Genomic DNA, 70251 nt, shown 5'->3' with positions numbered 1-70251 from the left:
AGGAATGTGACTCCAAGTAGCAGAGCAACACTGAGATTAAGTCATCTGCAAGGATACCAGAGATATGATTTATAATTTACAAAGAAATCAGATCTCTGGAGATGTGATTACTGATTATTATGGATCTGTGGTTCCATAGAATAAAGTTGTACAGACTAAATTACAGTAAGGTAAGAAAACACTCATAAAAGCTCTCTTAACATTCTAGATAATTCTCAGTTTACACATATGAAACATTAAAGGTTATCTGAGGCAAACTGCAACACATCTCTCTGTTATGTAAGGCACGTTACTTAAATGTCAACAGCATGTTCAGAAAAGACAGCGTGATGCAATAGTAGTTCATAAGACAGTCAGTCAGATGTGTTGAGTAAAATGTTTGAGTCTGTCTGCTTTGGAAACAGGGATTCTTCTCCTTCTGTGTGACAGCTGGTCGGGTGTTGGAGACTGGTGCAGAAATGTGTTATCACTTCCAGGCTCTGTGCAGACTTGATGCTCCACTAATGAGGTACAGTACTACGTTATACAGTAAATGTGTCCCCATGTGAGAGCGGACATCAGTGTTCTTCCCGCACGAGCCACCTAATTTTCTGCTGGATTCTGTGTCACAAACTGTCACTGCATGTCGACATAAGCAGAGTTACACATCAGGACTCTCTGAGCAGTTCTTATGTCGCTATTAATTAATTAATTAATTCAGCAAGATCAACACGAGACTCCCTGTGAGTATCTACAGCACTTTTTCCTCAAAATTAAAATCTCGGATTACTTCATTTTATTGTGTGAAGTGTTTATCATGTTCTATAATTCAGGCTGCTATTAACACATTACATGAACTGTGTGACCCCAACCTCCATATAGGCAAATCTTGACACAGTTCTTTACTTTTAGTATAATTTCTCAGCCCAACATATCAGAAGAGTTTTGATCATATTTATATCCCGAAAACATACTTTAGACTTGCATTAGTTTTTTTATTTTCACTCTGAGAACTACTTGTTTCAATTGTATCCATTTAATCAGAGTCTATTTTACATTACGTTAGTTTTCAGTGTCCCAGTTGTTATTTACTGAGGCTCCCTTAAGCAGATATTGTCAAAGGGAGACAAGGAAGACATAAACAATGTGCTTTGGTACTTAAAAAGAGACAAATACGTTGTTTTCCAGGAGGATTTACATGGTAAATTCATTCAACCTTGTTTTTAAAAAAGATATTTTCACTGTTTATCAGAGGGGAGTGGATTTGTGATTTAAAAGCCCCTGTAATATGATTGAAAGTGTAAAACTATGGTGACCCTGTATTATTATTATTATTATTATTATTATTATTATTATTATTATTATTATTATTATTATTATTATTATTATTATTATTATCATTATTATCATTATGTGTAATCTACATCATTGCTAATACTTATATATATTTATGAAAATAGTGACATCAGCTCTGTCTCACAACTGGCCTCTGTTGCCTCTGCAGTGTGTGTAAATGTTGTATTATACTACATCTAGTGGTAAAATATGTTAATCACAGTTTTTATACAAGTGATGCAACACACTGAGTTATGATTACTACTTTTAATGAAACACAGGCCGCGTGTCTATAAGGTACAAAATCACTGTGCAATGTACTGGGCTGTGAATGAAAATACAAATATCAATTCACTATGATTACTGTTATATTTTATAATTAACTTTAATAAATTTTTATCTATATATATCTGTTGCTCCCTCTAGTGGCGCTCTGATCCAGCACACTTACTGTACATAAATACAAAATCTGCTCTTTTCCAAAGCACATAGCACATCAGTATCAAATCAGACAACAACAAATCAACCTTTTACACAGAAAACAATGAGACATAACATAACACATGTTGTGTAACAACAGAAGTTAAACATAATAGATAAAAATACATCTTCTTTATCAGCCAAACAGCAGCTTTACTCTGAGATGCAGATTCCATCGTCTCATCTTCTTTGGATCAGAATGAATCAAACAGCTTCATTCTCTCTTGAGCAGAGAGGCCCTCTTTCAAACTCTGGAGACCAAACACACACACACAAAATGAAAAATAAGTGACAAAAGAGAAGAGTGAGAAAAAGAGTGAAAGTTCTTAATCTGTAGTTTGTATGACTGAAATTTTTCACTGTAAAGTAAGGGTTTCAAATGGTTCTTATGAAGGGAAAAGTGATGTTTGCAACACACACGATTTGATGTTGGAGTCCTTAAAGCCACGATCTAAAGTGAGTATTCATGCAGAGCCCAAAAACTTCCTACAACTAAAACACAGATTTTATCTACTTTACCTATGAAGTTCAGACTATTGTCAGAGCAGACATCTTTACTTTCTGATGCAGTAACGTTCATTGTGTGTTACATGACTACATTTGTCATGCAAGTCTGTAGAAATTCCTTAGAAATCTAAACTTGAGTGTGTCCAGAAACCTTTGTTTTTGATGCAGCAACACATTTTACCTTTGATCTCACTCCTCTGATTTGACGTGTGAGGGATGATTTGTCTGTTTTCTTCAGAAAAGCAGCATTACTTGACTTTGTCACAGTGTCATCTGAGAAAATGAAAGGATGGGAATTAAGGGCAATGTGAACAACATGTGCTGATAAAAGACATCAAGTTCTCATCTGAATAGGCATCGCTATTCACTAACAAAATGCTGCACAGTTGAATATATGTGTGAGTAGAAATGGAAGAATAGAGTTTATACATTTCATACTGTACATTATCACACTGAAAGAGTCTCACCGAGGTTCTGTGCTGAGACGTTTCTACTGGGAGGCCAAGTAACATCATCATCCTGGCTGGTTGTATAGAGGGCCTTGAGCTTGTTTTGGGCATATATTTTGTCCTGTTACACAACATTCACATAAGTTGGAAAGTCTGTACATTTTTAAACAACTACAGAGAAAAAAGTTTATTACAGCATGTTTTTTATTCATTAAGCCTGAGACAATGCAACAAAATATAAAGCATTTTTGTCTTTTTTTATTGAGCATCGAAGTGATTTTCCCACAATGACTCATTTTTATTATTTGTATTTGACAAGCTGAAAAAGTGTAATTTTATGCAGCTGCCTTTGTCAAGTTAAATTAATTATTTCAGTATGCCGCAGCCTTTAGTTAAACGTTAAATTGGAGGAGAGATTTGCTGACACATATTTGTTTTGTTTCTTTTACAATTCTCCATTAACTTTAGTAAATATAAAATAAATCCTTTCTTTTCACTAACGAGGACTTTTGTCAAACACTTGACTTCAACTTCTTCTTACTTCCTCTAACGGCAAGAGATTTAAAGAGATTTCAGTACCATTCGAGCAATCTTTAACTCTTCCCTGAGAGAACAAGCTTCCTGTCTGAGAAAGTGCATCTCTGCTTCCCTCGCCCGCAGAATCACCTGTAACAACATCAAATACAGTATAGTACAATACAGATTACAGATTACAGCTCTTCATTGATGTATGTTGTGTGTTAAAGTAAAGGAGAGAAGATTATAAGTGCTAACATTACTATAGTAAATACAAACAGAAATGTATAATTTTCCACCTTCTTCTTAGCATACTGTATATTTACATGTATACACTATACAGTATAACTCCAAATAGGATTCATCAAAAGTAAATAGTCTGAAAACTTAAGACAACACTGTAACTAAAGCTGCAAATATAAATAAATCACTTTAGCATCACAAACAAATGAAAACTCAGCACTGACATGAGGGTGCTTCCATACACTGCTTCTACAGTATTATTAACATCATCACTACTTTACCTACTGAAAGTTCTTAAACTAAAGCAAAGACTTTAAGGAGACTGGATTACATAGGACACTTTTGGCTGTTTTGCAGACACATACCTCCATCTCATAGAAGTCTTTTGCTTGTGAAGCTGCATGGGACTGTTTCCTATTTAGCGAGAAATGAAGGCGAGACACGTCCTCTGTCTCTCTCTTTAAGGTCAACAGGGGCAGAGGGAGAAGACATGTTGATAATTTGATAGATGGCTTTGGAAATTGTTATTCATTCAAATTGTTATCTTATCAAAGATGTGGACTTGCTAACTGAATTCAAATGAAGATTAGATTCAGCTATATTTGGAAAGAAAAATGTTGATAGGTAGTTTCTGTCAATTTCAGTCAGTTTAATTTGTTTTATGATGAATTATGGGTTTGCTGATTATTATCACTGATACAGGCATTTGTAAACATACATCTTATCCATATTCAAGTCAATATCCATGTTCACGTCAAGTGCAATCTGTAAAATACCTGCTTCTTTTTGAGCTCCTGGTTTTCTTTCTGGTATTGCATCAAGGATTTTCTCTCATCTTGCAGCTCTTGACTCAGCTGAGAGTTTTCCAGGCATTTCTGAGTGTGCTGAAGCGACAACATCTCGAGCTCCTTGCGCAATAACTGGATCCCCTTCCTGCAAAGGGCAAAGCAGAAGCAGAGATTGATGTTTTGCTGAAATGTGAGCAGAGGTTCTGAAGAAAATGTGCTAGGAAGCAATAGATATTTTGTTAAAATAGTATGAATAGCAAATGAAAACACTATTACTATATAACTGTTGCAGCAGCACAGCACCAATGGCTAGTAATTGTTGGTCAATTCTTCTTAACTTACTATTTAATAATGCAAATCTTGAGTGAACAGAGTTATCATGTTAGAAGAGGTAGGCCTATACTAATAAGTTGTACATGGTATTTATATGTATCCAACCACTCTGTTTATTTAACAAATTAATTCTCATCCAGAATTTGCTATTATGACGAGACACCACAACAACACCTGTGTCCAAGTCAATCTCTCAGCAGCATGAACAGGAATCAGTGACTCATGAGGGCATGACCTGCACCTGCAGCCAATTCAGGGCTCATTAGACAGTGAGCCACAACAGTGCAATCCAGTAAGCACTAAACACCATTAACTTCTGTTTTGTTTGTGACTAAAACCCCAACTGTAGACTGACACATGAGTTGTGACAACCCCAGGAAAAATGTTGTAGTCTCACAATAACGTTGTTCTTTCTTCTACAAGTGTTGCTGAAGTTTTGACCTCTTCTGTCCCAGGAAAACCCCAAATCCTACTGTAACCCCCTGGAAGTGTTTTCTGCAGCCACCATATTCCATATACAATGAGTTACCAGTTCATTTACTGTATAGCGTAAACTATAACATCATAATATATTTCCATTCGATACAATAGCTCTGCAATAAATGCTGCCGTTAAAGAGCAAGGAGTTGTCTGTTAGTAGTTTCTGTGTAGGAGAAACAAGACGAAGTCATTAGTTTTTGCAGGTATTTGGTCAAAAACCAAAGTACTGGACAAATTAAAATTTTGACCTGAATATGGCACTTGATGAAAAGTTAGGATCAGTAAATTAGATTTCATCCTGAGGGGTACATGAATGTGTGTACTAAATGTGACAGCAAACCATGTTGAGACATTTCACTCAAATGTTGCAAAAGCAAAAATCACTAGTCAGAGGATCACTTAGGTAAGGATTTATCCTCTGGGGACCATGAAGGTCTGTACCAAGTTTTGTGCCAATCTATGGTGTAGATGTTAAGATATATCAAGAGATAAATTAAGAATTTGCTGGTTGTGCTACAGGTTAAGTCGAGGGATGACCAAAGTCAGTAGGATTCATCCTCTGGGGACTGTGAAGTCTGTACAAAATGTCACAGCAATCGATCTAATTGTTGTTGAGATATTTCAGTCTGGATTGTGATGGTGGACTGACCAACAGACAGACTGACATTGCCATGCTGCCAGCATGGCTAAAAACAAACAATGTGAAAGAATCAGTGGTCACTCACTCATATTCGGAGTGTAGTTGTGTTATGTCAGCACTCTCCTTGATGTGTTGAGACCGTCGGCTTTTCTCCAGTTCCTCTTTATGGGCTCTTCTCATTGCTACAATGGCTGCAAAAAGCAAGATACGACAACTTATAAACTGCATAATTGTAAAACATTGTTACCCCAAGTAACTTAATTTCCGTTAATCGTAGTAAAACCTACATTCAACTAACTTTTCTTGTAAATAAATGTTAAAGTCCTCAGTTTGCTGATCAAATCAGTACAAGCAGATTCATCTCAAGTTAGTAAAATGTATTTGTAACATTCATACAACTATTCCAGTTCAACCATCCAGTCACCGTGTTTTAGAGGGGGTTCCTTTCCTCACCCTCCCTAAGCTGGGGTCTAGTGTTTGTCAAGATTGGTCATTAAGATCAATTTACACACAAACAAGTTCAATGAAAATGTCAGCATCACAAAAACAGTATTTAAAAGAGTGAAATCCAGTTTCTACTGACTCAATAGGCCTACAGTGCTTTTATTAGTGTTTGTTTCTTTGCTGAAAGACCTTTACCTGCCATTGTGGCAGATGTCTCTTCCTGCAGCAGCTGGTCTTTCTCCTTCTGAAGTGCTGCAACTTCCCTCTGATGCTGTTGCTGCAGATCACCTATCAGCTTCCTGTGCGTTTCCTCCATAGCAGGGAAACCTTGATCACAAGATGCCTAGATTGAAATGTAGAAATAGTTTTCAATTGATATATACATATGTATAGAGATAATATACAGTGCTATATAGTGACTGTGTGTGCTAGTTAATGCTTTTTTTAAGTCACACACATACATCTGTTTTTCAGATTGATGTTGATATTTTATTAAATATACTAAAGAGAAAATAAAATATGCATACAATATGTGCATTAGCAAAGATGATCAAACTATATGAGCACCTAACACCTAAGTGCTGCACTATGTTTCAGTTTTTCCCTTCAGGAACACTAAAATGGAAGGAATCAAATGGCATTTAAGATTTCAAATTGAAGTGAAGAGGTAAACATTTTGGTTTAGATTTATCTGTAAAACAAGCTCCTAATGAGTAGAAGGTACCTTTATGGTCTGGTCTGGTGGGGAGGAGGCTCTTTCAGTCAGTTTCTCTTTAGAAAAACAAGACTTGGAGTAGTAACAATGCAAGTGTCTCATCTCCTCCTCATGGATCTGCTGCAGTTCCCTTATTTTCTCTCGAAACTCAGTTTCCAGTTTTTGCATCCGCTCCTCGTGGTAATCCTCAACTTTCTGTATGTCTTGTAGGAGTCTCTGGTTCCCGGTCTCCACAGATATTATCCTTTGCTCAGCACGCTCTAGTTCTTCTCTTAGGACACTGTTGTCCTCCTGAAGCTGATATAAGGTGTGATTAAAAGCCTCCTGCTCATCCATTAATGAGATATCCTGCTGTTGGCTCAAAGCTTGCACTTTGCCCTGTAATGCCTCACTTTGCTGCAACTCCTGCTCTAAATCTAAGTGCAGCCTGTCTGACAGATAAATCAACTTTGCCTGCTCCTGCATCCAATTCAGGTCTACAGCAGTATAATTTCCCCAGTTGTCATCCTTACTATATGCTAGTCCGTTGCTATCAGAGATCTCCTGGCAGAGTTGGCATAAGAATTTTGACCTTTTTTGCAGCCGGGATATAAGTCTCTCTAACCAGTCTGGCTCTTTCTCTGCCTTTACCTTTTTGTCAACAAATTCGTCCTTGTCAAGTGGCTTTGCAGCTCCTTCTAAACCTCTGCTTTCTCCCTTCACTTGCTCTTCGTAAGAAGCCAACTCTGGAGGACTGATGTCTGCCAGTCCCTCCCTTAGAAGCTCCACTTCTTGATTATTTACTTGAGTCTTGCTCTCATATTGCTGCTGAAATCTGAAGGCAGCATAAATGAGCTCTGCTTCAGCACAGGCTCTGCCAATGGCACTTTCTAACGATTCATGGCTGTCACATTCTTCTCTTCCTGACTGAGTCTTTTTTTCAGTTTTTAAGGCTATTATTTGGGAGATTATGCTTTTGTACCTGTGTGCAACATCCCCTTCACCTTCTCTTGGCACTGAAGATAGCTGGCCAAAGCCACTTCGACTCTGAAGGACAGACACCATTTTTCCTACTACAACTAGTTCTCTTGTTAAACACTTTGCAACAGTTTCCATGTCATTCTCTGAGGGTAGTGTGTTAGCACTAACATTGCTCTCAGCTCCAACTAATGTCTTATCACTGAGGATTTTGTCCTCCACTTTGCTGGCATTATGTGACTCACGCTGCTGTTTCCCTGCCTCTTTCTCTCCTTGCTGAAGGCAGGCAGCAACAGCAGCTAGTTGCCTCTCAAAGTCGGTCATATCAACTGTGGTGCCGGTTTGTCTGGTTTGAAGCCTCTCCCTGCAGGCTTGTATGATGTTCAGTGCAACCTGAAACCGGTCAACCAACATCCTGCAGCGGTTCTCTGTCTCCTGGGCAAAGCGCTGGCTCTGCTTGGCCTGACTGTGAAGCACCAGACTGAGGTGCTGAGCAGTGGCTCGGCTCTGAGTGAGCTGGGAGCAAAGGTGGGGGTCCTGGCAGCTGTTGTGATTCTGGTGTTCCTCCAGTCTGTGCGTGATATCCCGTAGCTTCTCCTCTGTCACATAAAGCTTGGTTTCAAGTAACTGGATTACAGACATAAACCTCTCTGGGTCATCTCCTGCTGTGACAATGTACTGGTATGATGCGTCAATGGAGCGAGACCGGGCTCTTGCGTGGTCTGCATGAGAGTGGTTGCCGTTTATCTGAACATTTATGTCAGTTGAACTGTTAGAAAACTGACCATCATCCATTGCCTTTGGCCTGCTGTTGTTTACGGCAAGAGCCTCAGTTGTCTGCTGTTGTCTCTCATTATGCTGAGCAGGATCTGAAGACTCATCCTTCAGCTGAGAAGAGCCACAGATACACACTTTCAAGACTTCGTTCAGCTTCACCTCTGTCTCCTCCAGGCTGTTACCTAAGACCTCCATCTTCAACAAAACTTCATTCAGCTCTTGCTCCTTCGTGTCAAGGAGTCTTTCGTAGCCTTCTCGCATGTCCTGTGTTTCAGACTCCCTTTGCTGCACCTTACCCAAGGCCAGCTGCAGCTCCTCAGAAACACTCTCATATGAGTGTTCAAGATTGTAGTAGTGTGTCTCTTCGGTTTTCAAGCGGCTCTGCAGCCTGCCTACTTCCCCATCTGCCTCAGACAGCTGGTTGTGCAGCTCTTGACAGCGACGGTCCAGCTGCTCTCTCTCCTCTTGGAGCCTCTGCACAGCAGATACCGTGCATGCCATCTCCTCTTGTAGCTGTTGCTGAGCCTCTTCAATTTCCCTTGTCAATGTCTGACTCTTATTCAGGCTCTCCACCTGCTGCTCAGCCCTGTCCAGTCTCTCCTGAAGGTCTTGCGAGCGTTCCTCAGTCTGTGCCAGGCTTGCAGCCAAGCTCCTCCGTTCTCTGTCCTGACTTGCTTGAAGGAGCATGAGGTGCTTCTGCAGGCGAGCCTCTTTTTGAGTCTGTGCTTCCTCATTGTCACGAAGCTGAGTTGTCATGTCTTGGAGACGTTTTTGCAGCTGATCTGCCTCCTGTTGTAGATCGTGGTAACTCTGCAACTCCTGCTGCAGCTGCATCAAGCGGGCCTGAGCCTCCCTCCTCTGCTCCTCACTGACATTCAGCTGGGACTTCAAGGAGGCCATGCAATGCTCCCATTCCACCTGCTGCTCATGAAACCGTCGGCGATCTTGCTCCAGATGGACTTGTGCAAGTGCTGTGGCGTCACCTGTGACCAGTAACTGTGCTTGTTGAGCTAAGAGATCTGCTCTTCGCTGTAGTTCAGTTTCCCTGGCTTCCTCCTGACTCCTCTTTTGTGCTTCCAGCTCAAAGCGGAGGTCACGGTTTATCTTATGCAGTTGCTGTAAAGCCAGTGCTTGTTCCGATGACAAGTTGGAGTTTTTAAGTAGCTCATTCTACAGATGACAACAAAGATTAATATGAACAATAATTAGGACAAAATTGTGCTTTGCATGGTACAACATACTTGCTGTAAAACAGAATAAATTTTATTTTTTATATGTTTAACTACATTAATTATAGAGTACATGTAGCCTGTAGAATCGTGGATGCCAAAATGTTTTTTCTCAGTCACCCAAGGAGGGTTGAATCAAGGGCTTTGTTGAAGATACCTGAAGACGTCTTGTCTCTAATCCAAGAGGCTTCTTCAGTTCTAACTGGTGGGGAGTCCCTTACCTTGCAAGACATCATGAGATCACGCAAGAATCCATCTTGTCAGGCTCCAAACGGTGGTTCAGACCTATCAGCGTCCTATGAGGATTCTCGTGTGATCTTGCGAATACAGCTGCCTCGCAAGGTAAGACGGTGATAGACAGATGGTTCATCCAATCACCTGCCAAGTATTTTTTGAAAGTCTGCCCTTTTCCAAACTGTTGCCAAGGACAACTTGGCAACTGTTGACAATCCTTGATGAACCTTAATGGTCTGGCACGTCAGGTTAGGGAATCCCAGGTATTTAACCTCTGTGGGGTCGTATAAAGGTCATTGATAGCACTTGGTTCATTAGTGCTCCTGGCTGTTGTAACAACAGTTGTTAAGAGTCGTTGGAGTCACCTGAGGCCGAGTGTAAACAACAATTGTTGGAATCCTCACATGAGGCCAAATGTGAATGGTTGTTAAGTCCTCTAACAACCCCACAGAGGTTAAATATCTGGGACTCCTCACCAGTCAGTTAGAACTGAAGAAGCCCCTTGGATGAGAGGCGAAACGTATTCAAGTATCTTCAACGAAGATTGGTTGCCCTCAATTCAACCCTCATTGGATAACCATGACCTGGATGACTGAGAATCTTCACAGACATCTTTTCTGAGTCACCTAAAGGCAGGGATGTGTGCATCACCTTGAAACTGAGTAGTGCTACTAAAAACAGTGAATATCTATATTTCTTCTGCATTATACCTGTGGACGAATCCTTTCCCTTGAATTAATCTTTTTTTCTTGTTGTAGCTCATCTTGCAGATTCCTGTTTAACTGCTGGAGACGAGACAATTCCCTCTGCGTTTGCTCCAGCTGTAGGTAGTACATGGTGAAAAACTCTAAACATGTATTCATGTTTTAAAGAGTTCAAGTGAAAATGCTTTGATCAAACTTTTAAACATATTTGTGAACTTTACAATTGTTCACAGTCTCACCTCTTTGACAAGTTGCCCAGTTTGCTGCTCAGAGGGCAGTTTTTCCTTCTCTTCCGTGCACTCGCAGCTGGTGTTTATTGTTACCCGTTTCTCCTCCTTTTGGGTGGTGGTTTTAACTTGCTGGCTGTACTGCTCAATTTCACTCTGCATGTTTGAATGTTCATCAAGACACTCATCATTTGACAGTGCCACTGTTGATGTAGAGCCGTCGCTTCCGCCTCCTTCAAGATGTGATGTCACACCTGCTGCACAGAGGACCATACACAGAAATAGATACAGAACAATGTGATATATGTAATGTAACAATATGTTGAGATATCTCTCCCTTTATGTCTGTGGAGCAATTAGTGTTTAAGATACATGACTGCAAAATGAAGAAGGGTTGCAGTTCTTGAAATTAGTAACATTTTACATTCACATACATTTTTTGTTATTCCAATTCATTAGTAGTGTATCCAAAACTCACTGACTGAATGGAATGTAATAAATAATAAGAATAATTGCAGAGTATAGCCACCCTCAACAAATTAAAATATAGAGGCCCAACACACAGAGCATCTACATCTACATTCAGTTTAGACCTTCAATTTCAAAATCAAACACTGAAAAAAAGAGGATATTTTTTATTTTGTCTCAGTTCGTTCAGTGACTCACCGGTCTGTGTGGTTCCAACAAGAAGTGGACACTGTTGACAAGAAACGCCTTCACCCTCCTGGTGTGTAGGACTGATGGGAGATGGAGTCGTGGTGGCGGAGAGTGAAGACAGATGAGAAAAGGAGACTGTGGATGATGCAGAGCTTCCATCAGCAGAGCTTTGCTCTCTCTCTGGCTGCAGTTGAGTCTCCTTCTCTTTCCAGAAAACCTCAGCTGCCTGTGAGTCTGGTTGCTGTGATTTCTGATGAGTGTTATGCTCCAAAAGGGAGCTGTGAGGAAACAGTACACAATGGAGAAATTCTTTGTGTATAAAAATATTACATGATGTAAACCCCCGGTGAAATCAGTTCTTCAGTCTCTCATGTTTGACACCAATTGTGCATCATGCTTAGAGATAAACTCAAACAAATCTATTTACTTTGTGACGTCAGGTGTAAGTGTGGGCTTCACACTCTTCAACACTGCCTGGACCCAGTTGCATCTCATGTCAGTAGTCATGGCACAAAGTGTGTGCACTCCATCTCTGGTCTGTGGAAAGAGAAATATTATTCATTAAACATCTTATAGTTAATGGTAGAGAATCTATTGGCTTTAAAGGCCCATTTACAGATGTATTTATGCTTATTAACATATTGTCACAGTTTATTTAAACTGTTGGGTTACTTTGATTTACTCCCAACAATGGGTAATATAAACTCCTGCTACCCATCCACATCTCTCTTTCCTCAAACATAACAGAGGGTGCAAAATGATTTTTTAAATTGTTAATTATTTTATAGATTGTGATTAAAAAAGGGTGTTGTGAAACCATTTAAAAATATGCAATAAGCAATATGCAGTAAGCAATCTTTAGATAGGTAGATGCTACTGTACAGTTACATTTGGTCATTTATCACAATCCTGTAATGATGACATGCTCACAAAGTGACTGTTTTCACTTTAAGAATTGCTTTGGTTCAACTTATTCCTGGCAAACGTGCAAGAGGTATTTACTTTTAACTTTTCAGACTGCTCATCAGGTGTTCCTTCAATTTTTCCATGAAAAACTCTGAGCTGTGAGAGGGCAAACAACAACATCGACTTCCATGTGGAGAATTGCATGGTGTTCCAGATTACAAGTCTCTGACAACACCAGAAAAAGAACAGTGGCACAACCCTTTATGAAACTGTATTTTAGTAAGCAAGCATCTTTACCTGCAGATCAAGTGAAATACAGCTAAGATTTCAAATATGCCAAGAAAATATTACTCACAAAACACAGATGAAACATAGAAGGCAAGGTACAATCAAAAATCAAGTGTTGCTACATCAAAGAGTCTCCTCTGACACAGAGGAAAAAAACAAAAAGTCACAACTCCAAAGAGGCTAAACAGTAAGTTATGGAACATGATCCTGGGAAGATGGAGATTTGTTCATGTGAATCCCCACTTCAGATATTTAAGACTTTAACAAAACAAAAATCTCAGGAGCCCAACTCAACATCAACCTTTTCCAGATTGTTATGGTCCCAGTGCAAAGCAATAAACCCCAATTTGTTTGTTTCATCCATCTACACAAGCTTTAGAGGAAATGTCAAACCAAACAGTCATGCAGACCAAGGCAGTCCTGGTAGAAAAGGCTGAATGAGCTGCTGCTCCACTCCTTTCCAGCATCAGCAGCTTCCACTGAAAGCAATGCTTAAATACTTAGACACCTCCATATATTTGGCCTTCCTACCCATGTGGCTGATTACTTTACTGTCCATCACTCTGAACATCCTTTCATTTCTGTTAAAGTTGCAATCATATAGTGTATTTGCTACATAGAGCTGACATCATTAAGATTATATAGCATTATATTGAAAAGTGTTCCTAATATTTTGTCCACCCAATTAACATACATGAGGGGGGCAAAATATTAGGAACATTTTTCAATATAATGCACTCCCGTGCACCACCACCCACTACAACCTCAATAATAAACATAAAGTAGAATTATCACCTTTCTGACGATGTCAGCAAAAACTGAAAATGTAAAAGCTTCGTAAAAGTAGAAAAGCTGTTATTAGATTGCATTAGATTGCACAGGTGTCCCTAATAAAGTGCTCAGTAAGTGTATATTAGGCTCAATGAACTATGTGCATTAATTTATAGATATTAACTGTAATTGCAGCAACTATTGAACTCACATGAATTTGAAAACCACAGTTCTTCTGAGCCGGGTAGTCTGTGATGTCAAAACATGTGGACAAGTTTATCTCACCATCCACCTCAGCTGCCTGAAATAAACAACCAGGGAACAAGAAAGCTTAGGTCAAATTCATTAAGTCCTCATGTCTCGTTTTAAGTCCTCATGATGTATTTTATACCTATTCACGTTTGCTTGGATCAAACTCAATACCAACAGACTCACAAGCTTCTTTTTTGACTGTTCAATTAAATTGATCATTTTGTTTCATTTAACAAAACAAGACACCAGCGCACCTCCTCAGCAACTGAATCTTTGTAGAATCTCAGGATTTGGTCGGTCAGGACAAACCAGTATTTCTGCCACTATAGGAGACACAAAGTCAGAACAGAAGAAGACAATGCATAAAATGAATAGCCTGTCAGACCTGAAATCATCATGCAACTGCTCCCTAAAACTTAAAGTGAATTGAACTATTTACCTGTCCATATGTATCCTGCAGCATCATCCATCCTTTCTTAAAGTCGAGAAGGTCAGGCTTAGGAAGAAGCAAAGTTTTTTATGCTCTACCACACAAGAAATGCTGTTCATCACAATCATGGCTAGCTGGTGTTTAATATAAATGTTGTATAATCCTACATTATATCTACTACTTTAATGAGAAGTACCAACAATTTTTAAATTAAAGTCACTCTTTTTGGTTTGGACACCTTAACCACCAAATGGTCACCAGGCTCAAACATGCAACTCCACAACATGCAGGTATTTACTTGTAAAAGAGATAAAATTCTTAGTTGTGCTAGATATAGATAAGTAAAATCTCAGATTTTGGGGAAAATGTGTCATGCTCAGACTCACAAATGCAGAGCGCTCATGATCTCTGCACTTAAGCGATTTGAACCAGCGATAGCGAAGGATTGATGAGCGAGAGACATCAGGAACAAAGTGTTTCAGTTCCTGGCACAGAAAAGAGGGCATAACTGCAGCAAATCAACATTTTTTGACTCAGTTTCCAAATCATCCTTGTTGATTAATGTGAGTTATCATAAAGTTAAAAATATATGGGATTTGTTGGTGTTTTACAGCCAAAAATACTATGATAGGATTGTGCTTGTATGTACCCTCAGAAGCACTTCAGAACAAGTGAAAGTGTTGTGATAATAGGCCATTTTATCAGATTAGAGATTACCTGCTCTCTCTTGATGGTGCACTTCTCAAAGTTGAAAGAAATGCAGAAAATAAAACTATGAATTTGATTAAAAGGCAGCCAGAAAGGACAAAGAATACAGTATCATCTGCATTTACAGAATCTGTTTCAGAGTCATTTGAAATCCTACAATGTACGATCATTTTGGAAGCAGGAACCTTAATATTTGAATGGCAATATGAACACAGAAAGTTCAGATAGCTAAAACCATTATAGTTTGAATGTTTTATACACGTGTTATTTGCTACTGGTGAATGACTTTTACTCAAGGTCACAGTCTGAACATTATTACTAAAAGTTCAATCATTGTATATAAGTCCAGTCTACAATTGCATCAGAGTATTTAGAATTACTAAATATCATGGAAAAAATTAATTTGTACTATTTTTAAATACTGTCTATTTAGAGCAACTCAGTCCGCATTTGTTCTCTAATTACCCTGCTGACCTCCAGTTCATAAAATGCTTTAATTCATATGTTTAGTTTAGTAGAAAATCCTGAATAACTTTTGAATATCTAATTATTTGTGGCATGACAAGATATGCAAAATGCCATGGTATGAAAAAGAAAGATATATTACAGACACATAAAAACAACAAAGTCCCATCCTCAAGCCTACTAGCCCACACACACACAGATACAAAAAAATATGATATATTATTGGCACCAGTTAATGAGATACTTCATTGTACAATGAGGAAGATGTATTTTTTTCTGTATTTTCTGGTCCTGAGCTCCACGTCTTCCTTAATTTCATCAAACATGATTTCTGTCTGATGAGTTGACAAAATAATTTGTTAATCTTTTTCTTCTATTTATTACAAACAAATCTCTAAAATTGTCTTGATTTCACAATCATTGGATTTACTCTTTGTTTGCCTTGTAATGCCTGCTAACCCATCTACTCTTGAGTCTGTTCATCTCGTTGGTTCTTTAATTTGCAATAGCCTACATTAATTTGTAAAGTCACAATATAATTTTTGCTCCAATCAATTTCAATTTAGAGACACTTGCTGCACTCTGTGGTCTTTGGATCCTCCTTTGTCACTTTTCACTTTATCTATAAGGTCTTTTTATTGGTTTATAGCAAAGACCAATGGAGACATAAACATTACTGAATGCCTCTGGCTCTCTGAATAGCATGGATTTGGTTTTATTCACATGAATATAAGGTCAATAATAACAGACAATGCACTGCACTGCAATGTCTGTTTTGATAACTCAGTTTAACTCACTTAAATAAAAAATGAATAACACAGAGGGCCCAAGACGGATCCCTGTGGCACACCTTCAGTAACCAGCAGGGCCATCCAGACTGGGCTATCCCTACACACACACATGTGGTGGTATTTGTATTTATATGGTATGGTATTTCATATGGTAGATCAGTAATTAAATCATTAAATCATCAGTAAGGCAACATCTCATGCTGCACTATGATTGGTTCTAAACCCAAAGTGTTGTGGATTTAGACTGGAGTGATACCAAAGAAAGGCCTTCAATTGGCTTGTTAATTAATATAATATTTTTAATGAGAAGGACAATTAAGAAACTGGATACCTAAGGTCACTGCAGGATTGACATTTATGCAGAGGGACTTCATGACTCCATTTCAAATTACTATATAGATATAGGAAAAACACATTGACTTCCTGGTATCTACAACCTGTAGAGCTTTAAGTATTAAAGCTAAAAGTACCTCTTTCTTTACTTTGTTGTAGTGATGATGACAGGCAGAGGAAGAACTCTCCAATGGCTCAGATGTAGTTCTTATTTCCATTTTTTCAGCATTATCCTCATGACACTGGTCTTTGTTATCCCTTTTAATGACAAAAACATGAATGTATTGACAAAATCTGTTATTATAGCACAAATCAATAACATCTGAATGATTCATTTAAAATATAGCACAATAATGTTGTCAATAATTTCACAGAAAAACCACAAAAAGAAAAATACAGGAGCCTACGCAATTTGTTAAAAAAGCTTTATAGACAACAACAAACCTGATTTGCTCCTCAGAGGAGGACAGCTGGCCACAATCCAGGACTGTCTTTTCTGAGGATTGTCTTCTCTTTACTTGTGAACTTGTACCTGCGTAGTCTGAATCTGTTACAGAAACAGCAAACAACAGCTGTATATAAAACAATTCAACAAACTTTCTTTTGTCACATTTATCATAATTTTCTTACAAAATCTCAAGAGCTTTTTGAATGTAATCATTTTGTAGTGGTGGGTCAAACTAAGAACAAAAACAAACAAACAAACAAACATCAAATAAAAATAAATAAGAGTGAAATTACCATCTCCGACGGATCTTCGGTCGAGTCTGCTGAGAGAGCGACTGCTTCTCATGAACGGAGCAGCAGTGAAGGAGGAGGTGTTGAGGGATGAAAAGCTGCGGCTGCTGCAGAGACGGAAAGCTGGTCTGGTTGGGTGAGATGCTTGTCTGGTACTCTGGTGGCCAGTGCTGCCTCTTTTCAAACTGCCACCAGCCTTACTGCCAGTGGCAACCAAGTCACCATCTCTGCTGCTGAGGCTGTTGCTCCCTCCACAACTAACACCGGGTTTAGACATACTGCTGCCAGCCTGTTTACCTCCACTTGAAGCAGGAGCCGTTAATGCTGCCAGGTCCTTTGGGAGAGAGAGAGAGAAGGAGAGAAACAGAGCAGAGATTGTGTTCAGTTCCAGTTCTAGTTTTGAGGAAGACAGCATTTACATGTCAAACATCACACCTCCTGCTCGCTCCCATCCCAACCTGGAGTCTTTGACATATACAATCCAATCACCACTGGAGACAACCTTTTAATCCTCACAAGATCTCTTAATTTGCTTAAGTACCATCTGACCAACACTGTGATCGTGGACATACACACACGCACACACACACAGAAGCAGAAACTTAATCACACTTGAGCACTGGAAAGCCATCAGACACAGGCGGTCTATTCCAGTCACAGTGGATGCAACCTCACCAACTGCAGAGGCAATCAATCTGTGGCTGGACCACATAACAGAAAAATCAATTAGAAGAGGCTCAAAGAGTCCTGACTTTGCGACTTGTGCAGGTTTTAACTGAACCGACTTGATATTCATTAATGGCTACATAAATCAAATCAGATGTAAAAACATGCACCAACTCTGAGGAAATTCTCCATGTTAAATGAACAACACAGAACATTGTCAATACAATAATTGAGAGTTGACACCAGCTACTCTGCTGGAGGAAGATGTTATAAGATACTTTAAACCATGAAAAACCAGATCAGCAAAGATATTTCCCACCCAGCTTCAAAAAAAGGAACAAATTAATTCCTTTTTTGGTCATTGCTGATACAGAGACAGTTAAATAGAGGTTGAACAGATGTGTTAAATTCAGTACACTTTGGCCTTTTTTTGTTACAAAGACAAAAAACCCTGCAACATGTACATTTTCTCTGTCTCTGAGTTTATTTGCTGTCATAATGTGGCATTGTTGATGATTATAATCCAGAGTTTGAGCACTGAATGATATTTTTGGGGTCTTATTGGCCCCATATGATCCAGTGATTGATGACCCACTTTTTAAAAATATAAATGTACTTCATATAAAATACTGCAGAAAATCATAAATTGGGACTGATAGGACCAAAGTCTTTTAGTCCCTGTTTGAATGTATCAGGTTTATTTTTCAAAAGTTTGGATTTTAATTATATTGGCATGATGTTCCTTCTTAACATATACTGACTACAGCCATGCATGACTTAAAATGTTGTTCAAATCCTTTGTTTATCATGATATAAGGTACCCTGTATCCAAACCATATTTTCCAGTAAAGCTGAGCAACAACCCTGGCATATGGAGATAAAATACACATTAAAAAATATACTATATAAGTACAATTATTTAAAATAGTCATGTGTTACCTCATCTTCATGCCCTTAATATCTTAGTAAGATTAATTGATGAACAACAGTGTTTTCAAATCAATGTAATAAAACAGACAGCGGTGTCTCTGAAAAGCTTCTTATACAGACAAAATGTATTATTTAAGGTCATAAGCATCACTAAATGACCTGACCAGCAGTTTTGAATTTCTAAATGAAAGTGGTACCCACCTTTCCCACTTTCTTCTGTGTTGGTTTGTTGGTTTTAGTGTTTACCAGGGTCTCATGCCACCTGATTGAAACAAAACAAACTGGATAAAGTGACAAGTCAGTGCAGACGTCCAGCATTTAAACAAAGTACTCTCAATATTCAGTGATAGTCAAAGATGATCATGTTTTATCTGCCTGTAAATAACATCTGTGTCCATAATTTCATTTGAAGGTGTCACAACATTTTTCTTGATTAAGTTAATGGGAATATATATTTACTGAATATTTGTGTCAATGAGAATCTGTACAGTTATTTTTTTCATAAACACATAATACACTGCTCTGTTTTCTCTTTTGTAATAGACACTGAAGCTATATGCACACAATTTAAAAAGTGCAGTTCAAGACAGAGGCAATTATTACTCATTACGCTGAGTGTTACAAAGACAAGGTGTTAAATTAATGTTATTGATCATGAGAATTCATGATCATAACCATAAGATGGCCCTCCCATCTGCCTGACAATAGTCATCTCCCCCAAACTAGCCTAAGGAGCTGTTTAAAGTCTCTCTCTACCATTAGCTAGTTATGATACTGTGGAAGCTCTGATTAACAGTGATCATAGCACCCAGAGTTAACAGGAAGGCAGCCACGTGAGTGTAATGTAGTGGCTGCCAACAGAGTCTACAATGCTAAGATTTTAAAACATGACATTTTAAATGACATCTCTTCCACATAAAGAGTCGACCATGCCTCTTGCTGCCAGTGAATTGATTACATGGCAGATAAATAAAAAGTAGCAGGTAAATAGATGCAATTTCTAAAAAAACAAAACAAAAAAAAACGGTCCAACAATGTCTGTGCTTCTTGAGAAAAGTGAACTCATTTAATGTGTGTACTTCAACGATGACTCTGTTTTATAGAAGTTTCATTGAGTCTGTTCTGTCCTTCTGTATTGTGGCCTGGTTTGGGAACCTGAATTAGGCCAGTAAGAATAGTCTTGGCCGGCTAGTCAGCAAAGTTATTGGGGTGAGTCAGCTGATCTCTGCACTTAAGCACTTTATGTATTCAGCATTTAGCTGCTTTTTGCACTGTCTTTATATATATGGCTGCAACCAAATTTCCCCTGGTGGGATAAATAAAAGTTTAACTTGACTCCTTCATTATGATGTTAATCCTGTACTTAATATTTCAGCTGTCAGGTAAAGATACTCTTTGTAGGTTGTTGTTTTTATAGTCAAAGTAATGTTCGTTATTAATGTGATTCAGTTTTTATTTAAACTAATACATCTCATTTCAGAAAAAACAGAAGCAATGATGCTCTACTCAATGTGTCATTTATCTGGAAGTTAATAATTGTAAATTATTTTTCTATCTTATATATGAAATAGTTTGATAAGTCTTACCTTTGCTTCATGGGCATTTTCAGCAATTCTGTGAAAATATGCTGAATGAGAATCAGAATATTAATCCAAATGTGAGAACTTCGGGCTGATATTATTATCCATACGCAAAAAGACGCGTGCTCCCTCTTACCCTGGCAAAAACCAAAGAGAACAAATCCCAAACAGGTCTAACACTCACACACATACACATACACACATACACACTCACACACATACACATACACATACACATACACACACACACACACACACACTCAAAGTAATCCCTTGCAAAGTTGACAAACTCCATTAGAGTTTCACAGGATTAGGTCAACAGCTTAACAGGATTACTACACAGTCATTTTAGTGAACTTGACATACCTGCTTATAATGTCACGAAATACCCCAAATGTCTATTAAGTTTTTATGAAGACACAGTATTTATTTTACATCAACACAGTCCACAACAGAAACACATGACGTAATTTACAATGAGTCCAGTTGAGAAGGATTCTGCTGACTGTGCATTAGCTCTGCTGAAGACACACAGCAGGACATCTGTCACTGAGGATCTGAGCTGTGACCTGACCTGAACTACATGTCTGAATAAATTCACTTGATGTACACACACACACACACACACACACACACACACACACACACACACACAAAAAGATACTTTATATAAGATTCTATATCTAGCAATAAATATGTTTTCAGCACCACATCATGCAGTGAGCGATAAAGTGCCAAAGAGTGTAAAGTAGTACATAATTGTGACATGAAAATTAATAAGAAAAAATAATATATCAAGAGAAAAAGCAAACACAAGTAAAATTGAAATAACTGAAATTATTAAATTATGAAAGACTGGGTATGATCATAAGATAGGTTAGTTCAACATTTAAAACTCCTTCAATCCAACAGCTTAACAGGATTACTACACAGAAAAGTGGTGATCAGATGTGAAGACCAACCTTTGGTCCAAGGCTCACACATGCAAGCGGCCTTACAACTTACAGTTTACAGCCTGATTTCCCATTCTGAGGTAAGTGAAAAATTGATTTTTTGGTTTTTCTATTTTCTTTATAGAGATTAAAACTACCGCCACCGTGTGTGTATGTGTGTGTGTGTGTGTGTGTGTGTGTATGTAATGGCATTTGGAGAAAAATGTGAAAAGTGTTGCAACCATGTCCTCTACATTTAAAACCATGCTATTTTAACAGTATTGGCACATTACACTCCTATACTAGTTAATCATATAATAAACTGCCAATGCCAAAATGTACTACCTGCAAACAGCAGAGATTTGCCATCAATATAATATCTCAAATAATAATAATACTGCCCATATTTCATGGGCTTTCATATATTTTTTACTATATATAGCAATTAATTCTCACCAAAAATTGTCCCCTTTCTCCAAATCTCAACCCATAAAATTCACATTTGAATGAGTCAACAAAACTAAACTAAACTAAACTAAACTAAACTACTAAATGTTAATAACTATTTATTAATTATAAGTTATCAATGAAACTTGTTCAAGATAGTTTTCTCTGAGTTAAAGGATAGGTTTATAATTTTTAAAGATCCCCTTCAAATGTGCTTTCAATGTAGGTGATGGGGGCCAAAATCCACAGTGTGCCCACACAGTCAATTTGTTCAAAAAAATTTTTTAAAATGTATCTGAAGCTTATATGAGGCTTCAGCAGTCTGAGTTAGTCATATCAAAAGGATATCTGCCACATTTACAGTCTTTAAGCATCAAGTTCCCTCTTTGTGTTTCACAGTTGAGCTGCGGTGACAGTACAGTAACAAAAATAAGGACTTTGGTACTAAAAGGACCGTGAAACAAACACATTAGTGGGGTATAGTGTATGTTATGTAGGATTTGAAATATTAGCCTTATTATTTACATACAGCTCTCTGCAATGTTTTCTTCCTCTCTGACAAGCCCGTCGTTGATTGGCTGGATGTCACGTGACCTCACAGCTGATTTGGTTGGATGTTTTGCCTTCATCATTCCATGTAGCCATTTCTGGTTAACAACGCCGCAGAGTAGCATCGCAAAAACCGTCAACTTTATCCAGCTACTATGGCACAGGCAGCCCAAGCCTTCGACGCAAACTCTCAGATCCAGGTGGAGCACGATAGAAAGCGTCGGCAGTTTGTCATAAGACTCAATGGTACGTTCAACGTGTAAACAAACGTTAGTACGGCAGCTGGCTAGTGCTAGCTCTGAGGTTGGTGTAGCTTTCCTTGCTGCTAACATCTTCGTCGAGCCCTCACTGATTACTCCAGCTGCCATTTCAGACATAGAGGTTGTCAGGGCTTTATTCCGACTGTATTTCGTGTCAGGAGCTGAACAGACAGCAGGGCTTGGTCGAAGTCTGTTTGTCACGACGAGAAAACATTTTTCTTCGTGCCATTCCTGACAGCAAATATGCAACCTTCAATAGCATCCAGCCACAAAAGACAAAAGAAGAAGGTTATTTAGCTTCTCTGCACATCAACAATTCTTCTGAGAAGTTTCCCTGAGAACAACTGGTAGTTCTTCTCCCCAAACCCCAAATGTCACGCTTAAAAGACCAATCACTGCTAATACTTTGTTTATATATCTGTCAGTGTATCAGTCAGACCCATAAATGGGTTGTGACAACCAAAACTGTATAAATCCCTGCTTTGATATTGTACCAAAATAACAATATCAAAGCAGGGATTTATACAGTTTTGGTTTAGTTTAAAACTAATCGCCTCATGTTTTGGCATTTGATCTTTCAGTTTATGAGGACATACTAATATACAGGAAGGGCTGGGCAGAATCAAATATCACAATATTTTTGACCAAATATCTCTATCGATATTGTGACAATATTGTAGGGATGACTAATGATGCTTTCACAAATTAATTAAACAAGAAATAATCATCATTCATGTGGATATAATGACTAAGTGGGTAAAGGCAAACAATGGAACAGCTAGAACAGTCTGGTAAGTTCATAAAATTACATTACTGTACTATGACGCAGCCTTTAAAACAAGGAAAAGACAACACTTATCACCATATCACCATATATTGCCCAGCCCTATATACAGGTGTGTTAATGTGCATATATTTCCAGGTCAGTTTCATTTAATGTTAAGGAAATAACTTTTAGTCATTAAAGAGTTTATATGATGTAGTCCATTGCAGTTGTGTGGAAGCTATTCTTCCCTGAATGGTCTTTATCAACCTGTCTCTCTCCACCCAGCAACACCTTTCTTTTCCACAAGCTCTTGTCTCTACCTGGCTCAGTTTAGACTCGTAGGTCAATCTCTAAATGCTTCGCTCATAGAGACTGAGGATAATCTACCAGGTTTTGTTGTTAAAATTGGGTGGGAACAATTAGAGATTAAAAAAAAAAAAACCTGCATTGCAGAACCAATCCAAAGTCTTTAGGGCAGCCCTTCATATTGGGGTAGTGACATGCATTTCACTATGGAGGAGAATGGGGGGAGAGCATCATTTCTGATAAGGCGTGTCTTTGACAAAATGTAGGTTGTATAGGTGTAGGTTTGTTAGCGGCTGTTCTCACCACCATTCAAGCAACTACCTTGCATTTAAGGTAGGTAAATCCCCAGACTTCAGCAGGTGGAGATCTCCAATTGTCTGGTATTATGAGACAAAACTAGGTGATGTGTTATTTATTTAAGGATATACGTAGGCTACTGACTGTGGCACCACATTACATGAAATCAGGCGACTGAGTAATCACTACTAAGTCACTTCTGTGTTGTCTTATTGAGCAGCCATTTTGTATTATATGTACAGTACCAGTCAAAAGTTTGGACACACTTTCCCATTCATGACTCTCAACTGGTACTGTAGATCGTAAGCAGCAGCTACCAACTGGATCAATAACTTAGCCAATGGGCTACTTATACTCAGCTTTTAGTGCCCAGATTTTATAGTTAGCACAGCTTAAAATTGTGCAGCATGCATAAGATACTGTAGAAGTCATGTTACTAGTTTCTCTGTGTCATTGTCAAATGTAAGTGAGCAATTTTTGAAAATCTGCTATATAAACTTTGCCCTTGAACATTGATAATTACATTTTAAAGTATCATTAACATCCCCAAGCAAGATGGGGTGAAGTAGCTGTAGGAAACTAAGTGGAGACAAATTTGTCAAACAAACAAGAGAGTTGACTTCTGTCTCCCCTCAGGATCTCACGATCGAGCAGTTCTTTTGTATGAATATGTTGGGAAGAAGACGGTGGACTTGCAACACACTGAAGTTCCAGATGCTTACAGGGGGAGAGGAATTGCCAAACACCTGGCCAAGGTAGAGCCCATAAAAACGGATTATTCTCATAAACAACTATATTAATTTTAAGTATGCTCACATGCATTGTTTAATGGTTTGAGTTATAGATGTAAAACCAGTATGTTGCATGTATCTCAATTTATCATAATTTAAAATAATAATCCTGTTTTGAATTGTTTGGATTGGGCTACCTTTTGTTAACATTTGGATCATTAATTGTAAATTAAACATTTCTGACACATGAACCATTAAACCTCATTCACAGTTTAAAGTGAGTGGGATTATATGCTCATGAATAAATCATCTAACAAGCCAACCTGGTTCATTATGAAAGTTTTACCAGTTCTATCTGGCTACTGTGGTCCAGCACACGTCCTGTAGTTAGAATTTTAAGTGTGCAATACAAGATGTACTATGAGATAGGGCTGCAACTAATGATTATTTTCATTATTGATGAATCTGTCCATTACTTTCACAGTTAATGATTTGCTCTATAAAATATCCAAAATGGTGAAAAATGTCGATTAATGTTTCCCAAAACTCAAGATGATGTCTTCAAATGTCTATTGTGCTGACTAACACTCCGCAACCCAAAGATATTTAGTTAACTGTCACTGAAGAGTAAGTAAACTAGAAAATATTCACATTTGAGAAGTTGGAATCAGAGAATTTGGACCTTTTCTTTTATTAAAAAATGACAAAATATACGATTAATAAATAATCAAAATAGTTGGCGATTCATTTTCTGTCGATCAACTAATTGATTAATTGTTACAGCGCTACAATGAGTACTAAAAAATTTAAATCTATGACCACAATTTCCATATAATTCTTGTCAGATTGTGATTTTATGCTTCTGTGATGGCAGGCAGCCATGGATTTTGTGGTGGAAGAGGATCTGAAGGCCCACTTGACCTGTTGGTACATTCAGAAATACGTCAAAGAAAATCCTCAGCCTCAGTACTTCGAACATATTTATCAATGACCCGACATGGCACCAAAAGACAAGAGAAGGAGGAAGAGACTCCCAGGAGAGAAATATGGCATCATGCTTTGGAGTTAAAGGCTGATAAACAACAAAGGACCTTCCAGGCATTGTTACACATGACACTGAGTGAATCTAGAGGCAACTGATCTCACAGGAAGACTTTTGTGCAAGCTGAATGTTGGGTCGACTGGTCAGTTCTGTCCATAACACGGGGACACGTGCTCACCAGAAACAGGAAGGGAATCAGCTGGTCACGACTTGTAAAAACATGAGTAAACAAACTAACCAAAGCAGGAGCCTGTTACCTCAGACAGAAACCTTCAGGGTGTAAACACATCACCGGCTGGAAGACAGGGTTCGTCATGTATTGAGAGAACATGGGAGTCACATGTTATGCCGCAAATTTCTGTCCTCCTTCGGACTCACTGGTTGTGAGCGGTGCTACAAGATGACCGACCCAGGTGTCTTTCTCCGTGGTGATTTTAATGGAACCAATTATTGCTTCACTGACACTCAAATGCTGATGACTTTTATATTTCAACCCCTTTTTGATATTTTTTTTTGTCTTTTTTAAAAAAATTTCCAATTTACTTTCAACTTCAATCTTAGAAATTGCTGAAATTAGGGCTGAAATGCTTGTTTAGTAGGCTGTGAATGCTAAAAGTATCTTTGAAACGTCATGCGACTCAAAAGATGCGTTTCTTTTCTAAGTAACTGCAAAGAGGTATATGCATAACTTTGGTGGGTAATGGGTACTTAAAAACTATATAATCTGTATTTTGAAGACATTTATTTCCCCAAACTCTTAATTTGGTTCCAGTGTTACTCTATAAACTTGTTTGGAGCCATAAATTGATTAGTCAATGGTAGAGGGTTTTATAAACAGATCCTGATTCAGAACCAAAGAACACAAATTGAGGATTTTTACTCTCTGCAAGGGTAATTCTTACCAAGCTTCAAGACTTAACTCATTATTTTCTCTATCATATGTGTTGAATATGAAAGACACACATGTGAAAAAGTGGGTCTGAAGCCTGTCACTGTGCGGTGCAATACTTCAGTGTGGATATGGATAAATATCTCTGCTCAAACCAGCATTTCAAAAACAGCACTGCTATCTATATTCAGGGCATTTACATCCTTTGTTCTGTCATTCAGGAAAATGACACTGGGTGGTCGAGGCTTACACACCAGTTTTCCTTGTTGTTGGGTCTGGGTTTTTTTGTGTTTTTTTTCATCTGGCCACCAGGCTTCTTAAGCCCGCTGATGTCAAAATGATAAATATCATTATATGAGAAAAAAATAACTGAAAACATGTTTTACTGTGGTTTCTCTGTTTTGGCTCTTCAGGAGCCTTTGCTGTTGACAATCTCAAGTGTTGAAGAGAAAAATACCTCAGGTAACTCAAACACTGGCAGGACAGACAACATGCAAGGCAGAACCTGTCTGCTGTAAGAATCACTTTGAGGTAACTGCAGGAAACAACTTTCCCTTTGTAACACTTTTCGTTAGGTGACACTCACCTATTGATAGGCCAAGGTATTCAAGGTATTGTTTCATTTTTGTGTTTATGTATTTGTGTGTAAGTTTCTTCACAACTGCCTGATTTAACAGTTTTGGGCTGCTGCTCTACCACATGCGTCAAAATGTACCAATTCTTGTTATATTGTTTTGTGCTTGAAACTTTTTTTTTTGGTCAATTCTTGTTGTCTACAAATAAATAAACCACATTATTCACGTCAAAGTATGTGTTTATGGTTAACAGAGTAAGATGCATGTACAGCTGAGTTTAAAGAGATTTGATAACATTAATGTTCTATCCAGAGTGCAAATATCACTGTCTGAATGGATATATCCTGATAATATGCAAGTTATATGTATTTAGAGTTACACTTCGTTTTGCCAGCTATTGTTGTTTCTGTCTGCAGAGACACTCCCTCAGCAAATCTATTGAAGCCTTTGCCAACTCTGTTAAAGTATGTTTCTGATCTGTTGATGCAGGAGGGGAACAATAAAAGCCACTAGGTGTAGGATTTGAAAAAGATGTGCTTTGGCACCATCCGGTGGTAAATTCAAGAATTACACTGGCAGATATTGTCCTGAAGAGGCCAAAAAATGAGCAGTAGTTTGATTTTAGTGCCATTTTGATCAATGTAAATTAACACAATGAGAGTTTATCTAATGATTATTTTACTCATATGCTTCACTCTGTTAACTTGACCTCACCATATAAACAGTCATATCTTCTCTGGTAGAAATCTATCCAGTTAAGGTTAAGGTTTGATATGGAGCAGTGTTTCCTGACTAGGGTCAGGCTACTTGTGAAGATCGTGGAATAGCTCAACTAATTTGAAAAAATGGAAACTATGATTTGGTACATAAATAACTATATCCACATATCTGTGTTGAAGCCGACTTCACGGGACACACCTCCCACCAACCTAAGTCACCACATACTGCGATTAAGAGTGCATTAAAACCAGTTAGCAAGCGAACAGATAAGTTGAAATAGCTAAAAGTTATGAATAAATGGTTGAAACATCCAGCTTCTGCCACTTCAAGTGGTAATATGAAAAAAAAAAAAAAAAAAAGGTTAGGAACCACAATAGTCAATTTGGTGTCTGTCTGCCACAGTTTCATTGCTGGCTGTGTGGACAGTGACATAACACTGCAGTAGTAGTTAGACCTGTTTCTCCAAATGTCCTACATCAGTTTAAAAGATTCTTTATGGGACATTAAAGTCAACCTCCACTCAAAAATTTGTTTCGTATATTGTTACTTCACTTGGATGTTTGAGCTTCACTGTGCAGAATGATGTATGTGCAGAGTTTGACACTAGAAGGCTGTTTTCACATTCATCTGCTAATGTGGAAAGTTTCTCTGTGCTTATTGAAAATCAAATTTTAACGAGTGGGCCTACAAGCATGATTTATGACATCACAAATAGTTTGGAGCCATCTGATCCGATGTTCAATTTACACACAGGTGATGTGGAAACTTGAAGCCTACAGTGCACAAACACTGAGAAGTGACTTTACATTGAAGTAGGAGACATCTTGTGTCCAGCAGGAAAACTTCAGAAATAAACAATATTTGCACATTTATAGATACTGGATTTTTTTTTAATGAGGGAGAAGGAGTAGATGTAATTTTAAGGATTTTAACAAGATAATTGAACTTTTCTGTGGATAAACCATATCAGACACACATTATTATTTAAAGTATATTATAAACATCTTAAAACATGTCTGGAGGGGATCTTTGAATATGCTCTTCTGAAGTTGCTGCACACGTCGAGCGACCCGGTTTAAACACCATTCAAAATACACAGTTTCAAAGACAGCATCGCCAATATTCTTTATTGATCGTCTCTGTATTGATACGTCACGGATGCGTCATTTAACTCCCTGTATCGTAAAGCTGTTACAATTGCTGTCACTGGCGTCGCATTTGGTTTCAGCTGATCTCACACTCCTGAACGTGGCCATTATATAGCTGTAACATCCAAAGGGCTTCAGGTTACAGCACGCGGACAGGCAGCCGCACGAGGACACAGGGACAGAGCACGCGACGGCACATTATGGGTAACTAAAAACACCTGTCTTGTCACAAAACGACATATTATGACACTTTATTATATACTGTATACAATATTGTGTAACTGACTTAGCTGTGTCTACTTGCACAGTTAATTATTTAAATATATAAATGTCTCCTGAATTTATTTGACCAGTTCCTATATAATTACTTGTTTAACTGTTTTTTCTTACATACTTGCGTTCATTCATTTCATTATTTACATCTGTACGGTCTGACCTCTCAAACTTCACTGCGCTATTATAAAATACGTGAAGGCAGGTACCCTGACTGCATAGCATCTTGGGAAATGTAGTGCGTGATCGCGTCCAAGCGATGCGTCGACGCCGCTGGAACTACTACATTACCCGCAAGGCTGTGCGCTGTCATACGTCAGCTGCAATCACAGTTTGTATCTCCAACATGGCGTCGCTGGGAAGGAGGCGCGGTGTCCCAGTAAGCAGGGAGAGGTCAGTTACTGTACATCTTGTCCGTTAAACGACAATGTTTTAATGTGATACATCGTTTGGTCGATGTCACCGCTCGCTAGATCCCAAACATGCATATGGTGTCGGCCTTAAAGTTAAATGGCGAGCACGACAAGGGTGAATTTTATCCCATGGTTAGCTAACATTAGCTGGCTAACGTGCACAGCTAGCTGACGTTATTAGCCAGGAATCAAACGAGCAGCTCATGTGATGTTTTGGTTGTTTCACACCAGCCGACAACTTGTGCGTAAAGTTGCTTTTAATCGTGCATTGTTGCAGACTACTCACTTGCTTCACTTTACTAGCTACGCTGAGTGTTTGTCGACCTGCTCTGAAAGTAAAACGCTCCTCAAGTTACCCGGCCAGTCCTCCAACTTTCTGCCATGCAAGCGAGTGAGCGAGCCTTATCTAACCGACACATCATGTCCCTTTGCTCGGTCACCCTACAAACCTTTTATTGAGTGTCCAAAACGCCTTAAAATCCTTTATTCCTTCAGCCAATAACACGCTGTCTTTGAAGCCGAGTGGAGCTTTGTGTTTGCTTGTCAACCTGCACTGGAAGGCCTCAGAGTGTTGACATTTGTCTCCTTCAGAGGAAATATACATTTCAGAAGAAGAAAAACCCACTTACAGATGTGTTAAGACAGAAAATTATTTCAATCATCAGTTAATTATTGTAATTTACTTGTCAAGCTGCACTGGAAGGCCTCATAGTGTTGACATTGATACACACACACACAAATGCATTTGTTTGTCTCCTTTAGAGAAAATATACAATTAAGATGAAGAAAAATCCATTTACAGACAAAAAATACTGACAGAATTATTTCAATCATCAACTAATTATTGTAATTTATTTGTCAAACTGAAATATCAAATGGTTGTTTGTCTCAGCTTTACATATCAGAATCAGGTTTATTGCCAAGTAGGTTTGCACATACAAGGAATTTGCTTTGGTGTTGTGATGTATAAAAGTCAAAAATATACACAAATTTAAGTAAATCTAAATAATCCAAAAAAAGAAAAAATACAATGAAAATATGTCAAATATATTCTGAGGAGAGCTGCTACAGGTTTAAATTTTAAATTGAAGAGCATGAAATTTAAAGTACAAAATATTGACCAGGAGTAAACAGTATATTATTACATGTAAATAATAATAATACAAGTTGCATTAATGTAATGCACCATGTCAGAAAAAAAGATCACAGATGTGCAAATATGAGATTATGGGGTTTTACGTTAATATAATGTGTAATGTCCATGGGAGGGATAGAGTCTGTGTCAGTGGAGTTTGAGGCCTTGTTTATCAGGCCAGCCACAGGCAGGAAGAAACTGTTCTTGTGGCGTGAGGTTTTGGTCTTGACAGACCTCAGCCTCTTGCCAGAGAGGAATGTTTCAAAAAGTTCATGCTGTGTTTCATGTGGAGGTTTTAGAGCTACTGGTCAAAATTTTTTTCAGACTTCCCTTTTTAGCCCAGAAAACTTGTGATCGCCATTTGGTAATTTTGACATTTCACAGTTGAAATGTCAGCCCCAGTATACACATCAAACAATTAATATGCATACACATGATGTAGGACACATTCATGTAAAATGAGGTTAAATCATAACAATTGGGAATTCCCAAAGCTGTTGTTGGAATACATATAAATTGAAATCATACTGCTGTAAAATCTCCATGCAATATACACAATATACACATTACAATTATAGTCATGTATTCCTGTAGTTGATATGGATGTAAACAATTTAATTTTAAATCTTGCATTGTGTTCATAGAAGCAGATAACACACGTTATGTTGTTTTGTTGTTGTATTTACTAAAACCAAATATATCATTTATGTTACAGATGATGTGTTGTGATATTGTTAACCATCTGGAGAATTGATTAGGAAATTATTTAGATATAATAACCAGCTGGGAATGTTTGTCTTCTTGCCTATTTCAGACAAAAGTGATGTATCTACAAAAAGTGGGTAGGTTGGTGTTGAAGGTCGTAGACGTATTGAGTCTACTCCCTATCCTTTCTCTCACAGTTTCCATGCCTGTTTTTCTGTCTCTGCACAGGGGAGTGATGGCGGCGACAGACTGCTACATTGTACACGAGATCTACAACGGCGAGAATGCGCAGGACCAGTTTGAGTATGAGCTGGAGCAGGCACTGGAGGCCCAGTATAAATACATTGTTATTGAGCCCACACGGATCGGAGATGAGACGGCCCGTTGGATTACAGTGGGCAACTGCCTGCACAAGACGGCTGTGTTGTCAGGTGCCGCTTGCCTCCTGACGCCACTTTCACTGCCCGCTGAATACTCGCGCTACGTGGCGTTGCCTGCTGGCGCCCTCAGTGTTGCCTGTGCTGCCCTCTACGGGATTTCATGGCAGTTTGACCCCTGCTGCAAGTACCAGGTGGAATATGACAGCCAAAAACTCTCGCGGCTGCCCCTGCATACGCTGACCTCCTCCACGCCCGTGGTATTGGTACGCAGGGATGACATCCACAGAAAGAGACTCCATAATACGATAGCACTGGCTGCCCTGGCGTATTGCGCCAAGAAGATCTACGAACTCTATGCGGTATGAGTGCGCTCTGAAGAGGATTTAAGAACCCACGGAGAAAAAGGAAAAAACAAAGAAAAAAAAAACAGAACCTATCCACCCCCAGATGTAAGAGAAGGGGAAGTCATGATCAGGCCCAGCAGTTAGCTCCACACACACGTGGTGGGTGCTTCTATTTTGAACTTTGATCAGAGGGATATAGTTAAAACTAGAAGGAATTGTTTTTTCCCTTACATTTCCTTTACCTCTATGTGACAACAACAGCACACTTGTCTCTGTAGTACCCTTGCGCCTCCTCCCCTGTGCCCTCCACCTGCATCCTTGACACACAAGAAGCTCGTGCACAAGGGTATGGCAGAAGTTCCTCTGGACTGAATCGTGTTGCGGTTGAGACGGACAGACATGTTTTTGAGTACCAAGCTCTTTACCCGTTCCCTCGTAGTTTTACTGTACCCCTTTCTTGCTGATCAGTACATCACCCTTTCATTAAACATTAGGATATTTTAAACTCACTTTTCTGTATTTTATTTTACTTTTTTTTTCATTAAATGGATTCTACATGATGTCCAGAAAAGAGCAAATAGCTGCAACTTATTTGAGATTGTGTCCTGTTCATGTAGATTTTCTTGTTCAAGAGAATGGAAGTAAGAGCTTGTGTGACAGCGAATGTGGCTCAATGTCCTGTGTTGACACACTAAAAAGACTAACTTTTCAAAAGTCCCTTTTCACACATGTAGAGGTAAAACGCTTCTCAAAATGTATATTACATTAACATAGAGTCATACCCTGATAATAGAAATTTAAATATAGACACGTTTTGACACTACAGATAGTAATCACACAGCAAATTCTAAATTCATACATGTTATGTTTATCCAGTGGTGCTTGTGCTGTTCAGCAGTTTTAAAATTTTGGGTCCCAGGATGAGGTAATACTGGTCATGAGATGAAGTGAAGGATGAGTTGTGCCAGAACAAGAGATGTGTAACAGTATTCAGTTGAATATTTCAGATATGAAAAATAAATGCATTGCAATGCCCATTTTTCTGTGACAGCAGGAAATGAGCAAATTAAAATCTTTTTAAGGTATGTTTGTTCATAAAGAGTTCCTAGAGATGAGAGTTTGGTGTAAATCCCTCAACAGGTTCTTCAAAGTGTCAGAAATTAAATCAGTCTGTAAGTTTAAAGGTTTGAAAATTCTGGAGGTGTTTCAGTAAATGGTGTCATCACACATTATGCCATCAGACCGCTCTGATAGGTAGGAATGAATCACACAAACATTAAAGTTTTGCCTTCACTTCATCACAATATTTTGTCTGCAGTTTCTGACATAAACGGAGGATTTGTGACAAGTTTTACACTGATTTATTATGAAATGTTCAACTGTTGACATTGATAAGTGTCACCCACCTGACTGTAGGATCCATAAATTACCTCCATAAATGGTGCTCTCAGCAGTAATCTGTATCGTTACATAACAGCTGTGTGCTGTTAAAAAGCAGCAGCTCCTCAGACAACTGAGACCCAGGCTGCTGCCTCTAACATGGCTTTTGTGTCGGTGCTGGAAAACCACAGGATAAACTATAAAATTAAATGCATTCCTGCACACAGAGTATGCAAACCCTTCCGCTGCTTTTGCCTCTCACCTTACATTTACTTTATGGGATGAACAGACCTGACACGGGGAGACAGAAATGCTGAAGCAGATGAATGAGTGCTCAGAGGGACGGCCTGAGACAACCTCATCAGATTGCTGATTTGTGACCAGAGCAGGCTAATTATCTGTCAGCTGAACAGCTTCTGACAACAGTGCTGATACACAGGAGTTGGACTGATTGATGGACTGGCTGTTTATCCACCATTTTAGAGTAGCACTGCTGGGTCTGGTGGCATAGGAATAGCCCAGTCATCATAAAAAGATTATTCACAAGGATGGCTGGATGACAGGTCAGTATTCAGTGTAGCCTATTTTTCCCAGTTGTTCCCAGATCTTTGTTTTCCTGCTCCTGTTGTCCTTTTCAGGCTTCCTGGAATAAAAGTCAGATATAGGCTACATGAGACCATCTCCTGGAGAGAAATGTGATCCAAAGATTTGCCCACAGAACTGTGTCAAACTATTTGCAGTGATGATCAATAATCAGACTATTGACATGTGCATCTTTTTCCATGAGAGAAGGAATAACACTTGTGACACACCCATGTTTTATTTAGATCTGAATATTTCAGTAGCTTTTTCAGAACAGTCTGTCCTTGTAGCAGTTCAGCTGTTTCAAGAAAAATATTATTTTAAGCTCAAAATTAACCTGGTTTTGCTGCTTATTTTCTTCTGCAGGAAAAAAAAACACCCTAGACAAATATTTACGGATAATTTGCAGCAAAGCACCGTGCTAAACAGTCCTTGCCAGCCCATACGTGCCACTCAGCACATAGGCTTATTAAAACTTCAACCCCCATAAGTCCTTGCGGAGAACAAAAAGATCTCGATAGTAACCGTAGATTTGCGAAAGATATCGCGAGAGTTATCATTTTAACTCAAACCATTTCTCTAACCCCAACCAAGTGGTTTTTATGTCTAAACATAACCAGACCTTAACCACAGCGTTGTCACATCATAAAATATAATTAATTTGTACAATGACAAACAACGCGCACAATGAAGGAACAACGCGTACAAATCTCGCGAGAGTTTCGCAAATACAGGGTTACCATCTAGACACGACTGACCCCGGTAGTCCACTCCAGTCGTTGGGTACTGTTTTGTTAGACCCGCACGGTACTGTCCACAAACACCGACCCACGCTGTTGTGTTGAAGGGCAAGATAACTACTCAGGTGAGCTGTAACTACTGTATAAACTAACATTAGTGTATGAGTCAGTTACTGTGTGGAAGCTAGATAACGTTAGCAGTAGCGTCCCCATTCATTTCTTAGTTGTAAGTTCTCTACTAGCCTGCCTGTACAGCTCATGTCAAGCACACCATGTTTTGTTGTAAATAAGGTTTTAACATCTAACATATTTTATATTGAATGTATATTATCACTGTCATTAACATAAGCCAGGTATGCGTCACTAAACGTGCTAACTGGTGCACGCAAACGTGTATATTTATGGTTTCAAACAACACACAGCTCAGTATAAATATGACTTTTTCTCATAAATCACACATGTATACAGCAAGATGCTGTGTCTTTTCCCACAGTGTCCTCTGTTTTTTCATACAGTCCAGTTTACTCAGGTGTTGAGTATCCACCTGGTAAAATCACTTGTTAAAGGACAAATCAAAAGTGAGTACAGAGGAAATGGAGACTGTTATAATTGCTTAATTCTCTATGCTGCGATGTACCTCTGAAATCCTTAATACACAACTAGAAGGTATGAAAATCTCACCATTAGTAGTATAGTACAAGAGACTTGTTACTGACTAAATGCCATATTATTTGCTGAGCATTCTTTATTCTGTTTCCTTTAAGATAAATTCCTGATACTTCTTAAATGTTGTCATCTCATCTGACTGTGTGTGTGTGTGTGTGTATGTGTGTTCATCATATGGTAGCACTTGTCACTGTTGCCATGCTTGTTGTTTGTTTTGTGATTTGGAAACAAGTGGAAGAGGCTTAACTAAACAGGGACATTAAAACATCCTCAATCCCCTTGGCATGAGAGCATGAAAGCTTTCAGAGCACACAAGTCAAGGTCACACTTGTTGAAAGCCACATTTATGGGGGGTTTTTTTTAACTCACAAAGCCATTTTATCAACAAAAGAGTAGCACTACAACTAACATATTGTAAGCATCATATATTTAAAATGTCAAAAAAATACGAGAAATGCTTATTACAAGTTACCAGACTTGATTTAAAATTGCCTCCTTAATTTGATGTTCAGGTAATAAAAAACCTTCATGTATTCGTCCTAATGATCATACGAAGCTGATAAAACAACGCTGAACTTGACATTTTTATAGCTGTAACCAGCAAATGTTTATATTTCCTTAATAAATGACTAATTTAACATAATTTTTATGGTATGATTCCCAGACAAAGTATGATAACAGAGATGGCTGTTCTCATAATTCATTGGACAGTTATCTTTTGGGTGAAAATGTTCTTTTAAACAGTTAAAGGCAGACCTTTGCTGAGTGACATCTCCATACAAAAGCAATGGATTTGAATACTGTCTTCTGCGATTAACAGTGACTTCTGTAACAGTGAGTTTGTGTCTGCAGGTAGCTGGTGTGGAGCAGGGAGAGGGACTGTCAGCCATGGAGCGTGTCATGGGAGGAGGATTGCTGCCACTGGCTTTAGCAAGTGTAGGGGTCTTGCTGCTGTACAGGATACTTGCCCGACTCAGAGCGGGAACCAGTCTGCAGGACACCGTGGTTGTCATCACTGGAGCCAGCTCTGGACTCGGGAAAGGTCGGTGTCTAGCTTACATGGAGACACTTATAGTAACCTGTGTCAGTGTGTGTGCTAAGACATTGTGCTTTATGTGTTTTTTGTGTGTTATAGAGTGTGCACGGGTCTTCCACGCTGCAGGGGCACGGCTCGTGCTGTGTGGACGAGATGCAACCCGCCTGCAGCAGGTTGTTCAGGAGCTTACAGCAAGTTCAACAGACACACAGCGGCAGGTGTGTGCATACACTCATACAGTATCAGATGATGGTCTTCCATATACTTTACAACCGTAAAACAGCTATTGTATATCATTTTGAATTTAAAACAAATTTTTGAAGTAAAACAAGTATCAAATTTTCTCAAGGTAGCTTTATTACTAATCATAACTCCTACTTGGAAATTCAAAAAAGTTTTTGTGTCTGAGAAGTGCCACTTTTTACCATGAGAAAACACATTTTCTCTCTCAACACTGCACATAAACTATTTCAATTACTTTTAAGCTCCAAAAATGATAGATAGATAGATAGATAGATAGATAGATAGATAGATAGATATTAAGCCTAAAGGGAAATTTTAATGTTACAGCAGCCAATAATGATGTAAAAATGTTAAAGACACAAATGCTATTCAAGTCTTAATTATATAAAATAACTAGATAGACTATTTCTGAGTCCATGGATGTCAGAATTGAGTGTACTAAATATTGATACCTGAATAATCAACACAATGTATATGATAACAGCATATACTGTACAGTACCCCAAAGATGATCAAAATATGAATCTGAAATACAACAATATAATAAACTAAAATAAAGGTCCAGGTGACTTCAATGTCAGAGGAGTCCCCTCTCCTGACACAGAGGAGCCTGAAGGCAGCTGGTGTTATATTCAAAGCAGATGTAGATCAATGATTGTATCACATAAAGGCAGCGAGAGGTGAGATAACTGTTCCACTCTGTTCAACCACCAGACTCACACTCCCAGCACCGTTACCTTCGACCTGGCAGACACAGACTCAGTGGAAAGAGCTTCAGAGGAGATCCTGAGGTGTTATGGACAAGTGGACGTCCTCATCAATAATGCAGGAATCAGTTACCGTGGCAACATACTGGATACCCACATTTCGGTCCAGCGGGACGTTATGGAAACAAATTACTTTGGGCCTGTTGCTCTCACTCAAGGTCAGTGAAGAGCACAGCCTGGACTGTTGAATGTGTAATAGCTTTTTTTATTACCTGAACTTGAGTAGTTGATGAAGTGTAAGGGGTTAAAAAGTCAGAAATACATAAACTAATAACGACATTTTCAGATTTTTCTAGGAAAGCACAATATTTTACATTTTACATTTTTCTTTCCTCCCCTCGTAGCTCTCTTGCCCTCCATGGTTCGCCGACGCAGCGGCCACATCGTTGTCATTAGCAGTGTCCAGGGCAAGATAGCCATTCCTTACAGATCAGCTTGTGAGTTGTCTTTACTCATTTAATTAAAGCAAAGAAAAAAAATGTTGACTGGAAATGAAGCAGGACTCTGGTTTGTGCACACAGACGCAGCCTCTAAGCACGCCACCCAGGCCTACTTCGACTGCTTACGGGCAGAGGCGGAGTGTTACGGGATTCCAGTGTCTGTGATCAGTCCTGGGTACATCCGAACCAACCTGTCGGTCAACGCTGTCACAGGAGACGGCTCCAAGTATGGAGGTGAGGCTGTAAAAAAAAAAAAAAAAAAAAGTGTGTAAATGTGTTTACAGGAAAGACAAGAATATCAATAAGTGTGATGAATGTGCAACTGTAGAGGAAGTGAGGAAGGGGGCAAATGCTTTTTTTTACTGTACTGTACAACAACGGATGTGTACAAAAAGCATTAGCAAGTACCTTTCAACAACAATGTAATGCCAAGTGCTTTACATCAGACATAAAAAGGCATTAAGACAAGATATAAAGGAAACACAAGGCATATAAATAGGATTTAAAGACTGAGTTAAATAGAAGATGAAATGAGATCAAATGGAATAAATCAGTGATGCTAATTGTTTCTTGTCTGTGCAATGCTGCTTTCAGTTTTGGACAAGACCACAGCAATGGGCCGGGACCCCACTGATGTGGCTCAGGCCATTCTGAGGGCAGTCCGTAAGAAGAGCAAAGATGTCATTCTGGCAGGACCTCTACCCACTCTGGCCATCTACCTCCGCACACTGTGGCCCGCACTCTTTTTCAAGCTCATGGCCTCTCGCGCCCGCAAGGAGCGGAAACCTAAAGACGAGTGAGGACCGGCAGCTCATGGGGGTGTCACTGGCAAACAGATCAAAACATGAAACTGACTGCTTCACACGGAGGCTGAATGGACACGAGATGTGAATACATGCAGCGCTTCAGTAACACTTTTTACTGGCTTACTGGCTTTTTTTGTTGTGCTGCTAGTCTAGCTTGTGTGAAATAAACCAGAAACTTGTAAATACATTGTAACAGGTTCTGATGGTGTTTATTTTCATTATTGATCAGAGGCCTGTATCACGAAGCAAGTTCAACTCAGTCTGGCTCTCTTCGGGTGAGCTGGCTTCACTGATCCTAACATTGGCCGTCCTGGATAACCGGTATCATGAAGCTGGTTATCAGATTTAGTGATTTGGGGTAGTGCTTTTTTCTGAAGTAAAACTATGAGCTATTAATAGTAAAACTATTAATACTGCACAATAAAAGCAGAAGTCCTACATTCAAATTTTTGTTTAAAGTGAAGAGTGAAAGAGAGGACTTAGCGCAATGTACTTTAATTTACTAAACATCTGTTCAAGGTGGAGCTTTTAATTCTAACTATTTTATATGATGCTGTTTAATGAATAATAATGCATCATATTTTAATTGTTATATTTTGTGAGTAAAATCTGAATCTGCAACACAGAAACCAGTAACATTTATCTGTCAGGTGATTGTAGTAGTACAATGTTTTCCAATTGCTACATATTGCTCTTTTTTACTTGTTGATGACCATTTTTCCAGTGATCTGATTGGTCAGTGGCCGGGGTGTTGACAGTGCTGTTGTGATCTGATCCTCTGCAGCATAAGTTTCCATGGTGATTTATCCCAGTTAAAAGCATGGATGTAAGTGAGCCAGCTTCATGATACCGGAAAACCTGAGTTAAGCCCAACTAATCTCGCTCTGTGAAACAGGTCCCAGGTGAGCAAAGACGAACTGCTCAGCTGTTTGTCCTCACAGTCACTTTTTAAAAATGGGTTGTTTTTAAATGTCACACTGACTCCTTGACGTTGGCTTTACATGACCAGGTATTTGGTCTATGGATTAAACACTCAAACTGTGATTCATGCTGTAACATCATGTTTGATATTATCCATCAGGTCTGAGAAATATTATCTTCCAGGTCAGTGACTGATGCCTGTTGTTACTGTCGCTTGCTGTAACCAGAGATGCTATTATCCCGATAGTGATATCAGATATCAGTCCGATACGGATTCAAATAGTTGGATCAAGCATCAGCTACCGTTATCTTAATAAATAACAATTCAGTAAACTTATATTTATGTATTTATTTGTAACATTTTGTTTTACAAAGTTAGGAAAGCAATGTTTAAGTCAAGCCTGATGTTGTCTTACACATAAAACACAGTGAAGCATTCAGCTTATTGATTAAACAATGGTATGAGATTGGTACTCGGTATCAGCCGATACCCAACGCCCAGTTATCAGTATCAGGGCTGAAAAAGTCAGATCAGTGCATCACTAGCTGTAACAACAGTTATCACCTTAAAAAGAGAGCAGATGAGATTTCATGTATTACTGTACTACTGGCTTTCTGATGCCTTGCAGTCTGCACAAAGGTACAATTTAAAGTACTAAAATACAAGATTTGATGATAGTATCTCGTATCCTGTTTGGCTTTCCGCAACAGTTGCACTGAAGACTGTAAAACAAACACAATAGTAGTAACACACGCAGTGAAAATGTCACTTTATCATTCTTGGAGATGTGGTAGAACACCTGACTTCTTGCTTCTGGGTCATCTTTACCGATCAAACCACTGAAAATGATTCTCAGAACAAAGAGCTTTACATTCATGTAGAGGAAGGAAACACTTAATCTAAAAAGCTTTTATAGTGTTCAGTTTGATTTCCTGTTTGAGTCCAGCAGTTTTCAACCATATTATGTTACGTTTGCTTTTAATTGCTCTTTATTTCAGTCCACTTCCTTTTTCAATCAGTTCTATGTAATAATCAGCAGATGAGAAACATCATTCCTGTTGATTTAATTAATTGTTTAATAAATGTTTCAGCTGGGTTGAAATGCATTTTCTTTTAAACTAGATTGAGCTGCTAACTCAACTCTCAGTACTGGGTCTGAAGAGAAACCACCCAGCAAAACCTTAAACACTTGATAATAATCTAAAAGGTCACCAGGTTTTAACACAAAAGCACACACAAAACTTTTTTTTTATAACTATCTTTATACACAGAATAAAAACACCTTTTACAAACTGAAAACTTTAAACAACAGGTTTTTCCTTTTTAGATCTTAATATTAAGTTAAACAGAAACATTTTTCTGAAATGTTAACAATAAATAGTCCAAATAACAATTTACATTATGTTACAAAAGCGCAGTGAATACTGGAATTGCCATTTGTACAAATAAATCCTTCAACAGAAAAACAAAAAAAAAAAAAGAAAACATGCCAGATTCAAAGATAAAACCTGCTGTTTATTCCTTATTAAGAACCATCTTCATTGTTTTTTCATCTAGTGTGAGATAAAGCCTTTCCCAAATTAATAATCACAAGAGCTTTTACATTTTAGCGTCAAAGCCCCCCAAAGGTGCTCGAAGGAGACCCACGTTTTAAATCCCATTTGTGGAATGACGACAAAAGCTCTCCTACAATTTACACTCACGGAGATGAAGTTAAACACGCTGATGAGGCAAAAATGTTTACAATACTGCATATTGATGATGCTGGTAAATTGAAATTCAGAGAACGACTGGATGTGACCATCGTCACATGGTATGTGTGTATTCGCTGTAAACAACAGTGCATCGCAAGTGAGAAACTAACACGGGGAACGGTGGATCCACTGTAACAGAAAGTATTTAAAAGCATGTTTTAACCTCTTAACGTCATCACATAGAGACTGGGCTGAGGCTAAAGGGATGATGTTTAGAAGCCAATCATGTTGACCTTAGCCCTAGTGTTTTAATTGCATCCAGTATCAATGGGGAATTATGTATTGAGCACAACCAATCAGAGGGTTTTACTAGAGTTTAAAGAAGACTACAAGACTTAAAAGTACAAAAAGTGGAGTGTCAACTATGGCTTTAGTGTTTGATTACATACGTACTGCTAGCTCCTGTGGAGTTTAAACGGAGTGTAACACTACCAGGAACTTTTGGAGGTACCCAAAACATTTTGAATTTTAGTCTGAATGAAAATGAATGTGGTTGGTCATATTTTGTCTGAACTAATTAGAACTTGAAGGAAAGATAAATCCGAGTGTGTGGAAAAAGAAAGCAGAAGTATGTTATTTCTTCTTAACCCGTTTATGCAACAACAAACCGACCTGAAGGCCAGTCAATGGGTCTTATCTTCATCAGACATTATAAGTGATTGACACTGAACTCCAATATGATTTCAGCACAAAATTCAAGGGGAGTCACTGATGATCACATCTGTAGAGCTACTACCAAAATGTAGTCAACCAACGAAAGCTGCCGTTTTGCATGTGACATCTGACTGTATAACAAAATGAAGAACCTGATTCCAAACACACACGTGCGGGGCAGGCTTTCTTCCTAAAAATGCAACCAATAAAACCTGAACTGATCGGATATGAAGAGCACATGAAATGGAGGGCAACAGCAAAAGATTTTACTTCTACCTTCCCTACTGTGTTGTGCTCTATTTTTGCAACCGAGGCCACAAAGAAACAACTATGCAACCCCCTTCTTGCTGCCATTATTTTCAACATTCCCTTTCCAGCAGCGGTTTGCCACCGGCTGGGATCTGAACTGCACATTTTGGCGGATTTACACATTTTTGGGGGGTAAATCTGAGAGAGAAGAAGACAGACAGACACACACACACACACACACACACACATACACACACACAAACACACACACACAAAGAGCAGGAAGAGACATAAAAGATCAGTGAAAATATTTTTTTGTTCAGATATGGCATAGTATTTTCCTGTACATGAGGTTGTGTTTTGTAAACGCATCTGTTTTTCTAAAGTGTTTGTTTTTAAAGGGCATTTCACCTTAAAGAACAGTTCAGTGAAACCAACATGTTTCTAACTCGCTTTGAACAATGGTCAAGGTTCACCGTTAATTATTGCACTTTTACAAACAGGGCAGGGATGGCTTTGGGGATTGGTCAATCTCCGCTGTTGTTTTTCCTCCAAAGTAGAAGGGATAAGCGTGGCGACAGTTTAGACACCGAGATGTCTCCAGATGGCTGTGGGTCGGTGGAGCCAGTTCCTCTACCTCCTCAGGGCGGTGGGATGGAGGGCTCGGTCACAGCCAGCTCCTGAGCCAGGTCATTGAAGCGAGCGATGTAGTCCACGCTGCTCTCGCTCATCATACAAGCAAGCTGAGAGTCCATCTGCAGGCACGACAAAAGAGACAAAGAAGAAACAAAACTCCTTTTTACCAGTGATCTCTAGAAACAGGTCAGTTTGCTATGTGCTGTTTGTTTGTGGTAACATGACAAGTCAAATGTTTTGCATCACCTTAAAGAACAAAAAGCCAATATTCATCAAGCTGTTTTATAAAATCGGAGAGATTAAAAAAACAACAAAAAAAAGAAATAAAAAATCCAAAATTTGCTATCTCAAAGGGCTCAACTTACTTCTGCCACATCTGGAAGGCCACGGGACTGAAAGGAATCATGGGAGTTGCAGTCCAGGAGGCTAGGACCAAGCAAAGCCGTGCCACTGGAGGGGCCAGAGGGGGTTAGGGTGGTCCGCCTGCCCTTATCAGGAGAGACCATGCTGGCTGAAAGGAAAATAGAGAGACAGTGAATAGAAGGGACAGCACACAAACAGAGTAGAAACAAAGGCGTGTTCGTGGGACGTCACTGCGAGAGGAAATCTGCAGCTGTGTCAGTGTTATTGTGAATTAATAAGAGAATAAATGTCTGAATGAACAAAGAGACCTTTGTGAAAGTTTATGTTATTTATGCCTTTATTAATTTGACATGTATTCAAAGCTACCTACTGTGTCAGTCACTTTGACAAAGCTTTGATTATTTCTCCATATTCCAACACAAACACAAGTAGAAGTAGACTCTCTGTGTGTTCAGTAATTAGCATTAGACATTTTGAATATTTGGCAAAACCAATCATATATAAATAAGCTGATTTTGGTCAGACACAAAGAGAGCAGCAGTCAGTATTTTTTTTCTATTTTTAAATGATAGTTTTTGTCTGTCTCAAAACTTTGGAAGGGAAGCAGTTCAGTGAACCTACAATAAATAAAATAGATCTGTAATAGTATCTGTTAATGTGTGTTTAAGAGACAAAAAGACTTACAGAGGAGGCATCCCAGTGTGGAGTCAGAGGAGTCGCTGGGGTACCACTGGGGATCGTGGCTGGGTGATGGGATCCAGCCTCGGGACGGGCTGACTGAGGGAGACGAGGCCAACAGTTTGGAGCTGTCGCTGTTGCTCAGCTTGGCTGGAGAGAGAGCCGCCTCCTCACCTGCAGCAGAACAAGAAAACAGCCATCAGATTACATACGCAACGTTCAAGACGCTGGTCGAAGCGAGATTAGTGGGTTAGCAAGGTACGTTGAGCATAAAGTCAGGGTTTTCAATGTCACGAAGGTGGCTCTCTTTTAACCTGGCTACATCACCATGGTAACTTATACCGCAAACTTCACCTGGTCCGGGGCAAGTTATGTTCCAAGTTTCGGCTTAAAATCGGCAATAAAAGGCGCAGTCCTTTCACTAACTAACTGATTTGCTGCAATGTCCGTTCAACACTGCTGGTACTGCAGCTATTAGAACACCAATTAGAAAATTGATTTGTCTTTTATCATACTTATTGATTTGATATGTCATATTGTAAATTTGTAATGGTGCAAGAGGTAAGGGTTACTTGCAGGATGGGATTTTGTTATAATATATCAAATTGTATTTCAAATAAAAAACAAACAAAAAAAACTAATGAAGAAATACTTTGAACAAAAAAAAAAAGATTAATCTATTGGTATTTATCACAGATAATATTCAATCTATAATATTAATTTCACTTTGATTTGGCCAGAATCTGTGATAAGTGATTTCCACTAATCCTTCATTATGGAACAGAGTCAGACCTGAATGCACTTCTTGAGAATAATGTTTAAATCTGCTGCATCAAGTTTAAAGTTTAAGAGCTTTGGATGTGGGAGGTACGGAGAGTGCATTGAGTGGTAAAATAAGTATACAAACTATTTACGTAATTCATAAATTAATGAATTTTTTAATGAATGAATTTACAGCAGCAATTTTCTGCCAGCATTCCTCTCTTGCCTTATTTGCAGCAACAGTGTTGCTTTTTGCTGTGATAATGTATCTGTATTATTCATAGCTCTCCGTTATAATGATCTGTTCCTCCTGACTGAAGTAAGCGGCACACGATCGGTCCATTTTGTGCGGAAAAAGAGTCAAATGACGCGCCAAACGCCCCCTTTTATGGGGACATAGCCTGAAGCAGAAAGCCTAGGTTAACTTATCTCTGATCGCGAGTTTAGGGTTTGTTGAGCCAGCTCACACAAAGACAGCCTGGGTATGTTGAACTCCTCTGGTTGCACGTCAACATGTTTCTTCAGCAGAATACTTTACATACTTTCAAACGATCCTTCACATAACACAACCTGTTGTCACGCTCCAGTCTCACAACACACATCTCCTGTCTTGTCTCTCAAGTTTTTTGGGTTTTTTTTGCCAGTTTCCAAGAATAAATGTCAGCATGTGGGATAGAAACACATACACGCACCATAGTGGGCAGAGTTGATGGCGAGCTCGATGATGGAGTCACTGATGTGTGTTTGAGGTTCTCCGGGGGCGAGAGCCTCTTCAGGGGGGCCGGGGAGAGAGATGTCCAGGAGTGAGGCTACGCTGGGCGGAGAGAGGAGCGAGTCTCCACCACCGGTCACGCCGGGAGACGGTGGAGGCAGACCGTTCTGTGGAAAGAACAAGACAAACACTTAACGGGGACTGCTTTATTAGATTTTCTCTGCTTTTATTTCTTATATTATTAGATGAGTTTTCAGATCAACATGCATGTGTTTTTTCTATTTCTTCACAGGTGGCCAGAACACAGTCTTCTATTTCACACCATGAAACCCGACCCTCCATGGACAATAGGAAAACTTTATCTTCATAGTAAAGCAGTGATCCAAGACTGACTGGCATGGATCTGGTGTTCAGTGACTGCGCGTTGAGAATGAATACATTATCACCACCGCATGTCTGATCGAGTGGTATGGTAAACAATTTTGAGTATGTTTACATTCACACAAAGATCTATTGAGAATCTCCAGATGAAGGCAATAGGTTGATGTTTAAATGGTTTGTTGTAACCAAACTTCACATAAAATCCAAATTTGGTTAATAATTGAAGAATTTGTGGTATCTTGCAGGATAAAAAGAAACAGAAATATAGTAGGAATGGACGCTTTTAACTTAACACTTCATTATTTGCGGTATTTGTTGTTACATTAGCTGTTGACCCAAAAAGCAGGGTTAATTTTTCTACCACTGCTAGCCAAGCTGCTCTAAATCACAATTACATCAGTAAGATAAATCAATTAAATAGTTTTCATGAAAGTATCGATAACTGGAATATTGCTTTGCTCTGGTTAAAAAGAGTTTAACCAGAGCAAGACAATTTTAATTGAGAAGATGAGGAGGAGGAGACAGTTACACCAAAGAAAAATGTAACCCATTTTTAAAAATGTGTGCCTTGTTTGTAAGTGTGTGTGTGTGTGTCATTTTGTGTGCTCCTGACCTCTGGGACATTGTGCTGCAGCAGTTGAGAGTTTGGTTCAGCATCTACAATGGGCGTGGTGCCAAGCAGGGAGCTGTTATCAACAGTGGGAGAATCCAGCTCCCGACAGGGACTGCCAGGGATGATGCCCGCAGACTTCGCTGCCAGGTCGATGGCACCTGAGAGGAGAGAAACACAAGGGATTTGTTACATCTGCAAAGACCTGATAAGTGTTGACAATGCTTGAGACTAGCATGTGAAATGGATTTTACCAGAAAATAAATTGAAAACTACATGTTTACATTCAGCAATTAAACTCAACAACAATTTGAATATAAAAATAGGAAGCAGGAGACAATCTGAGGGGTCAGAGAGGATATAAAGACTTAAATGGAGGACTCAAGTTCTTCCTCTAGGAGTTTAGCTGGAAGAATGTTCTTTTTGTCTTTTTAGCCCTGCACAAAAGAGTGCTTGTTCAAAACCTTGTTGGAGATCATGTGGGAGTCAAGAAGCCAATCATTTTCTATCATTTGAAACTGGGAACTGTTTCTCAAACAAAAACAACTTAATTTTACAAAAATGTGAATGGGAACATAAGGAGGAATATATGATAAGAAAATTGTTGGTGGCGTACAAACAGACAACATGCAGAACAGGTAAAAAATGTACAACTCTCTTTAGGTGGTTTAATTTTGTTGTAGCCTTATTTTGTTGAGGCCATTTAGTAATTGAGCCATGTTATAAAATGTCTGTTAAAAACCTAATTAAAGGATAATTCTGAAATAAGTAAAAACCATATTGTTTAATACAGTGACATAATAAGAGGTAAAACTGATACTCAATTAAACTGTTAACTTCAACAGTACAACATAATTATGCTCTATCAGGAATTTACAACCCCCCCCTCGAAAGACAAAAGAAAAATGGATTAATTAATGGATGCGGTACATACTGGCGAGCTGGCTGGCCGCTGCTGAGCTAGAGGCGACAGGGGAAGTTTTGGACAGGAGGGGGCGGGAGGAAGGAGTCAGACGAGTCTGGATTGGCCGGAAAGATCCAGTTCCTGAGGGAAGAAACAGGAAGTGAGAGAGTGAGAGATAAGCAGAGTGCAGAGAGGGAAATTACATTGGCAATGTGTAATGAGCACAATAGACGAGTAGATTATTAATATCAATGCATACATCACCACATGTATTCAAAATCATTGCCCTACAGCACTAAACATACAATATTGTATAGTAGGAGCCTGATGTTTGAAGTGTACCTGTGGCAGAGTTGGAGAGGATGGAGAAGGAGCAAACATGCTGCGGAGTGTCTCCAGTAGTTCGGGGTAAAAGAGTTCGCTGTGGATAAGCAAGCACAAATTTAACTAGATGAAGGGTCAACGTGACCTGCAACATGTCAGAGACCCATAATAAAGACATTAAAAATACAAAGCAACTGAATCGATAAACCAACACCCTTTTTGTTCCTTCTTACCTGAACTACAAGTGGTTTCCGAAGTTGTCTGTTTCGAGGTTTTCGTGGTCTAGAAAGGAAAAGATCTGACTGCATCTACAAGGGAAAAAAAAAACAATAATAATCAATACAAACAACTTCATAGTAATGTGGACTTGATACTTCTGGTGTGAAAAAATAACACATTGCTCTGTCTTACACTGATAGAGTCGAGCTGTTGCCTTAAGGCCAACTCAGCCTCCTTGTTGGGGGAGAACATTCTGTTGTGGCGTGAACTGTTGGGGGGGAGCGTGGTGGGTACTGCGAACACACCGCCTTCTGTATCGCTGCCTGCTGTCGACCCCAGCAGGGAGCGGGGAAGGTTGCGACCACCTAAAGAGGAAAGGAACATTAAAATGCCATAAAAACACACGCAACAACAACTACAGTTTATTTGTGCTGTGCTTTTCTGACAATACTGGAAAATGTGGCAAATGAAAGAGTTGCGCTGCCTAATTATTTACCAAGGTCAAGTAAAGAACTAAAGCACCATCAGCACAAACACACATAAGCAGTAAAATTAGAAGATGTACATGGGACTTCATCAAGTAACAAAGCTGAGATATATTATAACCATCCTAAACTTAATGTACTGATTTCCTATCCCTTCAAACCCAAACAGAATATTGTTATTAAATACCTATACTGAGGACTACACTCTTTACAAGGAATCAGCTACACTGAAGGTAAACACACTTTTAATGCATGTAGTAGTGGATCTAGAGCAAGTGAGAAGGGCCCATTGATACCTGAGCCTCCGATGTTTGGCAGGTGTAACCTGGCCCCTCGGATAGAGGCCTGCTGTCGGCCACAGCTGGGGCTACGAACGCCTGCTAATGGACCCTTTCCTGGAGGTGTGAGGGCCTGATTTTGCTCCTCCTGATGGGTCTTGAGTGGTGATGTGGCTGTGGAACACAGCTCTGGAGCCTGTAGGAGAGGACACATTAATGACACCATCTGGCTCTACATGTACGCTTCTACAAGAGGTTAAAGGTGGCACAGAGAGCAATTTAAGCCCTCTACCAGTGCTGAAATCAGCAGACATTGTACCAGTATTAAATGTATCTATCCATGCAGGATTTATTGTGGATGACCACACTTGCAAGCAATGCAATTTTGTGAATCCACGGAATATGCACCATGCATACTGCTGTCCCCCTGCGGCCCATGATTTAAGACCACTTAATAACAATATCTATTTTAAGGTGCAGTCTTCATTCATGCCACTGGGATGTATGTATGTTTCAAATTTAATTTCGGTTTAAACAAACCAAACACAGTAACATGATATTCTGTCCACAAAACATTTAAAATGGTTGTCTGGCAACCAGCATCAACATTGTGAGAAGTAACAGTTAATCCCTACCAACGGTTTTGGATTGACCTCAGTTGCAACCAGCCTGAGCAGGCAGCGCAGCACGCGGTGTGTCCTGTTGGGCTTGGGTTGTGTCAAGGCTTGTCCGTTTTGTTGGTTGTTGTGAGTAACTGCAATAGGTTGCCACTCATATTCCAGCTGCAGCTTGCCAGGCTTTCCTAACATCAAGTATAACTCAGCCAGGGTGACGTTCTCTGCGTCACGGGCACTCCAGCCCTCCTCTCTGATCTGCTCAACAGTCCGCTCTTTGGCTGCTGGGGCAGAGCCCTGCGGCACGCCCTCCTCTGAGCCAGCCACGAGAGGCTTGGCTGGAGGTGTCTGATTGGCCTCTGGGGAAGAGGTGCTGGTGTTCTGCTCTTCTCTGCACTGCTCCGATGAGCTCTCTGCACCACTACACAACTTATCATTGCTTTTGGTCATTGATAAGCCACCACTGGCCTCCGCTCCAATGAAGGTCTTGCCCCCTTCAGAGGGGCCCATCACAGCTCCCTCTTCTCTGGGAGCCTGCTGAGAGGAAGCAGGGACAGAAACAGATATTGGTCTCTTCTCCTCTAGCTTTGCAGAACTGTCTGATGAGGGCTCAGGGTTTATGGGCTCAGTTCGACGAGTGTCACTCAATACAGTTACTGAAACACCTCCACCAGCAGCGGCAGCGCTTCCTCGTCCAGATTTGGCGCCAGTCCGAAGTGGTGGAGCGGTGTGAATTCCCAGGATCTGGGCAGCGGGCAGTTCCTTCGCGTTAGGCCGGTTCTTTCCACTTTCTAGCCAGTGAACAGTGCAGGAGGCCTTGGAGTGAACCACACGTGCCACGCCAGGCAGCATGGTCAAGGTGCTGCTCTCGGCCGGGAAAAGAAAGAGTTCCTCCGGCTGGGATTTGCTGGGAGAGGCTGTGCTGGATTGGCTACCCTCCAGAGCCTCCCTCTCCATCAGACTCTTGAGCTGAAAGTACCAGTGTCAAGGACCCCGATATAACTGATAGATACAGGCATGTCCCCCCCAAATGTTCACAGCTGAAGTGCAGAACCACTGCTCTGCTCACACTTGACATATGATTACAAATGTTGTACTGTGCAATAGATACAATATAAAAGAGTGATTTTTATGTAAGTTTGTTTGTTAGTGCCTCAGCACACTCAACACCATTTTTCTTAATGAAATTGGATGTGTAAATTGGTCCAAATATTGCTCTACCCAACTTCTAATCAAATGATGTGTTAAAGGATACAATCCGCTGGTCGTGGTATGCCCACTTCTGTTTCAGATACTCAATGAGGCTGGAGACTTTCCTGTGGAGCTCCACCACCATCCTGGGTTGGAAAAAACAAACAAACAAAAAAAATACATAGTTTTTATTTACAAGCTGCTGTAGATAATGCAGAATGGAATTGGGCTGAGAGATTTAGTTTTCATGCTCCAACATATTAAACATATTTTTTGGGTCAAAGTTATGTTGTAGTCTTGTGGTGCTGTGAGTGTGAACACAGACTATTTTCAAAACACCTAGATGATGCATTCATGCAAACTCCAACATCTGAAAACTGGAAGTCATAGCCAAAAAGCATTGCATTAATGAGCTATGCTGTTGGAAAACAATGGCAAACATGGGTGTGGTGTAAAGAACCATGTGAGTTTGACTTTACTTGCATTACAAATGTCAGATGTCTAAGTATTCTGAACGCACTGACGGGGACTTGTCAAAACAGTTGTTGCCAGCGGCAGCGTTACGACATGACAATAAGCTTGGACATATGATACCTCTGCAACTTTATTCTCATACAGTACTGAAATAAATGCAAATAGCAGCCTGAAAACAACTTTTGACAATGTTTTTTGGTAACTGACTCCTCTCAGAGATTAGTTAACCGGCATGCCTGACCTGAGGCGAGGGTTGTGAGCTAGACTCTGAACACGGGCCCAGGAGTGGTTGCTGCGTGGTTGGAGCTCCACTGCCACCTTCAGGGGAAGACGCACCGGCTTCTGGTCCTCCTCGTCACTTACTCCTGCAGGGACATGAAGACACCAACAGAACTCAGAGAAAAGGTTTTGCTAGGGTTCACTGTGAGACCGCAATTAGGTGTTTTTCAAGAGCAAGAGAAGGTGTCCCTGCTTAATGGATTGGCACTAGCTGTTTTCTTGCACTCAAAACAAAGACTGACTACAGGAAAAAGATGGCAGATGCAAGACAGGTTGGATTCAGATTTTTCACCCTTGATTAAAGCAATTTTTTTCTCTAACTTTGGTGAGTGAATGTTTTTGGTAGATGGCAGTTGGTCCAACCAGTCACCTCCACCATCTCCCTCCTGCTCCTCCTCACTCTGCTCCCAGAGTTACCATGGAGACGCCAGTAGCCCACACGCTGCCATTGTTATTGCCAAAACCCCACCCCCACAAACCCTGTGCCTCACCATTGATGTTGTTTATATTTTAAGAACTGGTGTTTGTTTACCTTGCATGTGGTACGTATGTTCAGTGTGTGTTGGGTGTCCATGCATGAACATGCTCACCATCTGGGTCACAGAGTTTCTTCAGTGCACGGCACATGGGTGCTTTGATTCGAAGGTTCCTCCCTTTGGAGCGCACAGTGGTGGCCCTGGTCAAACAGACAGAACAGCAGTGAAATCTTGATTATTTTTAGCAAATTTTCTGGGTCACAATACACCAGTCAGTGAAGTGCTCATTGTCACTCTGCATTTTTCACAGAGGAAGTGTGCTAATAATTCACATTAACACAGCTTGTTCAGAATAACCTCAAAAATTGAACTAAACAAAATAACATAAACTTGTTACAATACAGTAGCCGTGCAGTACATAATACTGTGTTGTCAGTTTTGTTAGACTGAAAGAGGTGATGATTGACCTGATTAAAATTTTTTTAAATTCCCTTTAAGTATTAGTCAGGGATATAAGTTGTGATTAGTGTTCCTGCTGCAAATGGATTTTTCTTGCATTTGGCATATGTCATCATGATCTCAGACTGTCCACATGGTACATATTTGTGTGTGACAGTCAGCGACTACTTAGCTTATTTGTACGTGTGAAACTCACTTATGTGCGCCACAATGGTGACTGTTAAATTTTATCATCATCTGTATGCAGCCCAGAATTTACAACCACACAGACTGTGCACGCCAGCTGTTCTCACAGACAAACATGCTTGAGACTTACCAGGATAGTTTAGGAGTTTAATCAACACCTTTGACAACCTCTACAAACATCAAACATTACAAGCTTCTCTAAGCTACTTAATTGTAATGTGTTTTTGTAATATTTTGTCCACTACCTATAGATCTCAAATTTCCCTGGACACATGAATCAGAACAAACAAAATATTAATATAGAAATTAAACTTGTCAGTAAACAGAATATGTTTAGATGTCTCAGTTTCCAGGATTACATTCTCCACAGATACTATGGTTTAGTCTATCATCACTCAGGATGAAAGATTATCTTTGTTTTTGTAGATGTGATAAAGTACATCAAATCAAAAACAGCATATTTGTCAATCCCAGACATATGCATGTAAATGCACTCTTTGTGTTATTTAACATAAAAAAACAATGTGACTGGTTTATGCTTTCTCCCCCCCAGTTGTAGTACCGACTTACCCTTGCTGGATGAGTTCGTTCAGCTTTGCTACATTCTTATCATCCATTACTGTCAGAGACAAAACACAAGGAGAAATCAGCTCACAACATCGTCCCTCAGGAGCAGCTGTCCCCCATGACTGGGAGCATGCAGTGTTTAATCACATCCCTTGTGTCCCAAACTACCAGCAGCAAAACACTCAAACACACAAACAACTTTAAAAAGGCATACAGTACATTCAAACACATGTGTAGCCCTCACTTACATCCTCCAACTTTTTTGCGGAGCTCAGCGTAGCAGATGAGACCGTAAAGCTCTTGAGAGGATTTCTTCAGCACTCGGGAATACACTGAAGGAGGAAAGGCAGCACAAGTCACAACACTGCTGTAACTAGGAGGCATGTGCATGCTACATAAAGATAACACGACAGTGACATTGAAGGCTTTTTGTAGGGGAAAGGGGCTTGTGCTTATCAGGTGAGATTCCTTTACATACAGTATGTTTTGTGACTTTGAGCCAACCTGCTGCACAAGGAGCTATAAACATCAGTGTGAGAATTATTGAAAAGTGGACCTGGACTATATAGAAACTAAAGCCCCACACAACCCAAGGACACAAATGACTGCCACACTAACATTTCTGACAGCTCTAGTGAACACCTTAAATGAACATAACAGGGTAGGTGAGACAAGATGAGATGCCAAAAGTCACACGTTTGTATTGTTATGGAGTCAAAGATAAATGGCAGCTCACCATTGGCAAAGTCGATGTGTTTGGAGATCTTGTGCCACGTCCGGTAGTAGAAGTGGCGGACCTGCTCCTTGTTCTTCACCATGTTGGCCGGCTTCCCTCGCTTCTTGTACTTCATTGCAATGTTGTTCTGGATAGCCTCAAAATCCTTCCCATGCTGGACAGCAGAAGAGATGAGTAGAAGATGTCAAAAGATAAGAAGATTATGAAGAGATATTTTAGCTTGGTGTCCTAGAATAAATAATGTAAACATAAATGCCATCAAAGCTGCCCATTTACTGTAAAATTATACGGTAATCACAGTCCATTTGGTTCCATCCTGTACCTCATAGAGCCCCTCAAAAAAGCTGTTTTTGTCCTCAGCGCTCCAAGACTCCCACTGCCGACGGGCCCTCTTCTGGTTACCGGCTTGCTCCTCCTTCTCAGTAGACCCTTGGCCCTTAGATGCCTTGGACACTCCCCCCGTAGAGCCAGCCACAGGCCCCGACTGTCCCACTGCCCCCTGAGAGGAAGAGCCATTCTCTGCCCCTGTATTACACAAAAAGCGGGAGCCCACAAATCCATCAGTCATGAAACATTCAGAGGAAAAACACAACTTAAAATCAGAGGAAAAATGTTTTGGTTTACCACCCTAGTTGTTTTGTATAGAATGGGGGAAAAAAATACAATTGTACTTCTGAGGTGTGTGGTTTAGGAGATGGTAAAATACATGCACGCAAAGCCACCCACTGCCATTACAGCGCACAACCTGCAGAGCTTCCCTTTCTGTGGTTCAGCTCTGGCAAGGAGGCAGGAAAAGCAATCAGTCCCTATGGCCAGGTCTACAGTACACGGGTCCAAAATCAACTCGTGGTGGGCTTGAATGGCCAAGTTTAGCCGAGCACAGAGCACAATGCCAGGAGGCATTAGCACAAACACAGAGGCTGTTGCAGCACTGCACTACGTTAAAGCAACAGTAGATTTTAAGCCAAAATGGGTGTTCATTTACAAATGCAAATCAGTGTGTGGCTCATAGGCACTAACCTAGATGTGCCTCTTTCAAAATAGATGTGCACCAATATAGCATCATATCAAAATAAACAGGGCTTCCTTGGTCCTTGGTTGACACTTGGGCAATCTAAATGTATTTGATGATACAATCACAGTCACTTTCTCTTTTCCGACAACAAAAGAAATCCACCAGTCGTATCTGTCAGAGCAACCTAATTCATCTGCATACGGTAAAAGTTCACTTCAGTCCGATCCGAGTCCAATTCATTTATAAAGCCATTTTTAAAGAAAGAAAAAACTGACATATTGTCCATGCCGAGCAACATAATTATACACATGCAAAAACAAAAATAAAACAACTGAAACAGATCAGTACTAATTTCTCAGTAAATCAGTGAGCAATGACAAATTCTTCAGTAAGAAAGATTCAGGTTTCTGGCTGGTAGCACATCAATAACAGGCTGTCAAATGAGCAGAGGCCACCTCAGATACTGTATGTTTCACACATACTGGATATTAATGCTTCTGCCCCACCTTTCTTGTGAGACTGGTGGTATGGAGACCAGGACAGAGACGTCCAGTTTTAAAGGATACATTTATTCAAGCCAGTTTTCTATTAATATTAGGGATCACTATTTCTGATCAGTAATCAATGAGGCAATCCATTGATGCGTTTTAGAGTCCGTTAGTGAGCCTGAGAGTTTTAGTTCTTAACTCAGACATTCAAATATTACTGTCAATTCACAGAGGGCTGCTCCTGCAGGCTTTAGCATATGTATATATATTTCTCACACTGTAAGAGACAAAGTGTCAGCCAGTTTATCTCTGATGGATTATAATCAAAATTTGTATCTCATATTTGCTAAAATGAGAATGCACCACACACACATCTTTGGTTGTTTGCTGCATCACTATTGTCTGTTGTGACACGTGGCTAGATTGTGCATTATTATAATTTTACATTTTTAAAAAGTTCTCAAAGGCAAAAATATAAACTGTAATTCACCAACTGGTTGGATCAGTGGATCAATACAATTTTTTTTATTATAAATCAGTGATTTATTTTCCCAACACTCTGCTAATAACAACAGCCATTAACAGCCCTGTGTTTTTAAAGTCATAATGTCAAGTTTCTGAGAAAATGCAACTGAAAATAGTCAAGTGACATTCTAACTGAAACGTAACATGTGGCCTGTGACTTTACTCCTTTTCACAGAAATGGTTCACAGGATGGATGTTGCAACTTGTGTTGGAGCAGCCAGAAATCTACCCAGAGTACATGCCAGCCGGTGGCCCAGGGGGACTACACAGCACAAAAGCTGCGTCACTTTCCCCATCACTGATAAACAAACTGTAAATATAGTGACACCGTTAAACCTGAGAGCAGACCCCCTCGCTAATCCAACCTCCTCTCTGAGCTGGTCACCTACAGTACCTTTCGATTTTGCCCCGCCATGTCCATTGATGGTTGAGCCGATTGAATCCTTCCGGATCCGTTTGCTTGGAGGTCGGACACTTGATCGGAGAAAATGATGTTGATCGTGACACGGAGGGGCGGGCTCCGCGGAGGGTTGGGGCTGCTGGGTCGAGCCAAGTCCGGTTCGGTTCGGCGGAGAGGCTGGGAGGACCGGGGCTGAACCGGGGCTGAGACCCGCAGCTGATGGATTAAGACTCTCCACTCCGTCGTCTCCCTTTGTACTGCGCTCCTCGGTCGCCTGCTCTCCGCTCTCCTCTTCGTCGCAACCTTCGGGCTTTCTGGACGGATTCCTCCTCCCATCGACACCGATCCCCTCCCTGGAGCCCGGTGTCATGCTGCCAAAACACATTCAGGGGGGAAATTGTCACATTAGGAGCAAAGCGGTGTGCAAAATTAACTTCTAAAGACGACGTTCACTGTCTCTCAACATGGCCGCCGCTGTTTGTTTCAAATCCCCTCACCAGTCCCGACAAAACAACACCAAATATATGCATTTAACGTCTCCAGATAAATTATATCCAGCAACCAAAATAGTTTAGTAACTGACTGCGGTGTTTTACCAGCTGTCTTTCGGCTCTAAAGGGCAATATTTAAGGTTGAATTTCAACTAAATTCAAATGCGAGCGCTTTTCAGTTTAGCGCCCTGCAGAAACGACAACGAAAACCCCTCGGTGCATTCGCCCTCTAAATAAAGTGTTTATTTCAAACATAATTTTACCCATTTTCATGATCTTCGGTAGTAGGTGACGTCTTCTTTCTCTTCACCATGGGTCCGACCGGTTATATTGGCAATTACTAGTCAAATTGGGCATAATAAATCCTAGACCGATCTCTCCGCTTTCTGCCCTCTCCTTGCTCCTGCCTCGACTGAACTGAACTCTCTGCGCAGTTCAACTGTTTTCTATCAGCAACAACATTACTCAATGATTCTTTGAAAGAAGAAATAAAACTTTATAACTACACACTAATATGTGATATTTACTGCATACAATGAAGGAGAATTTCCTGTTAGCACATGTCAGCTGAGCTCGTTTGAATTGATACGCACAGATAGTTTTATTAACCTGAGTGCAAGTGGACTTTGCTTGTCACTACGTCACCGTCGCCTTGCAGAAATGATATCTGCAAAACGATTTATTTAATATGCATCCAGTAATTGTTAGCCTTCTGTGACAATACACAGTTTTTTCTAACAGTGCTATCACCCTGTATAAATAATCATATGTCAAAATCAGTACAGAGAGCAGGTTTTATGTGCCCGATGCGCACCAAGATCTGGTGTATTACATTTGTAAAATAGTGTTATACTGAGTGCACAATACAAAATGTAGAGTATTGTATTTTCTTGATTGTTACCCTCTAGTTTCTTTATTTATTTCTGAATACAATCAGGAGGAGGGCAGCGCAGAGAGGTGACAGCAAGAGAAAGCTATAACAAAGAAAGATTAATTGGACATAAGTAGCTTGAAGTCGGAAAGTGATGATAAAAATCTTCTTTTCTACATTCCGACACAGCCTGTTTTGTGTCATCTAAACGCCAACTCTCACATACTCCTACAACTCAATCGACCACAAAATATGTCTGATATATAACAGTAAGAGCCCGAAACTACTAGTTAAGTTAATGATTGTTTACTTGCACTCCTTATAATCTCACAGCTTCAGATCACTGTAACGTCAATAGGTGGATGTAATGATAATTTAACTGTTACTCAGCGTCAAAACATCGTTTCAGTGTAACTTAAGGTAAATTAAAATCTTCCAGCAATAAACTAATATCTATACTTTATACACTCAACTGCAGCGTTTTAGTCCTAACAACCCAGTGACTGTAGTCGTGTAACCACGGTTCAAGAGGGTTATCGTGACTTTAGTAGTGCAATGTGACAAGAGTTAAAGTTATTTACACTAACAGTTGTCGTTAACTTAGTTGCAATTAATTGTATGAAATGAATACTGGTCATATCCATACATAACGTGCTACCTAGCATGGCTGCTGCCGTTGGCTAGCTAACTTAGCGTTAACGTTACGGCAGTAAAACAACCCATAACGTTGCAAAACCTGCTTGTAACAAAACTATTATTTCAAGCAGAGCCTCAAACCCGCTTCCGATAGCACTATCAATGTTCAATTACCTGAAGTGGAAGCCTGTTGGTGGTATTCCCAATCGAGACACTGGTTAGCATCCCTAGCTAACGGCAGCACTCCAGCTTGTTACCGATGACAGCTCCCACAGAGCGAGCCTCCACGCGCTTTGGCACGCCCACTACAACTCGAAAACAAACCCTGTGATTGGTTAGAAGAACACGAGGACGACGGTTAAAATTTGATTGACAGAAGGCTTCACCAATCGTTATTGAAAAAGGCCCTGCGAAGGACCAATCGTCATGCTCTTCCTGTCATGCCTTTTAAGTTTCCCGATAAGAAAAAAATGTATACATATGATATGTATTTTTTTAAAGTTCAAAGTCGGTTTGACGATTCAATAATCTAACATTTTTGTTCATTAGTTTTAATATTATTTCAAAGAGACTGGCGTCACTGCAATAGTGTTTTTTGGCGCTCTAAAAATAGGTTCCGCCCACAAAGTGATTGACATTTTGAAGATCAAATCAGCAGGCGCAATCCATAGGATATACTTGTATTTAATACCAGTATACGCCGAATTCCACTTGGATAAGCGGATTCAGAATATCATATTGCTTGCAAGCAACAAAACATGGTCTACAACCAAGGATACAGCTCGACAACAATAAAACACACTAAATATACCACAAAGGGCTTTTGATTCAATGGCATTTGCACTTCACCTTAGTTGCTTTCTCAGCCTACGTTGTCTTTGTCCAGGCCAAGCGCCCCGGTGAGCAAAACAAGCGTGATACATCGAGGTTAGTGCACGGTTGCGGTTGTTTAATGGCTCTTTGACGGACCAGCAGGGCGGAGTTTTGCGATTTTTATATGAGCTACTACAGTTACTACAACAGATATGTCTTCGATAAATGCACAAATCAGACGTAAAAAACGACAGTACTGTCAGTGCCGCCGTGACCAAAGTGTTATATCAAAAGACTCACTGGATTACAACATCACAGTCGAGTTTAAATGAGGGGACGCCCTGTGCCTTGAAACGAGCGCACCACAGCTCTCAGCAGACCGCTTATATTCCTCTGCGTCACAGCTGGGTAGGCTGCATTTCGTCGCTAAGGAGTTTGGTTGGGCACGCGCAGGCAGGAGGAACTTGCTGTTCGTCCAGTTGGCAAACTGACGAAGTTGTCTTCGGAAACTTGAAGGCTCAAAACAAAACCACTATGACTTCGACGAACATGTACCAAGGGTTGGAGGCTGGGTCAAAACCAAGCTCAAGGTGAATAATATGTATTAATGTAGGACGGTTATCTCTGAAAGAAATGGCCAACGGTTTATTTGGCCGCTCGGTCAGCTACTCACTCAATGTAGGTTAACGATATTTTTGACAGGAGCTCTTCATAGCTTTTGCCTTTTTTTCCTGCTAATGTTTTAAAACATAATGCTTGCATTCAGCCCTGTTACAGCTGAAGTTAGTCTCTTGTGTAGTCGCTCAACTCGAGTCGGCGTGGTGTGACTTGTCAGAGTCAAGGATTAGCTTTTTCAAGCTAACCGACCAGGCGTTGTCTGCTGCGCCTGCGGAAGTGTGAAGCCACTTGAGACTGCTCTTCTTTGTACTCGCCAACTACGGCGTAGCGGCCGCATTGTTCTAGTTAGAGGAGGTCCAGTTTCCCCCGACTGACCCGTAAAGCGTCAGCTCTTTTTTCAATTACGTGTAATAGTCGAGTTCAAGTATGTTATGGCCTCTGATTACTTGAGAAAGCGCAACGCCAAGTCTATCGAAGAGTGTTAAGGCGTGTGGCGCCCTTCCCGAATAGTTAGCAGTGTTATCAAATGACCTGTTATTTGGCAGCGTTTGCTTATGTTGTCGCTGTATGGTAGATAACATTTATAGCCATGTTACATACTGTTTTCTACTTGACCCTTTTTTCTTGTGCGTGAGCAAAAGTATGACATCATGTATAACTAAACATGAATATCATGAAATTATGAATCAAAGACATTTTAGAAACATTATATTTGTTAAGGACTGACAGATCCTCAGATAAATGTTAATGAAATGACACACTATATACAGTCTTAATTTACTAAGACAATTCCAAATAAACCATTAAAAATACCTAACATTATTTATGGTCTATTTGTCTTTGCCTTTTCACACTTGTATTAGGTAGTCCATCTTAATAGATAAATAGGTTGGTTCCTATGAAGGTTGTACTTATAGTCTTTTGTCTTCTGCAGGGTGTTGCAGCCTCCTGGAGGTGGCTCCAGTAACCTGTTTGGTGGCTACGAAGATGATGCAGCATCAAGAAGACCCAATAAGATGGCCTCTAAAGTTTTTGCTCCACCAGAGGAACCCCAGAGTGTACCAAGACGCTCTAATCCTCCAGGTCAGACCAGCCTGTCTGGGCTAACAGATGTGCAGAAGCAGGCCATTCAAAGCATCTATCAATGTTAAGGGTGTGAAAACTGTTACTATAATGTGATAGTTCCAGCGAAGGCACTCTCACTGTTTTCTGTGCCTTGACTTAACCCACATCCAGATTCTGTTAAGTTTCTAGTATAATCAGGTTTGTTGGAAAATGAATTTCCAAGCAGGGACTGCTGGGTCACCCTGGCTCCTGTATCTATCAAGTCTTCACTGTGCCAATAGCGTCCCTGGAATGGCAAGTTAATTTGCTTATGTACATGGTGTGATGCTGAAGGGTGACCAATCATGAAGAAGCTCAATTCCCACATAAGTAATGACATCTTGCCACAGTGTCATGAATCTGCAGGGCAAGAAATGGGCAGTGCATTTCAGTAGTCATCAAAAACAAAAGTTGAGTGTGGGATTTTTGTCATGGTTACTGCTGTAACACTGTACACATCTTGGTAATATTTCATGTAGGTGGGAAGAGTAGCGGAATATTTGGGGAACCTGAACCTGCAGCTCAACCACAGAGACCCATACCTCCAGGTGGACATACCAGCAACATATTTGGGGCTGGAGAAAGTGCGCCTGTCCAAAGCCAAAACCGAAGCCACCCAAATAAGCCAAAGGTAGGCCACACACGAAATATTCAGTCCACTTAGACTTGTTTTTTTTTCCTTTCCTATTCTTCCGCTGACTCCTGGAAACTTAATGAACACACAGCCAGTAAGTTTGTCACAAACTGATTTAGTCATTATCTGCTGCTCACTGTGCAAATACGGCTCAAAAGTCCTCTTGTTGTTTCATTTTATTCTGTATTTTCTTTTTTAACCAGACGTGTGCCACATACTCTACTATACCAAGCAGCGTTCCCCTCGGGTCAATAGAGTTTATGCAACCAGAGTATTGTCGGCTTAGACCGCTGAGTCCATTGCAACAATCTCAGCAGTGACAAAAGTAAATTCTAAGCCAACTTTTCAAGAAATCTGTTAATTTATCAGTTTTATGTGACTGTGTTGAGGTTGGTAATAAGAGAGAGAGCAGGCATGAGAGAGGAGGGGGATAATGCAGCACAGACTGCACCAAGTTCAAGGTATTTACCCCCAGAATAGCCTATGACGTTATATAATTATTATTCAGCTTTTTCCCAAATCCCATGGTTTCCTTGCGGCCCGGTAGCAAATTTTCTGAGGCCTGGTACCGGTCCGCGGCCTGTGGGTTGGGAATCCCTGTCCTACACTGTTTTCTGGCTTGTAGTACAACTTAAAAAATGTGCCCATCCTATGGCATGTTATCCTGGTTGGCGTCTGCTAAATGGCACTGCAGAACAACTGACATTCATATTTGCATTCAAGTCCATGTTCACATATACAGTAAGAGAATGCATATAAGTTAGCTTATTGGATGTATTTACTATAAATATGTAGCTTTAGTAGCTTGCTGACAGTAAATGAGACAAATACTTTCTCTTCAAGAAGCCTTAGAGAGAGTCCTTAGTCATGGAAATTGCACTGTTGTACAGTACTTTATTAGCTGCTTTAGCTTTGTTCGATCATGAAGAAGAGAGCCTGTGTTAAGTTCTTTCATTGATTACCGAGTGAGAAATTTCTCATCTTTGTTTTTTACAGGACAATCTAAGTGTGGGACCTGAACCTGAATCACCAGGTGAGTTTCATTTTGTTTCATAATGGAAGATTTTTGGCAGACTTGATTTATGTTGAGTCATCCTACCCACTGTAGCAAAGCTCAATATGCAGATCACAGGGATTACACTGTAGTTAGATCTTTTTAAAATGGCCTTTCTTCTTGGTCAGCCCAGTTGACATCATGGTTAATGAAATTTGTTTTGTTTTTGAGTTTTGCATTCATGGGTTTTATGAAATACCAACCTGTGTCTTTAGTTGGATTGGAGAAAATGAAGACTTTTAGAATGAATGTATATAATTGCTGTGCATGACTCGTGAAAGATGTCATTTTCATTATGTTTTACAAGGAAAACAGGTTATTGATTTTTAGCCATGCTAGCAGTGTGACTCAAGGTATCGGCAGTGTCGGTTTGTCAGTCCACCACTTTGGTCCAGACTGAAATATGCTGACAGACTGCTGTGAAATTTTGTTTGGGTCTTCATGGTCCCCCAGAGGATGAATCCTACTGACTGGTGATTCCTAATTTTTTCCTCTAGCTACATCAACAGGTCAAAAACTTCACTTATCCAGTGAAAGATATCTACAGGACTGATTTGGACAAAATTTGTACAGGCATTCATTGTCCCCTGATTTTTCCTCTAGCACTATCACGAGGTTCACATTCGTGGTTCTGAGTGAAATGTCTCTACAACCAGAGGGTGATTGCCATGAAATTTGGTGCGGGCATTAATGGTCCCGTCAGGATGAATTGTAACTAATAAGCTCCATTATTGCATCATAATTTCAATTTGTCCAATACTTTGGTTTATTACCAAACACATGTAAATTTAAAGACACTTTGTGTTTAGTGCTAATTAGCAAGTGTTAGCATGCTAACATACTAAACTAAGATGGTGAACCTTGGAAATGGTGCCTACATCAAGGAAATAACAGTGTCATTGTGAGCATGCTGACATTAGCATTAAGCTGAAAGCACAAAGTACAGCCTCACAGAGCTGCGAGCTTGGCTGTAGACTTAGTTTTGTAATTCTGCTCTGGCAGTTTCTGTAGTGCACTTTTTTTTTTCTCTCTCTCTCTCTTCAAGCACCTGAGGCCAAGGTCAGCCAGCCTGAGGTGAAGGAGGAAACAGTCTCCCCAGCTGTTGTGCCAGCCAAGGAGGAGCCTGCTGCTCCTGCTGCTCCTGCTCCTGCTCCTGCTGCTCCTGCTCCTGCTTCTGCTCCTCCTCCTGCTGCTGCTGCAGCTGTCCCTGCCTCACCAGAGCCTGAGCCCTCTTCTTCCTCACTTCCTGATGAGACTTTGCTGAAGAACCATGAGCCTCACCTGGGACCCAGGCATCGCTCTCACAACAAGGTCCTCAACCCCCCTGGAGGAAAGTCTAGCGTGGTATTCTACTGATCAGCTGAACACACCACTCCTCCCTGTTCTTTGTCTGCTCTCCTGTTAATCTTCTCTCATTCCAACACCCCTCCCTCCCTCCCCCCACGGTTACTTCACATGTACAACTAAACAAAGATTAGGAATTTTTGTTCTTGACACCAGTTTTCTGGTCTAATATGTTGTCCTCAACTTCTTGCACTTTCAGCCCGTTTCTGATTCTGCTCTCTGCCTCATTCTTCCTATACCTTGAAACCTGCAATCATACAATCACAAACCGTTCAATCAACAGGTTAACTATTATTCACTCACTTCTTGTTCAATCTCAATAGTGCAGTTACTGTTTTCACTGTTTCTGTGTTTTTGCATGTGTAAATGTAGTTGAAGGCACAATTATTTTTCATTCTGACAACATTTTTGCATCTCAAGAGTTGTTTAGACATCAGAAGAAGACTGCTTGTGGTGTTTTTAGCTTTAAACGGTCCTGGATTCAAATGATATCATGTAACCATTATCAAAGGTAAATTCTTTGCAGACAATTGCTTAAATTTCAGGATGCCTATTTTAAACCTTGATGTGTGGGCTTTCAGTCAGGAGGGGGTGAACAGATGTTCTCACCAATGTAAAATGTTTCAGGGAGTTCCACTAGTGCCACCTTTTTTTTTTTTTTTTTTCTTTTTTCTTTTTTTTTTTTTTTAAACGCTACCAGATCCTTATGTGATGACTACATAAAACCTTTTGTTTGGCGATTTTTCAAAGTTACAACACATCAGACAACAACGAATGACTGTACAATCAGAAGCCTTATCAGCTGAGCATTCTCTCTTGCCTTCCCATCAATTGTCACTTAATTTTGTTCCCTCTCATCTCAACGTGTCTCAAATAATCTGATGTCAGAGCACAAACTCTGTTCAAGGAGAGACGCCAAAAATTGAAATTGAAACAAAGATGAATGCAAGTGTTTACTCCCAAATGTTTCTGCTTCCTCAAAGATATTGATTCCATTTTGATTTTATGCGAATGTATTGTGCAGGTACTTTTCTGCTTTGTCCTCATTGCTTGCTTTATCTAAGAACATGCCTTTAATTTGCCTGGGGTAGGCCTCTGTTTATGTTTTAAATTAAAACGGCTGATGACAAGTGACCTCTGGACAAGCACGTGGCCTACCTGAGTCCAGGTGGGCTCATTAATAATCACCTCTCCACCCACTTCATGACGTACATTCATGGTATTCTGGTGCCAGCCTGTCCCCTGTGTGTTGATGTGCCTGGCAGGCAATGAGCGCAGCAGAAGAAAGAAATCCTGTGTATTGCAATAAAAACTGTTGTTTTGCATTTGGAGTTTGTTATTTCAATGTTTTTTGGAAAATAAACAAAATGAACATTCACTTTCAGAATATTTATACCGATTTATTGTTAATTCTTGAACTAGTTAATTGATTTGCTTTTTGGCAGCATTCTTTGTAAGCTGCTTGTCCCCTGACAAAATGACCATTCTTCCTTGGAGGAAAACGTACTTTCCGCTACTTGGGTCCAATCTGAAATTTCATGAAAATTAGTACTGAGATCCATGTTCCCCAGAGGATGAATCCTACTGACTTTACTGATTCTGACTTAAACTCTAGTGCCACCATGAATTTGACGTTTGTGGTGTGAAGTGTCTCAACAACTATTGGACTGGTTCTGGTGTACACGTTGTCCCCATCAGAATGAATTAATAACTTTGGCGATCCTTTAACTTGCCCAGTAATTTGGTTTATGAATACACACCTGCAAAGCAATTGACGTTCTTATTCTGTGTTTAATGCTAATTAGCGAATGTTGGAAAGCTAAATTAAGATGGTGCACATGGTAAACATCATGGCTGTGCCTAAGTACAACCTCACAAAGCTGCTAGCGTGGCTACTAACTCAGTCTTGATTTCTGTCCATTAGACAACATTTTAAAGAGCAGACAGTATTTGTGATGTGAAGATAAACAAATACCAAGATGGATAGGAGTCCAATTTGTAGGACATCAGGCTGCCCACAATAAAAATGAGGCTCCTTTCATTTTAAATATAAATATTAATCATCATTTAGGAGCTATGCAGCTATAGCTAACTAATCTAGATGAGAGCTTGTAGGTGTAAATTATGTCAGCCATAGAATTTTACACTTGGCATCATATTCTTACAATTGTGGGTAAAAGTAACAGGCCAATGTGGATTTGGCACTGGTGAAGTATTACTTGGACGATTAGCTTGAGAATCTTGAATAACCAGAGCGCCTTTCACATGCAGGTTGTCTGTAAGAGAGCTTTCAGCTAATGTTTCCTGAGGATCAATGAATGGAGTTTGAGGAAGACTGTGGGCAGCAGTGTAACCATAATTACTGTGCAGTGGTGTGTGATAAAAGAGCAAACAGACAAGCTACTCATGACTCAGTTGACTTCAAATGATAGTACAGAGCAGTAAACAGCAGTGTGCATGTAGTAACAACATGGACAAGCGATCAGATCAGCGCCACAGCTGTACAGGTGTTTTCATTATTCTGATTTGCTGCGTTTTAACAAGCTGCATATATTTACTGCTTAAGAAGTTTATATGACCTTCGCACCACCTTAATGTAAAGAAATTTGTGATTTATTGACAAAAACAACCAGAGATGAGAAATTTCAGCATGAATCCACTTTCTTCTCTATACAATATTAATTGTTCATTTTTTGAACCATCACTTTAGAAATGTGATGTTTTATGGTGCTTATTGTAACCACATGGGTAATAACTTAAACAACAAAAAAAACAAATTAAATACAAAGATCTTAATTGGCCAAGCAAATTATGTGATCTAAGAGAACATTTTGTGCACAAACACATTCTGCTTTATTTAATTTTTTCACAAACCAAACCAGGTTTGTTAAAGTTTATGTAACTATGAGTCTGTTTTCTTCATTTTGGTGCAACAGCAATGAGTAGGCCTAAACCTCAAACTGCTTGCTGGTTGCGAAGGACCACCCACCTTCTGCTGTAAACCTCTGAAGAAAACTGATGAATAGTGTGAAATGTAAATATTGACAGTATTTCACTGCCACCTACCGAGGGAAACAAGAAGGACAACTGAAGCTCTGTGCTGATGAAAAAAAATCCCAACTGACAAAAAGACATGGAGTCATATTCATCAATTTAAGAGTTTATTTTCTTTCTATGGTTTAGCTTGTTTCTTGTTTGTCTGACTTGAATTATCTCGATTTTTGAACAACTGTTTTGATTATCTCAAAACATTTGCTTGATATGCAAGTAGTATATTAACACTGCCGTGTCTCTTTCAGAGCAGCTACTTGAAGCGAACCATATGTGGTTTGATCATTTAGACCTCATCACAGGTACATGTGAACCCAGAGACGCCCTGCGTTGAGTTGTGCCAACACTACAAGGCAAGTCTGAAAACATACAGAGTGAGGCTGAAGTTTACCTTGCTAACCTCCCGCCTGCAATCTGCTACACATGATGTATGTAAGGTGAAACTTTCTAAAATATTTAGTATTTCTACATTTTGTTGTGCTGTTTAGTTGGAAATAAATGTTGAACTTGAAAAGAGTTAAGGTTAATTTGTCTTAGTGGGCCCCTTATCTACCCACTTGGTTTTGTTTTCTTCTGCTTCATTGACCAGTTTTTGTCTCCATTGTCAATCCCCTCCGCAATGAACAATAGCCCAAGCTGCACTCACTGAACGACAGTTTAAGTGAAAGATGTCTGCTCTCTACTGGACTCCTTTCCTTTTTTAAATGTTACTGCCTGGAGGTGATTTTCATACGGGGCACGCTGTCCAGTATGTGGGGTCTTGTTGCTATAACCATCCCTTCTTTTTATTTAAAGTCACTGGTCTTTTTCGGGGTTTTTTTTATTACTTGTTGATGATATTATTAGTGTTGGAAATGTGAGTCTACATTTATAGGCAAGGACTGAATATAACGCAAGACCATCTTCAAAGGTTGATGCTCATCAGGCCTTCTGTGATAAGCTTTGTTATATTTTCCATCTAATGCACGCAGTAATGTTACTTGGTTTATTTTAACATCCAATTAGTTTTAATGTGTATAAAATATACATATTGGGAGATGTTCCTCCCTTTTTATGCAGGAAGATTTTTCATCTTTGTTCACCTTTTTTGCAGAGTGAAATGCATTTTCTCCAAGTACCTGAATAGACTTGACTGTAGAAAGATAACATCGGCTCCGCCTTGATCAAATCTGTCATGGAAAAAACCTGAGGAGGTGAGGACCCTCTTCAGACCATGTTAGTATTCAAGTGTGAAAAATTCTGATCTTAATTGATTTTAGCTGTAACGTTGTCTCATTATGTATTCATTTCAACCTGAAGCTGCTGGTGTATTGATCCATTGTATCATTTATTTTAATTGAGCAGCATTCACTGTGTGGCACTTCAGCGCCATCTTTTGAAGCAAATAGCAAGTCATCAACATGCTGAATGCTGACTTTTGGAGGAGCAAACCCCACCTATCGAAAATAGATATATAAATGCTCCTCTGAAGACTCTTAATATTCCTGCTGAGTTCACTGTTGATAGTAGTGGAACATAACTAAGTGCATTTACTCAAGTGCTGTAATTCACTACACATTTGAGATACTGTAGTTGAGTAATGGTCGATGGATATTTTATGCCAATTTATATTCTAATTCAGATTTTCCATTTTTTACACAACTACTGGACATATATTGACAACTGGTTACTGTATAAATTACATTTTTAATACAAAACATATGATGATCTTATAAAATGTGCTGCATTGTTATAGATTCAACTGCCCAACAGTATATGAAACAGTTGAGCAGCTACAATAGTAAAATGTTACTTACACACTGATACATCAATTATAATAAATAATATTCCAATGATTCACATAATAATATAACACTCACAGTGTTTATGTTTCTGCATTGTGTATTTTTATTTTTTATACTTAATTATACATTCTTAACTAGGATTTGATTTTTACTATTTTTACACTGACTGCAGTTTGAAAATTGTTTGTCGTAGTGACTGTAGTTTGCAAAGTATAATTTCAGGAGGTGAAATAATTATTCTAAGGAACATTTCCTCTTTCTGCACCCTCTTAAACTGATGATGATTTTGATATGATGACTGATTCTCGCCTTTGAGCTGCATTTTTATCAGTTTTCACTGTATAATCAAACTGAGTAATTGAGTTTAACTGAGTTTTTTTTTTCAGGAACAGAACTGTTGACTCAGTTTCCTCCTTTGTACAAACCTACACGTGTTCATGACTTGTTCTCATATGCAGACCCTGTTACACTAAGCTTTAATGTACATGTAAAGTCGACTGGTCTGTTGCTGGCAACACCTGGACACAAAACCTTTTGAAAACACAACTTTTTAATTGATAAGAAGACACATTTTAGTCGCCAATGTTCAGACAATTTGAGCTGTTCTCTGTGGATAAGCTGCTTTAAAGTAAGGTTCTTTAACTCAGATGTTCTTTTGTCAGATGGGAAATATGTATTATAATCACAACTGTTTACCTTTAACTTTAAAAATAATGTAATAATAAGATTTTAATTAGTCATGTACAGTTGCTGTTGTTTGTGTAGATTGCGAAGCATTTTATATCCTGTTTGGAGAGTGCATTGTCATTATTATTAATTCTAGCACCAAGTACGGCTGCAGACTTGTGTTAAGTGGGGTAAGATAGTAAAGGAAGAGATACAACTTCCGGTTTTAAACTCCAGAATAAAATGATTGACATGCATGTGACTCTATAACCTAACTCCTTGCTTACAAAAGACAGGGCTGTAACTACCACTGAAGACATTAATCTTAGAATCTGTGGGTTTTAATGATCCAAGCAGGACTTCAAGCTCTACAGTGATGGATTACAGCCAGGTGGAGTTTTAAAGCTGTTGATATGTGACTGTTGGCAAAGAAGGGAAAATCAAACAAAAAGACTGGTGTCCAGTCAAACATTTTGTGGGTTTTGCCAGAGGAATTTAGACTCATGACCTCAGTGTTTCTACAATCCCGGCGACAGACTAGTAAAGCTTCAGAATATTACCGTAATCTTCTGACAATAGCTGCAGAAAAGAATAAAATAACCCAATAAAAACATATGGGGAGAGGAATAACAAGCTGTGTATACTTAAAATGATAATCTGACCCTATAGAGCTGTAAATGAAGATTTATGTTTGACTTCCACTCAAAAATATGTTTTTCT

The 70251-nt window shown here is 39.6% G+C and overlaps 6 protein-coding genes and 1 long non-coding RNA gene across 14 annotated transcripts in view; 5 read left to right on the top strand and 2 right to left on the bottom strand.

Moving 5' to 3' along the window:
* LOC122966829 overlaps positions 1-11773 on the top strand; it is a 21360-nt gene extending 9587 nt beyond the window's left edge. For 2 of the 3 annotated variants that reach the window (XR_006398472.1, XR_006398471.1), the window contains 2 exons: positions 405-508; positions 11687-11773. This is a non-coding gene — a long non-coding RNA (uncharacterized LOC122966829). Of the gene's footprint in view, positions 1-81; positions 171-404; positions 509-11686 lie in introns of those variants that run through there. The other variant, XR_006398473.1, reaches the window with a different exon arrangement.
* Positions 1567-20620, bottom strand: LOC122966827 (trichohyalin-like). Its single transcript, XM_044331163.1, has 21 exons — positions 20559-20620; positions 19174-19234; positions 17380-17710; positions 17083-17185; positions 16776-16896; positions 14351-14407; positions 14166-14234; positions 13871-13960; positions 12122-12231; positions 11704-11972; positions 11050-11294; positions 10817-10927; positions 6919-9813; positions 6390-6537; positions 5836-5941; positions 4286-4442; positions 3875-3967; positions 3330-3416; positions 2769-2871; positions 2483-2574; positions 1567-2045 (listed from the first exon to the last, which is right to left on the bottom strand). The coding sequence occupies exons 1-21, from the start codon at positions 20573-20575 to the stop codon at positions 1989-1991; spliced, it is 5322 nt and encodes a 1773-aa protein (XP_044187098.1). The 5' UTR covers positions 20576-20620; the 3' UTR covers positions 1567-1988.
* A 1916-nt stretch (positions 20621-22536) lies between these two features.
* On the top strand, positions 22537-27578 carry natd1. The gene is made up of 3 exons (XM_044332257.1): positions 22537-22726; positions 24746-24864; positions 25715-27578. The coding sequence occupies exons 1-3, from the start codon at positions 22636-22638 to the stop codon at positions 25829-25831; spliced, it is 327 nt and encodes a 108-aa protein (XP_044188192.1). The 5' UTR covers positions 22537-22635; the 3' UTR covers positions 25832-27578.
* A 1730-nt stretch (positions 27579-29308) lies between these two features.
* On the top strand, positions 29309-32973 carry tmem11 (transmembrane protein 11). 2 transcript variants are annotated; one of them, XM_044331888.1, is made up of 2 exons: positions 29309-29418; positions 31969-32973. In XM_044331888.1, the coding sequence occupies exon 2, from the start codon at positions 31976-31978 to the stop codon at positions 32483-32485; it is 510 nt and encodes a 169-aa protein (XP_044187823.1). In that variant the 5' UTR covers positions 29309-29418; positions 31969-31975; the 3' UTR covers positions 32486-32973. The 2 variants fall into 2 exon arrangements, with proteins under 2 accessions (XP_044187823.1, XP_044187822.1); XM_044331887.1 differs by lacking the exon at positions 29309-29418 and adding an exon at positions 29732-29880.
* A 1030-nt stretch (positions 32974-34003) lies between these two features.
* On the top strand, positions 34004-39311 carry dhrs7b (dehydrogenase/reductase (SDR family) member 7B). 4 transcript variants are annotated; one of them, XM_044331884.1, is made up of 8 exons: positions 35143-35291; positions 35682-35744; positions 36685-36874; positions 36968-37086; positions 37826-38036; positions 38223-38315; positions 38400-38552; positions 38913-39311. In XM_044331884.1, exons 3-8 carry the CDS (start codon positions 36721-36723, stop codon positions 39116-39118), a joined length of 936 nt encoding a protein of 311 aa, XP_044187819.1. In that variant the 5' UTR covers positions 35143-35291; positions 35682-35744; positions 36685-36720; the 3' UTR covers positions 39119-39311. The 4 variants fall into 4 exon arrangements, with proteins under 4 accessions (XP_044187821.1, XP_044187819.1, XP_044187820.1 ...); XM_044331885.1 differs by having other exon boundaries at positions 35660-35744; XM_044331886.1 differs by lacking the exons at positions 35143-35291; positions 35682-35744 and adding an exon at positions 34004-34407.
* Positions 39312-43091: 3780 nt separating this feature from the next.
* Positions 43092-60178, bottom strand: cramp1 (cramped chromatin regulator homolog 1). Of its 2 annotated transcripts, XM_044331881.1 has the most exons (21): positions 59950-60178; positions 58638-58788; positions 56460-56836; positions 54360-54562; positions 54038-54191; positions 53550-53633; positions 53305-53353; positions 52204-52289; positions 51576-51699; positions 50925-51006; positions 49691-50638; positions 49074-49251; positions 48485-48657; positions 48307-48381; positions 48092-48170; positions 47780-47890; positions 46849-47006; positions 45835-46021; positions 44387-44554; positions 43705-43850; positions 43092-43458 (listed from the first exon to the last, which is right to left on the bottom strand). In XM_044331881.1, exons 3-21 carry the CDS (start codon positions 56833-56835, stop codon positions 43345-43347), a joined length of 3495 nt encoding a protein of 1164 aa, XP_044187816.1. In that variant the 5' UTR covers position 56836; positions 58638-58788; positions 59950-60178; the 3' UTR covers positions 43092-43344. The 2 variants fall into 2 exon arrangements, with proteins under 2 accessions (XP_044187816.1, XP_044187815.1); XM_044331880.1 differs by lacking the exons at positions 58638-58788; positions 59950-60178 and adding an exon at positions 57220-57390.
* jpt2 (Jupiter microtubule associated homolog 2) lies at positions 59651-65408 on the top strand. The gene is made up of 5 exons (XM_044331882.1): positions 59651-59866; positions 60829-60977; positions 61478-61629; positions 62629-62665; positions 63732-65408. Exons 1-5 carry the CDS (start codon positions 59811-59813, stop codon positions 64040-64042), a joined length of 705 nt encoding a protein of 234 aa, XP_044187817.1. The 5' UTR covers positions 59651-59810; the 3' UTR covers positions 64043-65408.
* Positions 65409-70251: the final 4843 nt, after the last annotated feature.

The sequence above is a fragment of the Thunnus albacares genome, chromosome 17 (assembly GCF_914725855.1).
Source record: "Thunnus albacares chromosome 17, fThuAlb1.1, whole genome shotgun sequence".
In the NCBI taxonomy this organism is placed as follows: domain Eukaryota; kingdom Metazoa; phylum Chordata; class Actinopteri; order Scombriformes; family Scombridae; genus Thunnus; species Thunnus albacares.
Note: the sequence above shows the minus strand (reverse complement) of the source record. Positions and strands in the feature narration are given on the sequence as shown.

Coding starts and splice junctions, on each gene's coding strand:
- dhrs7b (XM_044331886.1), top strand. CDS start 36,721: ATGGAGCGTGTCATGGGAGGAGGATTGCTGCCACTGGCTTTAGCAAGT. Junction 36,875..36,967: donor CAGCTCTGGACTCGGGAAAG/GTCGGTGTCTAG, acceptor TGTGTGTTATAG/AGTGTGCACGGGTCTTCCAC. Junction 38,553..38,912: donor AGACGGCTCCAAGTATGGAG/GTGAGGCTGTAA, acceptor TGCTGCTTTCAG/TTTTGGACAAGACCACAGCA.
- natd1 (XM_044332257.1), top strand. CDS start 22,636: ATGGCACAGGCAGCCCAAGCCTTCGACGCAAACTCTCAGATCCAGGTG. Junction 22,727..24,745: donor GTTTGTCATAAGACTCAATG/GTACGTTCAACG, acceptor GTCTCCCCTCAG/GATCTCACGATCGAGCAGTT. Junction 24,865..25,714: donor TTGCCAAACACCTGGCCAAG/GTAGAGCCCATA, acceptor CTGTGATGGCAG/GCAGCCATGGATTTTGTGGT.
- jpt2 (XM_044331882.1), top strand. CDS start 59,811: ATGACTTCGACGAACATGTACCAAGGGTTGGAGGCTGGGTCAAAACCA. Junction 60,978..61,477: donor AAGACGCTCTAATCCTCCAG/GTCAGACCAGCC, acceptor TATTTCATGTAG/GTGGGAAGAGTAGCGGAATA. Junction 61,630..62,628: donor GCCACCCAAATAAGCCAAAG/GTAGGCCACACA, acceptor TGTTTTTTACAG/GACAATCTAAGTGTGGGACC.
- LOC122966827 (XM_044331163.1), bottom strand. Junction 6,538..6,918: donor CACCAGACCAGACCATAAAG/GTACCTTCTACT, acceptor ATTTCAATCTAG/GCATCTTGTGATCAAGGTTT. Junction 4,443..5,835: donor CAACTACACTCCGAATATGA/GTGAGTGACCAC, acceptor TGCCCTTTGCAG/GAAGGGGATCCAGTTATTGC.
- cramp1 (XM_044331880.1), bottom strand. CDS start 57,269: ATGGTGAAGAGAAAGAAGACGTCACCTACTACCGAAGATCATGAAAAT. Junction 51,007..51,575: donor GCTCACAACCCTCGCCTCAG/GTCAGGCATGCC, acceptor TTTCCAACCCAG/GATGGTGGTGGAGCTCCACA. Junction 49,252..49,690: donor AGGTCAATCCAAAACCGTTG/GTAGGGATTAAC, acceptor CCTCTCCTACAG/GCTCCAGAGCTGTGTTCCAC.
- tmem11 (XM_044331887.1), top strand. CDS start 29,747: ATGCGTCGACGCCGCTGGAACTACTACATTACCCGCAAGGCTGTGCGC. Junction 29,881..31,968: donor GTCCCAGTAAGCAGGGAGAG/GTCAGTTACTGT, acceptor GTCTCTGCACAG/GGGAGTGATGGCGGCGACAG.